This window comes from Miniopterus schreibersii (assembly GCF_964146895.1).
Source record: "Miniopterus schreibersii genome assembly, chromosome: 9".
Taxonomy (NCBI): Eukaryota; Metazoa; Chordata; class Mammalia; order Chiroptera; family Miniopteridae; genus Miniopterus; species Miniopterus schreibersii.
In genome coordinates, this window is record NC_138118.1 from 23,854,383 (window position 1) to 23,926,471 (window position 72,089).

The 72,089-nt window shown below is 34.2% G+C and overlaps 1 pseudogene across 1 annotated transcript; it reads left to right on the plus strand.

Annotated features, from left to right (window-relative positions):
* The first annotated feature begins 21,759 nt into the window (after positions 1 to 21,759).
* On the plus strand, positions 21,760 to 21,936 carry LOC308561537 (DNA-directed RNA polymerases I, II, and III subunit RPABC4 pseudogene; annotated as a pseudogene). Its single transcript has one exon. The product of its transcript is annotated as a DNA-directed RNA polymerases I, II, and III subunit RPABC4 pseudogene (transcript).
* The last annotated feature ends 50,153 nt before the right edge of the window (positions 21,937 to 72,089 follow it).

A 72,089-nucleotide genomic window follows, 5' to 3' on the forward strand; every position in this document is an offset into this window, starting at 1 on the left:
AGATAAAATAAATTAACAAACATTTAACCAGATCATCAAAAAAAAGAGAAAGAGAGAGAACCCAAATAAAATCAGAAATGAAAGAGAAGTAACAACTGACACCAAAGAATTTTAAAGAATTATAAGAAAATATCATGAACAATTATATGCCACCAAATTGGACAATCTGGAAGAAATGATTCATTCCTAGAAACATACAACTTTACAAAACTAAATCAAGAAGAACCAGAGATTCTGAATAGACAGATTACAACAAGTGAAATTGAAGCAGTGATCAAAAATTCCCAAAAAACAAAGGTCCTGGACCTGATAGCTTTACAGGTGATTTTTACCAACCAGCTAAATAAGAACTAACATCTATCTTCCTCAAACTTTTCCAAAAATTTCAAGAGGAGGGAATAATCCCAAACTCATTGTACAAGGCTAGCATTATCCTAATTACAAAATCAGATAAAGACATGAAAAAGAAGTATAATCATAGGCCAGAATCCTTGATTAACACAGATGCTAAAATCTTCACCAAAGACCTTCAGTATTAGCACACTGAATACATTAGCAATACATTAAAAAGATCATACACCATGATTAAGTGGAATTTATTTTGGGGATGCAAGGTTGGTACAATATCTGCAAAACAATAAATATGATACACCACATAAACCAAGTGAAGAATAAAAACCATATAATCATATCAATAGATGCAGAAAAAGCACTTGATAAAATCCAGCACCCATTTATCATAAAAACTCTCAGCAAAGTGGGAATAGGAGAAACATACCTCACAGTAATGAAGGCCATCTATGACAAACACACAACCAACCTCATAATCAATGGGCAAAAACTACAGGCATTCCCCTTAAGATCAAAACAAAACAGGGATGTCTGCTTTCATCAGTCTTATTCAACATAATATTGGAAGTCCTAGCCACAGTAATAGAGAATAAGAAGAAATAAAAGGCATCCAAACTGGAAAAGAAGTAAAGCTGTCATTGTTTGCAGATAACACTTTATTGTATATAGAGAATCCTAAACATTCTTCCAAAAATGAATAAATGAATAATAAATGAATTATTTTATAAATAATACATTTGTAAATGATAAATTAAGAAAATAGCAAGATACAAAATAAGTATTCAGAAATCAGTTGCATTTTTAAACACCAATAATGAATTATCAGAAAAGGAAACTAAAAAAAGAATCCAATTTACCATTGCTTCAAAAAGAATAAAATACTTAGAAATAAAGTTAACCGAGGATGTAAAAGACCTGTCCTCAGAAAATTATAAGACACTGAAGAAAGAAACTGAGGAAAATACAAATAAGTGGAAACATAAACCTTGTTACTGGGTTGGAAGAATTAACATCATTAAAATGTCAATATTACCCAAAGCAATCTACAGATTCAACTCAATTCCTATCAAGATACAAATGGAGCATGTCACAGAACTAGAACAAATGTTTCAAAAATTTGTATGGAGCCACAAAAGACCCCTAATAGAAAAGCCAATTTGAGATAGAAGAAAAAGTTGGAGGAATCACCCTACCTGATACCAAATTATACTACAAGGTCATAATAATCAAAACAAAATGGTATTGGCATAAAAACAGACATATAGATCAATGGAACAAAAAAGAGAGCCCAGAAATAAATCCACACCTTTATAGTCAATTAATATTTGAAAAAGAAAGTAAAACATACGATGGACTAAACATGGTCTACTCAATAAATGGTGTTGGGAAAAGTAGGCAGATACTTGCAAATAAATAAAACTAGACCACCTTCTTACACTGCACACAGGATAAACTAAAAATGAATTAAAGACTTAAATGTTAGACTTGAAACCCTAAAAGTCCTAGAAGAAAACATAGGCAGTAAAATCTCAGACATTTCTCATAGCAATATTTTTTCTGATATATCTCCTAGATAAGGGAAACAAAAGAAACAATAAACAAATGGGAATATGTTAAACTAAAAGTTTTGCACAGCAAAGGAAACCATCAACAAAATGGAAAGACAAAACACTGAATGGGAGACAAAACACTGAACATATTTGCCAGTGATACATCTGATAAGGGTTAATATCCAAAATTTATACAGAGCTTATAAAACTCAACACCAAAAAACCCCAAACAATACAATTCAGAAATGGGCAAAAGACCTGAGTAAACACTTCTTCAAAGAGGACATACAGATGGCCAATAGACATAAGAAAGGATGTTCTATGTCACTACTCATCAGAGAAATGGAAATTAAAACCAGAATGAGATATCACCTCACACCTATCAGATTGGCTATCATCAAAAAATCAACAAACGAATGTCAGCAAGGATGTGGAGAAAAATGAATCCTCTTACACTATTGTTGGCAATGCAGATTGGTACAGCCACTGTGGAAAGCAGTAAGGAGTTATCTCAAAAATTAAAAATGGAACTGTCTTACGAACCAGTGATTCTTCTTCTGGGAATTTATCCAAAGAACCCCGAAATGCTAATCGGAAAGAATATATGTACCCCTACGTTCAAGCATCATTATTTACAATAGCTAAGAACTGGAAACAGCCCAAGTGTCCATCAGTAGACAAGTGGATAAAATATCTGTAGTACATTTACACAATGAAATATTATTATACTGTAAAAAGGAAGAAAATTTTTACCTTTTGTGACAGCATGGATGGACCTCGAAAACAAGCTAAGTGAAATAAACCAGTCAGATAAAGACAAGTGCAATATGATTTCACACATATGTGGAATTTAATGAACAAATTGAACTACCAAGAGAAATAGAGACAAACTCATAGATGGAGAACAGGCAGACAGCTCTAGCGGGTGGAGGTGTTGGGGCGGGGGCATGGAGGGATTGAGCTAAAAAGAGAGAGAACTCATGGATATGGACAACAATGTGGTGAGTGTGGAGGTGAATGGGGATGGGTGGAGGTGTTAGAAGGCATAGAGGGGATAAATAGTGATAGAAAAAATTAAATTAAATTAAAATTTAAAAAGAATGAAATCATTCTTTTGATAGAATTATGCTCTAAATTAGATATTACTTAATGTTTATAAAAGTGGAATAAAGTAATATTGATGATATTTTTATTAATGGTTTGTAGAATCTTCATTTCTGCATAGAAGTAAAATACCTGAATTTCTCTATAATTCAGAATAATTAACATAATGACAACTAGAACATTTTTAATATACAGTAAGTATCTTATATATAAAGAAATCATACACATACATATATATGAATTTCAATGAGCTACTGAAGTTAAGTGGAATATAAATACATTCACCCATTCAAATGTAAACATTAAAAAGATGGACAAACTGCATTTACCTAAGCATTAGTATAATGATACAAAAGAAAATAGGAAATGAAATTAATAGTGAGTTTGATATTTTTAAGAGAAAAAAACCAATATTCTGTTGTAATCAAGCATCATAATTCTATATCCTGTGGGGGGTGAATGGGAATGGGTGAATTTGATTATTAAAAACAGGCTGTTCACTCATCTACTGATGGCCACTTGGTCTGTTTCCAGAACTTAGTTATTGTAAATTGTCCTGTTATGAACATAGGGGTACATAAGTTCTTTCTGATTAGTGTTTCGGGTTTCTTAGGATATATTACTAGAAATGGGATCACTGGGTCAAACGGCAGTTGAATATATAATTTTTTGAGGAAACTCCATACTGTTTTCCACAGTGGTAGAACCAGTCTGCATTCCCACGGGCATTGTACTAGGGTTCCCGTTTCTCCACAGCCTTTCCAGCACTTGTCAATTGTTGATTTGTTGATGGGAGCCAATGTGACAGGTGTGTGGTGATACCTCATTGTCCTTTCAATTTGCATCTCTGATGATTCATGACTTTGAGCATTTTTTCATATGTCTCTTGGCCATCTGCATGTCCTCTTTGGAGAAGTCTCTAGGTCCTTTGCCCATTTTTTAATTGGATTGTTTGTCTTCCTTTTGTTAAGTTGCATGAGTTCCTTATATATTTTGGATATTAGCACTTTATCAGTTGTGTCATTGGCAAACATGTTCTCACATACAGTAGGCTCTCTTTTTGTTTTGTTGATGGTTTCTTTTGCTGTGCAGAAGCTTTTTATTTTTATGTTGTCCCATTTATTTTCCTTTTTGTTTCTCTTGCCCTGAGAGATGTATCGGCAAACATACTGCTATAAGAGATGTCTGAAATTTTGCTACCTGTTTTTTCTACCATAAAATGCTATGCAGTTATAAAAAAGAAGGATCTCTAACCCTTTGGAATTGCATGGATGGAACTGGAGAGTATTAGGCTATGAGAAATAAGCCAGGCAGAGAAAGATAAGTATCACATGATCTGACTCATATGTGGACTATAATGAACAAAATAAACTGACGAACAAAATAGATCCAGAGACATAGAAGGATGGAACAAAATGAGGTATCTCACAGGGAAGGTGGGGGTGGTGGATGAGTAAGTGGGGAGAGATAAACAAAAAACTTATATGCATAAATTCATAACCCATGGACACAGAAAGTAGTATGGGGAAGGCCTGGAGGTGGGGCAGATGCAGGGCCTACAGGATCAATGGGGGAGAAAGGAGGACATCTGTAATATTTTCAACAATAAAGATAAATTTTATAAAAAAGGCTGTCAATTCAAAGCTTTAATAGTGGGAGTAATTACAGTGGTATATTCACATTTCTATACAGTTGTTGAATGATCATTTCTTTATAATTCTTTAGTTCATGGGTATGCATCTTAGCTGCAGAAATATTTATGTTACAGAAATTTATCCTTGTCATACAGTTGCAGGAAGATTATGGAACAATGTGATAGAACTTGATTGGGCACCAATAATACTAGTTCTCAGGGCAGAATACTGGAGTTGAAATCTTGGATCTGATGCTTATTAACTGAGTGAGATTACTAAATTTTCCAACCTTTCAAGAGTGCTGGTTTTACCATCTAGAAGTGAGAATAATAATATTCCTGCTTCAATCACAGATAGTGATTATTAAAATAAAATGAAATATTTGTATATGAAATAGCACATTAACAAAACACTATCAATAGGAGGTTTTGCTTCAGTAGTAGTTTAACAAATGTTTTCCTTATGTTCATAAACACACTGACATTTTTTAAAAGCCATAAAATTATTTTTAATTTAATAAAAAAAAATAGTCTATTTTAATTTTTCTGTGAGTAGCAGTCTTAGAGGCAATCTCTAATAATTAGTCTTCAGTTATGCCAGGCATATGCTTTCCTTAGGAACACAAGGCCTTTCCCAGGAAAAGGCTCCCTGGTTTCCAAGAGTTTACCTCCTTATATTCTTTAGTTCTTTATTGAAATGTCAACTTCTCTCTGTGAGGCCATTATGGCTCTTCTACCTAAAGTCATAAAAATTGTGTATACTTCCTAGAATTTCCCCCTCTTATTGCATTTATTGCCATCTAATATGTTATTTTATTCATTTTGAAGTGTATTTTCTGTCCCTTTCCTCTTCCTAAATATAAGCTTTAGTTTAACAGGGGATTCTCTTTGATTTTTCTTTTGCCTTTCTACCAGCACCAATAGCAACATATGACACAGGGCAGGAGTTAAATAAATATGTATCAAATGAATGATTAATAAATTGATCTTCATATACTGGGCTAGGAAGAAAATTGGGAATTTAAAAGACATTTTAAGACTAATAACTCTCATTTGATTCTAACAGAAAAAAATTATGACTGATAAAGTGTTTCAGATACTTAATTAAATTGAAAGATAGAGAGTATGGAGAAGACAAGACCCGGAGATGTATAAACGTGTCCCAACCTTTGCTTCTGAACAAGATGGATTTAAGGAATTGGATTTACTCTCCTTGCTGAAACAACCATAAAACAGACTAAATAAATGATACAATGGGTTGCAAGGCACAGGATATCAGTCAATGAAAGACAGTGACCCTTGAGAGACAGGAAATAAATAGAAGTCCGACGAATGTCATAGCTAATGGACTTGTAAAATTTTTCAGGTTTCATCAAAAAACAGGGAAGTCCAGGCAGAGCCCAGCATACACTGAGAGTCCAGGGTGACAGAGGCAGCTAGAATACACAGGGAAGAGCACAAATGAGAGATTTGCATGAAGAACCTCTCAGGAAATGTGCAGGTGAATCCCCAATAGTCAACTGAGTACTGATTAATATATGCATGTATGTGAACTGTGTGGGGGAAAATGGTATGAGTTCTTGTGAAGCACATACTGATAGAAATGAAAAAAGGGATGAACAAATCCAAAATTATAGCAAGAAATTTCTATTTTTCTTTTTTAACAAAAATAAACTAGAGAAAATCAGGAAGAAAATCCTGAAATCAACCAACTTGCCCTAACTGATATTTATACAACACTTTGTCCAACAACAACATAATAGAGATTTTTTTTCAACCAAAGTTATAAACTTCTAGCCCCATTGATTAGAAACAATTACATTACAATGATAAAACAAATGTACATGGGGAGAAAACACACTATTGTGGGATTCTTATACATAGAATGATATAATTTCACTTGGAGGTAGATGGCAATACATTAGAGATGTATACTATAAATGCTCAAAGAACAACAAAGTATCCTAAGAATCCTGAAACATTCATCAGAAGGAATATATGGACCCCGATGTTCATAGCAGCATAGTTTACAATAGCTAAGATCTGGAAACAGCCCAAGTGCCCATTAGTAGATGAGTGGATAAAAAAGCTGTGGGACATTTACACCATGGAATACTATGCAGCTATAAAGAAGAAGAATCTCGTACCCTTTGGGACAGTATGGATGGACCTGGAGAATATTATGCTAAGTGAAATAAGACAGGCAGAGTAAGACAAACATCACATGATCTTGCTTATATGTGGAATCTAAAGAACTTAATAAACTGATGAACAGAATAGATTCAATGACATGGAAGCATAGATCAGACTGACGAATGTCAGAGGGATGGAGGAGGGCAGGTGGGTGGAGGGGGAGAGAGTAACCAAAGAATTTATATGCATATATGCACAACCCAAGGGCACAGACCATGGTGGGGAGAGGGACTGGGGAGGAGGATGGGACGGGGTGGAACAGGTCACTGGGGAGAAAAAGGACATCTGTAATATTTTAAACAAAAATAAAATTTAAAACTATTTTTTAAAAAAGAAAGAACTAAGTGGCAGGAAGAATCATTTAGAGTTATTTTTCCTCATTATGATGATAGGTTCAAACCTGTATGTATATGTGAAGTACATCAAACTGTTTAATTATGTGTAATACTGTATGTTGCTACACTTCAAAAACATTTGAAAGTTCCCACCTCTAGAACCAAACCTGTTTATTGTTATAATAAAACTTTTTATGAACTGTTTTTGTTATAAAGTTAGTTTAGGCAAATATCTCCTTTTTTTTTTTTTTTTCTGTTTGGGATTGAAATAAATTGTTAGACCTAAAAATATATCAACTGACTAGATTCTAGTTATTTTCATTTCCATTAAAATAATTTTCTGAACTTATTTTCGAAGACCTTTAGAAAGAAGATGACATTCTATGAATGAATTTGGAATGCACAAACTCTTGGGCATTAAACTTCAAGAAAATGCAAAGCAACAGGTCAACTTTCTTTTCTGTGTAATAGAAACATAAATTTGGAAGTTTGTTCTATAGCATCTCCTTTAACAAGTGATATTGCACTTGCCAAGGAGAGGTGTTTAACTTTAATAATTTTTTCAAAGAGAAATTTGTTTCAATTAGTTACTACCACCTAAGAATATATATACATAAGCACATATATATAATAATAATGCATCTAATATGTGTATATGAATGTGTTTATATATGCATATATATTTTATTGTTATTTTTATTCCAATACATCTGCATATACATGCATTTGTATATATTTAATAAAGAGATGAGTATTTCACCTCCCTTGTCAGGAATACCTGAGAAAAGGACAATAGTGGCAATAGTGGCTGCTGTAATAAGACAATCATTGCTCCAGCTGTTGGAAGGGTTGTCCACTGATGTTCTACAGTTAAGTCCCTCATCAAAAATTATTCTCAGCCTTCCTCAAGGTTATACTACCTGGGTAGCCTACATAAAATGACCTGTGAATGTGACAACTCTGGACATCTTGACTCAAGCAAGTGCTCCTTAGAGGGTCATCTCAGCCTCAGAATTTATGCAATCATGTGAGGCTAATTTCAACTGCATTGCAGCTAAACCTCTTCCTCTATTCCACCATGCTCCCCTGACCCCTGACAAGGTTAATACTGAGATTACTTCCCAACAAACTTCCTGTAGGCAAATTTCCATCTCACCATATGTTAGCCAGAACCAACTAAAGAAAGTGCTTGGTTCATTTTTTTTTTTTTTTGGAGGGGTGCCTAATATGCTTTAAATTTTAATGATTGTAATTTTAATTTATAACAGATATTTTAAATCTATCTTATTGATTTTTTGTCACCACATTTTTTTAAGGTTTTCAATTTCTACATGTATTTGACAACATTTAGGACTTGGGGAATGTGGAAATATTCTTGATTAAACTAAGAAATAGGTAAAGGCCAGTCTGTGAAGAAATAGACTTTTCCTCTTTCTTTTTAACCCTAAGCAAGTTCTTCCAGAAAAAAAACAAAACTTTTTTTGTACTTCCAACCCATCCCAATGTTATTTTTGCCCTTCTGGAGTTCCAGTTTTATATGACAGCCTCATTCACAGCTTTTACAAAATACGCTTTTACAGGGCTGGTCTTGACTGTTTCAGATAGGATTTGATGCAACTATTTCCTGATGCCTCTACAGCAGTAGCTCTAGAGATTGATGGCTATCCAGTCTTTCTCTCTACTCACTCTATCTTCACCCTCCAGATTTTCACACTTTCTTTAAACTATAGCTGAACATGTAAAATTAATATTTACTGTATGCAGCATTTTCTGGTTTTGACTACAAAGGGTTTTGAGCATTTGTGTTCTGAGATATTGCAAAAAAAATCTTTACATCTTTATTGATTCAATAAAATATGTATCCTTAAGTAATGTATGTACAAAAATTTTATTTTTATATTTTTAAAATGATATTCTTTTTTTTAGAAAGTAGCTCTTTTTGCATTGTCAGATTTTTAAATAACTTAGTTCTTAAAATTATTAAATGGTGGTGTCAGTGTTACAATGATTTGATTCAACTATTTAACTATTTCAGTATATTTCATTACTTTCTTTGGTTATATTATCATAATTTAATTACTGGGTCAAAGTGTATGAACTTGAATGACAAGCTAAAATAATGCAGGGTTCTCTGGCTCTCAAGTTTGAACAATCTGGGTTTGAATCCCAAGTTTATCAACAGTTGTGTGAACTTAAACTTTTCTAAACTTCAGTTTGTTAATCTAAAAAACAGACAAACAGAATTGTTAAGATTACATGAAATAATGAAAGTAAATATTTAGCAGGGTAAGAATGCAATGCATGTTATTGTCATTACTACAATCTGTTCTTTTGATCTGTTGATGCACAAGTGGCAGTGATATGGTTAAATATGACTCTTATAGTGATACTTTTTAATATGTCTATTTAAAAAATATTTTAGAGGATCTTATTTACTTTCACATAGGTTTATAAACTAAAGTACCTGAATTCTTCCATTTAATTTTTTTAAGATTTTAACTTTTATACATTTTCAAATATATTAAAGATAAATACTTCATCAGTCCTCTCTATGTTTATGGGGGTTGATCACCATTATTCATCTTTCTTTCCTTTCCCCTATTAAACCTGCACCAATCAAATACAAAGCAGTGTAGAAAATATGCTGAATATTTGTTAATAGTAACTTTCCACTTCTACTCTCTGTTAATAGTTGTGGAAGATCAAACTTAATTTAATGTGGATTAGTGGCTTGAAAACCCTTAGTCTAGCAACTAGAAGTATAGACCTTGTTAAACTCTTTATCAAGTCACATATTGTCTTCAGAGTAATAGAGCTAATTGATTCCTATTAAATATTTGTGAGTTATTTGTTACTTCATACACTTATATGACAGATTTATTTCCATAATGCCCTCAGTTGAAAAACAATTAGGTTTTGTATATAAATATTAAAACAGCATATTTTTAATAATGCCAGGGAGGTAACACATATCAAACAATGGCAGAGGTTCATCAGGAAGCTTTCTGACTGATGGGAGTAATATGTTACTAATGATACTGCTGGCACAGGGAAATGGAATTAGCTAACCTTGCCAAAGTCCCTGATTAATAGACATGAATTAATAGACATGAGTAATGCCTTTGGTACCCATGAGGTCTAAAGGATATCATTACATAAATGATTGACGTGTTATCAGCCACAGGTATTAATGTTCTCCAAATTGTGATAAAGGTCAAAAAGCACAATTTAGTTTGATCCATTTTATTAACCAAAAGGTTTTGTGTTTTATAAAGGTATCCAAATCTGCTATTCTTGTGAAATTTGATACAAATATAACATTTGAAAATTAGGAGTGTTTGGAACACATTCATTCAGAGTTCTTGGCCTTACTGCATGTTTCTTCCTCAAGAAGCAGGGTTATTTTGAAACCATCTAAGAACTATAAAATTATATAAAAAGGACAATAATAAAATATGCAAAAGGTCCTAATAAAAATATTTGTAATTTGATTTCATTTACCTTTATAGTTTGAGAATTTTTCAAATACAGATAAAATGTTATGTTTGAAAGTTTTCATTAACTTTAATTTTTATTATAAAATATTTCAAACCTAAAGAAATTTGTAGAGCTAAAACAAATATGCATCTATACAATTAAAGAGTGTTATACAGGGAAGAAAAACAAACATATGCAATTGTGTAGTAGAGAAAAGACTCTTTATCTGAGTTCCCTCAGTATTCACAGAAGTAGACTCCCAGAAGACATGTCTATAATGAGAAAACCAATTGATTTTGTAAGGAGTGCCTTTACTTTGAAAAGGTTATCTGGAAAGTTGTAAAGAGGACGAGAGGCAATCACTTATAGTGGGTTGATTTTTGGAGAGGACACATTAGGAAACAGCAGTTACTTCTTCCTTCCTCTGCCCCCTCCTGCTCTGCCTTCCTCCTTCCCCTTCCTCTTTCTTACTCTCTTCCCCCCTGCTCCTTCCTCTTGCCTTCACTCCATTTCCCTTTCTTCCCTGCCCTCTCTTCCATCCTTCCTCCCTTTCTCCCTTCATTCTGTTTTCTTCTTTATGTTAAAGTGAGTTTCTTACTATAACTTGCAAAAGAACAGTCTTTGACAAACACCACCCTGCTAATGTGTGTGTGTGTGTGTGTGTGTGTGTAGTTCATTTTCACACTCAGTAACTTGCAAACATGGAGCAAAAAAATAACTGTATAATTACAAACAGTAATTTGATATGTATAGGCTTTTTATGCTTTATATTGGAATGCTATGTTATAATTTGTTTATATTCAAAATGAACTGGCATATTTTATAATCTATAGTACAGAGTAATAAGCAAGAATATTACTGACATTCTCAGAAAGGAAATGGGTACCCATAATTTATTAAATAATTTCTCTGTGTCAGACACTATGGCAGACAACATTATTAACCTTAACTTGTTAAAACTTCACACTGGCACTATTAGTATCAATATCCTTATTTCTAACCCAATTAATAAGATAAACTACATTAAAATAGGAACTTCAGTTCATCAAAAGTCAACTCAAAGAAACTGAAAAGACAAATTTAAAATGGAGAAAGTATTTGCAAAAAATATTGAGACAAAGACTTATGGGGAACTGTTGCATGTGAACACAAAAAGGAATTCAGAGCTCAACAACATATTTTTAGAATTATTTATTCATGTCATAAAACTATGTATTAAGATAAAAAACAAGGGCATAATCAACATAAAAATCCAGAATAGTGGTACACTTAAAAGGCAGGGAGGAGTCAAGGGGAGAGATGGAAGGAGAACACAGGGGTAGATGTTAGTTACCACTAAGGGTTTCATTTTTGTTTGTGGTGGTAAATTCCTTAATTGTTTAATTAAGAAAATATATGAAAGTGTGAATAAATGAGAAATAAATACATACAAATAAGTTAAAATTCACAGCAATAGAGTCCTCCATCAACTAAAAGCAAGAACATAACTTTAAATGTCTTACTAAAGGTTACACAGCAGGCAAATGGCGGAACCACACTAGCAACATACTTTTCTTTGTTTTACATCAAGGTATTGTCTTTACCAAGAAACTACTTCAAAATGATAGTGAATGCAAAACCTACCAAAAAGCAACCTATTGAATGGAAGAAAATATTTGCAAATCATATATCTGATAAGGGCTTAATATCCTAAATACATAAAGAATTCATACAACCCAACTGAAAAAATCTAATTAAAAAATGAGCAGAGGATTTGAACAGACATTTTTCTAAAGTGGACATACAGATGTTTAGCCTGCACATGAAAAGGCACTCAGCATCACTAATCATCAGGGAAATGCAAATCAAAGCCAAAATGAGATATCACTTCACATTTGTTAAGATGGTTATTATCAAAAAAACAAAAAATAAGCGTTGAGAATTTGGAGAAAAGGGAACCCTTGTGCATTATTGGTGAGAATGTAAATTGGTGCAGCCACTATGGAAACAGCATGGAAATTCCTCAAAATATTTAAAATAGAACTACCATATGATCCAGCAATTCCACTTCTGGACATTTACCCAATGAAAACAAAAACACTAACTCAAAAAGATACTTGTATCCCTATGTTCATAGCAGTATTATTTAAAGTAGTCAAGACAGAGGAGCAAATTAAGTATGCATTGATAGATAAATAGATAAAGAAAATATGGGATGTATATGTATCTTACCTAAACATTATTCAGCTATTATAAAGAAATTTTATTATTTAGGACAGCATGAATGAACCTTGAGGACTTTATGCTAAGTGAAATATGTCAGACAAATACTTATGCTTTCACTTATTGTGGAATCTAGAAATAAACAAACAAAAAGTCTAAGATCAAGGCACTAGCATGGCTGCCTTCTGGTCAAGGCCCCTCTTCTTGGCTTATTCTCTGCTAGGTCCTCAAATAGTGAAAGAGAAGAAGAATTTTTTATAAGAACTCTATGCCCTGGCTGGGTAGTTCAGTTGGTTAAAGTGTTGTCCTGATATGCCAAGGTTAGGACTTCAATCCCAGTCAGGGAACATACAAGTATCAACCAACGAATGCATAAATGGTTGAACAACAAATGGATGTTTATTTCTCTCTGTCTCCCTCTCTCTCACTCTAAAATCAATAATAAGAACATTAATTTTATTTATGAGCATAAAGCTCATACCCTAAGCACCTTGGAAAAGCCCCACCTCTGAATACCATCCTCTAGGAGATAGGGTTTCAGCATGTGTGTTTGGGGGAGACACATTTAGATACAGCAATCATCAAAATCTCCTTATCTGCTGGATCATACTTACACATAAAATATTTTATAATTTCTATCTTAAATAAAAATCCTTCTCTTGACCCCATTTCCTCTCCAATGACACTCAATTTCCTCCATTAGAACCAAGTCTCTTGAGAATATTATCTATTCTTACTTTCTCCAATTCCTTTCTTAAAAATATATTTTGATCGAGCATTTATTAGCAGCATTCATATACACTATTCCCTGTCAATTCCAGTTAACTATTAACTTAACCTTGAGTAAACTATTAACTGAAGAGTCACTGGCACAACTGACTACTCCCTGACACTTGGAAGATCTTCTTGCTTTTTATTTCTTAACTCATTAACTGTTTTTTAAATTCATTTTCTACTTCTTCATGTTGAAGTGAAGTTTCATACTTACTCTTTTCAATATATACTGATTTCTTTGTTGCCCTCTTGGCTTCAAGTACCATTTTTTAAAATACTGTTAATTCCAAAATGGATATCAACAAACTGAAACTCTTCTATGAACACTAATGTTTCTAACATAACTGGTAATTATCTCACTTGTTTTCTCATACAAACCTTAAGGTGATCCCTAATAATTCCACCTCCTGCTTTCCATACCTGCACTTAACCCTTTTCCCTTAAATGAAGAAATAACTTGTGATTGGCTTCTAACTAACAGAATATGCAAAGGTGATGGGATGTCTTCCTTAGTTAAGTCATTTTTATAAATGAAAGGTGATGGAATAACACTTCAATGATTACATTATGTGATATGAGTGTTTAGCAATCTGGAGAGAAAGAAGGAAAAATATTAAAAATGTCTATGTATATATCCTACTGAGACATAATTTTTAATAAATAAATTATATAGATAAGGAAATAAGCTGTTACAAAAATGATTGAGGAATAATATGCTGGGGGTAAATACAAGGCACTATGGGATATAGGAAAAGCACCTGTAAGTATCTTGGCTTATCTGTTAAAGATACATTAGGGGTCTCTCTCTTTCTCTCCCTGTCTTATATATAGATATAGATTACATAGATTTTATTTTACCCACTCTGCTCATCTCTGGCTCTTGACCAGAGTGTTCAAACCATTTACATTTAACATAATTCCTGGTAAAGTAGAAGTTGCCTCTGCTCTTTTGCCATTTTACTATTTGTTTTCTACAACTCATATTTTTTTAACCTCTGTTCCTTTAATATCACACTCTTTTCTATTAAATAAGTATTTTGTAGGGCATCATTTTAATCCCCTCATTTTAAAATGCTTTTTAAATTTTATTTTTATTAAATTTATTGGGGTCACATTGCTTAATAAAATTACATTGGTTTCAATTGTACAATTCTATGATACACCATCTGTATATTACATTGTGTGTTTACCACCCAAAGTCAAGTTTCCTTTTGTCACTATATATTTTACTCTCTTTATACTTTATATTCCCCACACCTCTCTTTTCCTCTGGTAACCACAACACTGTTGTCTGTGTCTATGAGCTATTGTTTGTTTGACTTGGTTATTCATTTGTTGCTTTCAGTTTTCTGTGTGTTTTTTAAATCCTCACCTGAGGACATGCTTAGAGAGATGAAGGGAAAGAAAGAGAGGGAGAAATGATGTAAGCAAGAAACATCTATTGGTTGCCTTCCACACTTGCCCTGACTAGGGATGAACGGGAAACCCAGGTATGTGCCCTAACTGGAAATCAAACCTGCAAACTTTAGGGGTACCGGATGATGCTCCACCAACGGAGCCACTCCGGCCAGGCTGCTTTCAGTTTTACATTCCACATCTTGAAATGAGAAAAGTTGGTGTCTGTGTACCTGTCACTACCAGAATCAATAAGTAGAGACAAGAATTGAATCGTTATGGGTGCTTTATTTAGATGGCCAGTGATCTGAGAAGATGGAAGGTTATGTACCCTAAAAAGACAGCCTTACATCTCATTTTAAGCTGACCTTTTTTGTAAGGAAAAGAAAAGTGTAAGTAAAGGGCTTGTAATTCAGGAGAAAGTAGGTAAGGGGTTTGTAATTCAGAGAAAAAAGTTAATCAAATAAAAGCTGCAGTCTGGTGATTTTTTAATCCCTTCATCTGCTGACCCGTGATTTTTTTCTTTTTCCTTATTATTTATTATTTATTTATTTGTTTATTTATTTATTTTTGTTAATCCTCACCTGGGGATATTTTCCATTGATTTTTAGAGGAAGTAGAAGGGAGGAAGGGAAGGATGGGGAGAGAGGAAGAGAGAAAGAGAAAAAGCATTGTGAGAGACTTTGAATGGTTCCTCCAGCAAGCGTCCTGACCAGGGCTGGAGATGGAACCTGCAACCCAGGTACATGCCCTTGATAGGGAATCAACCCCGGGACCCATCAGTGCACAGGCCAATGCTCTAACCACTGAGCAACACTGACCAAGGCTGACCAGTGATTTTTTTTTTAATTTTATTTTTGTTTAAAATATTACAGATGTCCCTTTTTCTCCCCAATGACCCATTCCACCCCATCCTATCCCCCTCTCTGACCAATGATTCTTTATCTGCAACCTGGGTGGCTGATGTTCTGTCCCTGGAGCACACTGGATCAGATGCTGTCTTGGTCACTTACAGTCCTCCTGGGGCACAAAGGTCAAATTGCTTGTGGGTCTCCTAGAGTCAGGGCAGGTTCAATCATACATTCCAGTCTCTTGAACAATATCTTTCTACATGCATTAATTACCAAGCCTATTAACTATATAACTAAAGCTAAAAATGTTTAACTTCTTGAGTTCTCCATCAATATGAGTGAAATTACATGGTTCTTGACTTTTTCTTACTCATTTTGCTCTTTCATTAACTATACACTTTTGAGTCAATCTCTCAGTGCTTTTATTGTATTTTCAAGTAGCATCTTAATTTTAAAAAATCTTGTTTGGATAAACAGTAACTTTATTTCAATAGTATAAAACCCTTTCCTCCAATATGCCATCAACACAGTTTTATAATCGTTGATATATACAGGGTGTTCTTTTCTTAGGGTGGCTGTAACAAATTGATAATCTGGAAAGGAGCAAAGAGAAGACCAAGTATTATAGGCATGCCCAATAAAGTCTGGATGATGTAGGGAAGGCACTTTCCTGTCTATCACCCCTAGAAAAAGGTCATTGGCCAGAGTAGGTGTGGCTACTGCAAGTAAGGAAAGATTTGAGATACTTAAACTCCTAAACAAAAGAGTTTGCTCTCTTGCTCTAGCTTGCTTGCACCTTACCCTGACCTGCAGAACTCTCATGCTCTTGCATTTGTCCACATGGCCCATGGGCATGCGGACCCCACACAATGAACTAATGGACTGTAACTAGCTTATTGCTAAACTGCACCCAGCTCCACCATGGTACAGAAACTTTGGACACCGGCTTTACTTCTAGCTGTGCTGAATCCCCAGCTGCACCTCTTCTAGAACTGCAATAAGAGAAATTGGACTCTGGAAATGCAACGATATAATTCCATGCAATTAAAATCACTCATCCTCCCATGAGAGCCTCAGAACATGTTTTTTCTCAAGATATTGTAAGGACTGACCCCAAGAACCCAGTGGGGAAAGAGATCCCCCACTTCCACTGGAGGATATGCCACTTCCTCCCATAACACAATGACCACAAACTAGGTGGATTTAGAAAAGAGAAATTTATTCTATCACAGTTAGGAATGCTAGCAGTCAATATCAAGGTATCCACAGAGCCATATTCCTTCTGAAGGCTCCAAAGAGGAATCTTTTCTTGTCTCTCCCAGCATTTAGTGTCACCTGGAAATCCTGGTGCTCCTTGATTTGCAGCTGCATCATTCCAGGTGCTCCTTGATTTGCAGCTGCATCATTCCAATTTGCCTCCATCTGCAAATAAATATGCTGAGCTGTATGGTCCTGTGTCATCTACTGCAGGTCCCCTGGTGCAGCATAAAGCTGCCCAGCACTCTTGTTCTCACTGGCCTCAAGGCACTTTGAATACGCTGTCTTATCTGCACTCCAGGACATGCAAGACAGAAACCAGTCCCCACACAGCTCCTCAGAATGTCTTTACAATAGACCATGTTTCAGTCTTCTCTGTTTTCTCAGGAATAAGTTGGGAGCTGGGATTTTCTCCCTGTATATCATGCAGCACTTAGCCAAGGGGAGGGACTATGGCAAGTAAATCCCACAAATTTTCCTACCAGCTTCAATATGGCTGGTTTTGTGCTTACCTGATGTTCAGAAGTCTCTTGTTTTATAGATTTGCAAAGGAAATTGGTCTGTGTATTATTGTTGAATCAATGTCTCCTGGTGGGAGAAGAGGGTGCGGGTAGGAGGGCCTGAGGCTTACCATTATGCCATCTTGCTAATGCCCCTGAAAATAATCTCATAAACTCCAGATTGCTTACCTACGGCAGAGAATTAATTCTTGTAAGATACTTTACTTTTTTCCTTTGTGACGTTCATTTATCTGAGACTTGAAACTTATGGAAGCAACAGCTGACCCTCAAAGCTCCCAAGCAGATGATTTAAGTGCTTTTTTAAAATAAAATATGTGCTTTGAGCATCAGAGATGGAGACTAAAGCTTAATTAAGTTTCCATATGCTTCTAAGCTAGATGAAGTTTTCTTTGGTTAAATAAAAATGAAAGGAAAATTCATCTATGATTTGATTTCCCTGTGCTCTCACTGTTCATCTCCAAAGTTCCAAAGGCTAATTTTAAACCAATAAAAGTAGAAAAGGAAAAGTAATAAATAAAAATGGTAATCCTTCAAAACTATGAAAGTACAGTGCAGATCAACTTTCTGAAGGCAGCTGATATTTTCTGAATACCTGAAAAATGAAAGATAGGCAGAACCAAGTTGTCTATTCATACCACTTAAATATGGTTGGTTATCCCAGGGTTGATAATTATTTTATTTAAGAAGTTTTCTGACTAGCTTCTGTATTTTACCTTAGCCTTCACACAAAATCTAAGTGTGAATTTAGTATTACTAGTTTGAACTTCCTGCAATTGATAAGAGTGTACTAAAATGGGCTTGGACTCATGATCATTCAAGAACTAGACCACATCTGAATTTATTATTCATATCTTATGATAAATAGGACAAAATGATACTTTTTTGTTGAACCCATTTCAAAGTAATTGGTTAACTGCTTACTACTATAACTAAAGACCCCTCTTACCATTCTCTGTTCTCATATGAAGAGGTAGAATTGAAGTTGGTGTATTTAGTCATCCAAAGAAATATTTTGTAAGTTATATACCTATTGCTGTCTTTTGAGGTATTTAAGAACCAACCCCAATTTGGTTCTTAAGAAACTGATTTTCAATTAAAGATCCTTAAAGGAACTGAGGCAGATATTGGGTTACATAAAATAAAGAATATAGAGAATATATTTGAATCTCAAATACCAGTTTGAGGTAAGAATCACAGAAAATGAGTATCAAAATATGTATCTGAAGTTATCCCATATATCTGTGTCCTTTTGAATAAGTTAAACAAATAATAAGGTATTATAATCATTTTACTGATTTTAAAAAAAAGTTTATGTATTTTGGAAATAATGATTGAATTTCATTAAAATAATTAATGTGGCACTACCAATTACATGTGATAATCTGTTTACTACTTAAGCTATAGTAAGTGGCTTTTACAACCTAAAAAAATGTATGGATGTTTATATTAACCAGTGCATTTAATTAGCACTTAGTTTTTCACCCTGAGAATTCATTAACAAATTCTTTTCTGCATGCAATAACATTACTCTTTCTTCTGGAAGAAAGGAAAAAGAAAAAAATCTTTAGTAATATGCAATTAGCCAATAAAATATTTATTTATTTAATTTTTAATTTATCTTTATTGTTGAAAGTATTACAGATATCCCCCCTTTTTTCCCCATTGACCCCTTCCACCCTGAATCCACCCCCCCCAAGGCATTGACCACATTATTGTCTGTGATCATGGGTTATGTATATATGCATATAAATTGTTTCATTAATCTCTCCTCAACCACTCCCCTACCCCTGCCTTCCCACTGATATTTATGTCTGTTCCATGCTTATATGTCTCTGGATCTATTTTGTTCTTCTGTCTATTTTGTTTATTAGATTCCACATATGAGTGGGATCATGTAAAACTGAATCAGGAAGAATCAGAAAACCAGAATAGGTTAATCACAACTGATGAAATCAAAGCAGTAATAAAAAAAATTTTTCCCAGCAAACAAAAACCCTGGTTTGGAGGGCTTCACAGGGGAGCTTTCTAATTCTTGAAGTTGTAGGGTTAGATACTTTACTAAAATTTTTTCTTGCTTTTTGAGGGAGGCCTGTAGTGCTATGAACTTCCCTCTTAGGATTGCTTTTTCTGTGTTCCATAGATTTTGGGTTGTTGTATGTTTACTTTCATTTGTTTCCCAGGAGTTTTTGATTTCTTTCTTGATTTTATTGGTAACCCATTCATTGTTTTAAAACGTGCTATTTAGCCTCCATGTGTTTGAAAGCTTTTGAGTGTTTTTACTGTAGTTGATTTCTAATTTCATGCCCTTGTGATCTGAGATGCTTGATATGATTTCAACAGAACAAAACCAAATAAGCAGCCAAAATGGAGAGACAAAAAAACAAGTCCCAAATAAAAGACCAAGAGAAGTACCCAGAAAAAGAACTAAATGAAATGGAGATAAGCACTCTCTCAGATATAGAGTTCAGAATACTGATTATAAGGATGCTTGGCAGCATGAAAAATGATATGGAAAGGAAATTAAGAATGACATAGTAAAAATAAAAAATACATTGGAAGGAATAAACAGCAGATTAGGGGAAACAAGATCAGATCAGCGAATAAGAAGACAGGGCAGAAAAAAATCACTCAATCAGAGATTTAAAAAGAAAAAAATAATTAAAAAACAGGAGGACAGTCTAAGGGAGCTATGGGACAACATGAAATGTAGCAATATTTGCATCATAGGAGTGCCAGAGGAGGCTGAAATTAAGCAAGGGTTAGAGAACCTGTTTGAAGAAATAATGGCAGAAAACTGCCATAACCTGGTGAAGGAAAAAGTCACACAAGTTCAAGAGACACAGAGAGTCCCAAGCAAGAAAAATCCAAAGAGGCCCATGCTGAGACACATCATAATTAAAATGCTAAAAATTCAAGACAAAGAGAGTGTATTAAAGGCACCAAGAGAAAAGCAATCTGTTACCTACAAAGGAGCTTCCATAGGCTGTCAGCTACCTTCTCATCAGAAACTCTACAGGCCAGAAGGGAAAGGCATGAAGTATTCAAGGTAATGCAAAACAAGGATCTGAAACCAAGACTACTCTATCCAGCAAGATTATCATTCAAGACAGATGGTGAAATAAAGAGCTTCTCAGACAAAAAAGTCTAAAGGAGTTTATCACCACCAAACCAGCATTGCAAGAAAGGTTAAAGGGACTGCTGTAATTAGAAGCAGAAATGGAAGCATTGCAGGAAATGTAAAAGGAACTGCTGTAATAATAAGAAGAAACAGAGAGAGAAACATAGGCATAAAGAATAAAAATGGCAATAAATAAGGACCTATCAATAATAACCTTAAGGACTTTAAAGGAGAGGTCAACAGCAATACAGTCATAGTTGTGGACTTAAGGACCCCACTGGATAGATCTTCCTGACAAAAAGTCAACACAGAAACAGTGACTAAATGGCACACTAGATCAGATGGATTTAATTTATATTTACAGAACATTTCACCCCAAAACTGCCAAATATACATTCCTTTCAAGTACACATGGGTCACTCTCAAAGACAGACCACATGTTAGGAAAATAAAACAGTCTCTACAAGTTCTAGTCAATAAATAATTTAAGTTTCACCTTAATAAGATAAATTATGTGGGTAAGAAGTTAAATCAATAGCATTTGCTATGGCTTTTCTTCCTCCTTCAAGCAAACTTGTTCCAAATTAAATGTATTACCCTGAAAACATATTTATTATTCTATTTTCCTTGTTTAGTAAGATTTGAGGGGATTAAAAAAAACTAACACAAAATTCTAACTATGAATACAAACTGGTATTAAATCTCCAAGATTGTGGTATACTTTCATGTTCTTATGCTGAGTAATAATAGAAAATTTTATATAGATTGATTCTAGTCACCTAATTCAGACATGTTTCAATCTAAACATAGCTTTTGGTTGTTCCTCATATCAAGAACTAGATAGTTACAGAATTGCCAACAGTTTTCTTCTGTTCTAAAATTGAGTAGTAAGGATAATTTAGTCATTGTTGACACGTTTCCTCCATTCAAGAGCTATTGCCTTCAGCAATACATTTGGAATCGCATCATGAGGAGTTTGTGGGTGCTACGGACAAACGATGGACACCCAGAAGGACATCCAACCCTCAAAGCAGCAACCAATGATATGTGTCTGTGGAGAATGTCACATGGAAAATGAAATAAAATCCAGGGATTCAATCAAATGCAGAGAACGTGGATACAGAATAATGTACAAGAAAAGGGCTAAAAGATTGGTGGTGTTTGGTGCTCAATGAAACATGGGAATTCCGAAGAATATCTTTGTTCATATTTGGATTTGCTGTTAATGTTGAATAGCTTTTCATTACTGTACTTATCTTTATAAATACAACTATATACACACAATTTCATTTTAAAAACCATATTGTATTTAGATATCTATTAATAGTTTATGTAAAGGAATTATTTTTTGTTCAATTACATGATTTATAATTTAATTTTATTGTATATGTCATCTGACATGATGAAGGTTAAAAGTGCTTCTCCAAACCACACTTTTAATCAAAACCTAGAATCATTGGGACCCTTGTTAAAAATAAAGTTTTCTAGGCCTCTCTATAGGTCTGGTTAAGTTTGTTCCTTTGGGGGAAAAAGTGATTGCCTTCAATACATTTCAAGTTACATTGTGCCATCTCTAAAAAGGTAATAAAAACTTCAGAAATTTTAAGAGTTAGCATATTTCCCAAACTAAATTTTGGTATCTGGAATCTCTTTGAAATATTAAGAATCAGTTGTAAAGACCCATATATTTAATTCATGATGTATTCCAAATACAGGCCTTTAAATGATGTCCTTCCAGCACCTTTGTTTTATAGGTTATGCGACAGAAGTTATTATTATCTAATCAGCCTATATGAACTCAAAAATTATATTTTTTAATGGTAGATGCTTTGAGGTATGCAATAAACTTTAAAATATTTTATCATAGTGAATGTGGTGTTTATTATGTACTCATTAGTTAGGTTATATTCTATTCCAAGACTCAATTTCTTTAATCATAAATTTATATGTGAGGGGTATTTAGTTAGCATTCTAATTAGGAAGCTCTGCATAAGTTGCTTTCAAAAGTGTTTTACTTATACCTGATCAATATCAGTGGCTTTTTAACTAAAATTATGCATATTAGAAATATTTTATTTGTGTGTCTGTGTGTTAAAAAGTAATGTTCAAGGATATACATTTTTTAACATATCTTTGAGACAGTATTTACTTATGCAAGAAGAAAGTATAAAAATCTTAGAAACCATGTGCCTAATAATATTAGAAATAACAAACTAGGATTGTTTCTTAAAGTTCTTGGGTTATCTTGAATTGGAAGATTATGATTATTGTTGATTGAATCCAATAAGATTAACTGAACCTGCCTCCAACATATGGACATTTTTATATCAAATAAATTATTGATGAGAAATTTGGCCTAAACAGTTAAACAAGCAACTAAAACTTTATCCAGATTACAAAGTAATATAAATAGTTTTTATCTTTTTTGATAATCAATCTTTAGAGATAAATTAGAATTCAATCTGATTAGACATGCTTTTATTTTAACCTGGTAGGCGGACATTTGGCTAATGGTTTATCCTTGAAAGCAATTAGAGATTACTCACATCTACACACACACACACACACACACACACACACACACAAAAGATCTATTAGTTGTAAATGAAAAAAATCAATATAGGTCACTTTGCAACAATATGAGTCTCTTGCAGAAAATGCTCAAAATATGATAGAGTATTTTTAGGTTTCACATCTTTTCATTGTATTTGTTTCACAAGACCTTTAGTCATATTTTTAAGGCCTAAAGTCTCCTAACATATACTATATAATCAATGATATTTTCTCTCTGATAAAAAACAAAATATGAAATATTAAAATATTGTGCCTTCTTGACCATAAATTCTATAAGGTTGAGTATGATTTTCATGTTTACCCTTGTATCCTAATACATTATATGGGGCCCATCATATTGGCATTTAGTAAATATTTGTTAAACTTATAGAGTTTGTTTAGCTCCCTTAATTACTAAAGAGAAATTTCATAGCAAAACTTTCCTTGATATCTATGGAGAAATATAACATGTTTCACATGCAATGAATGAGAGATATTGTCACATAACAGAAAACACAGGCTATGAATTTGAAAGAAATATATTCAAACTTTAACCTGCTATCCACTATCACAACTTATTCAACTCTTCTAGATCTCCATTTATATTTATGTGCCTCTAGAGTGAAGATGATTCATCTTACTGAGTTTCTGTTATATTTAAAATATATATATGTATTTAACATGTTGTTTACACAGTCACAGTGACACGGTAGGTTAGGATTTAAATACACAACTATTTCACCTAAACACAAAATTTCACATATAGGGGAGACTTTAAGGAACCTCTTTAAAGAGAAAACAATTTTTGAGGCCAGCTTAAAAACCAATATCAAAACCTGTAAAGGACATAAAAAAACAAACAAACAAACAAAAAAACCACTGATACCACAAATCAATATTATTCATAAGAGTGAACACAAAACTCCTTTAAAAATTAGCACAGAGCCCAATCATGGTTCAATACCTGGTCAGGGCTCATGCATGGATATGCAGGCTTGCTCCACAGTAGGGAGCATGCAGGAGGAAGCTGATCAATGACTCTCATCATTGATGTTTCTATCTCTCCCTTTCCCTCTCCCTTCCTCTCTCTGAAATCAATAAAGATATATTTTTTAAAATAATAAAAATAAAAATTAGCACAGAAATAAATAAAGAGAAAAAATAATGATCAACTGTCCTGGCTGGTCTGGCTCAGTGGTTAGAATGTGGAACCCAAGGCCAGAGGTCCTCAGGTTCGATTCCCTGTCAAGGGCATGTACCTCAGTTGTAGGCTAGATCCCTGGCATGGTTAGTGCCATTGGGGTGCAGGAGACAACCAACCAATGTGTTGTCTCTCACATCGGTCTCTCTCTCTCCTCCCTCCTTCCCTCTACCTTGGGAGAGGATTAATACAAAAACAAAAACAAACAAAAAATAATGATCAGCTGAATTTACCTCAGGACGTGAACAGCACTGACTACAAGAGAATGGATATACAACTTGATACATTTGCTTGTTGAAATATCACTCTGCAATGAGACAGAACAAGGTACTGTTACACAATTTCAATAAATCATGAAATATAATGTTGAGCAAAAATTCAGATATTTGAAGTAACATTCTGTATGTTGTCATTCATATGGGATTCAAGAACAGGCAAAACTAATTTGGTGTTAAAAAATATCAGTACAGTGGTTGACTATGGGATGTAGAAAATGACTGCAAGGGGGCAAGAAAGAAATTTGTTCATAGAAATATTCTATAGTTTGATACAGATACTGGTTATATGGGTGTATATATTCTCCAAAATTCTTCATCTAAATATTTAATATTTGTACATTTCATATATATAAATTTAATATCAATTAAAAGTTAATAATTAAAAAATCACAAGACCTTGGATTTGATTTAGGTTCTTGAAAACTTGCAGTCCACATATCTAGTGTCTGAAAGTTTTATTGATTCTGATATTTCATGCAAAATAGTAATTTTTAAAGTACAACCAAATATTCACTGTATTAGTTTGCTAAGGCTAACATAACCAAAAAAAAAAAAAAAAAAAAAAAAAAAAAACCACACAAGCTGGATGGCTTAAAAATGAGAAATATTTCTGAGTCCTGGAAGCTGAAAGTCCAAGATCAAGGTTTAGCAGTTTAAGCTTTTCCTAAAGCCTCTCTTATTACCTTGCAGAAGATCATTTTCTTGCTATGTCCTCAAAGGCCTCTTTGTGCACACATACCTGGTGTTTTTCCCACCTCTTATAAGGACATCAGTCATATTGGATTAGGGCCCCAGCTTTATGACCACATATAACCTTAATTACCTCTTCAAATGCCCTATCTCTAGGTATAGCCTTATTGAGGGTTAAGGCATCAACATGTGATTTATGGGGGGACAGAATTCTATACATTAACATTTATCCTCTCAGCTTATACCTGGAATATCCACAGTGCTGGGATCTAACTAAGAGTCATGGACATGCTTGTCACAGAGTAGTATAGAAATTCCATTTGGAAACTAGTCACTGATTCCTCACTGCATCTGTGTTTAGAAAGCTTGAAATGGAGTTCAAGGAAAAGACTTTCTCTGAAAGAGCATCACTCTGCTTAAGTGATTTATCTTTCAGAATGAAATAAAATATTGACAAAAAGTATCCTGACACACTTATTATTTTGATCACCCTCTGCACATAGGCTATCTCCTGGAAGGATTATTTGTTCTTTTTTTGATGCTGTTGTATAGAAACAACAAACCACCCTTGAGTTCCTATTGTCAAGAAGATATTTATATCTTATATGGTAATATAAGTGGTAGAGTGAATTTCTTTATATGTTAATTGGTAGAGCAATTTTAGACATTAATTTAAAGCTCTGATTTATTTGTAATTTTATTTTATTTTTATTGAATTTATTGGGGTGACATTGGTTCATAAAATCGTACAGGTTTCAAGTGTGCAACTCAACAAAAAATATTTGCACACTGCATTGTGAGTCCATTGACTCAAGTAAATTCTCTTACCTTCCCCATTTTTTCTCTACTTTGCTCACTTCCACTTACCCTCCTCCACCAGCTCTTTTACCCTCTGGCTATCACCACACTATTGTCTGTGTCTATGTGTTATATGCTTAATCCCTGTACCTTCTTTCATTCAGCCTCCAACATCCCACCTCTCCCATAGATTTCAGTTTGTTCTATGTATTTGTGCCTCTGTTTCTATTTTCTGTTTTGCTCATTATATTCCACATATAATTGAGATCATATGGCATTTGTCTTTTCCTGACTGGTTTATTTCACTTAGCATACTAATATCCAGTTCCATACATGCTGTTGTATAACGTAAGATTTCCTTTTTTATGGTCAAGTAGTATTCCACTGTGTAAATGTACCAGAGCTTTTTTATTTGCTCATTTACTTAAGGATACTTGGCTGTTTTCAGAACTTGGCTATTGTAAATAAATGCTTCAATGAACGAAGGGGTGTATATAGTCTTTGAATTAGTGCTTTGGGTTTTTTTGGATATATTCCAAGAAGTGGATTGCTGGGGCAAAAGGCAGTTTCATTTTCATTGTTTTTGAAGAAACTCCATACTATTTTCCACATTGGCTGCACCAGCCTGCATTCCCACCAACATTGCATGAGGGTTCATTCCCTTTTCTCCACATCCTCACCAGCACTTGCTGATTTATCTATAGTAGCTATTCTGACAGGCAGATATCAATCTCATTGTGGTTTTAATTTGCATCTCTCTAATGATTAGTGACATTGAACATTTTTTTTTTTCATATATTTATTGGTCATCTGTATGTCCTCTTTAGAGAAGTGTCTAGTCAGGTCTTTTGCCCATTTTTTAAATGTGTTGTCTTCTTGCTGTTGAGTAGTACGAGTTCTTTATATATTTTGGAAATTAAACTCTTATCAGATGTGTCACTGGGAAATACATTCTCCCATACATTGGGTTCTCTTTTCATTTTGTTGAAGATTTCTTTTGCTGTGCAAAAGCTTTTAGCTTGTTGTAGTGCCATTTACTTATTCTTTCCTGTTTCCCTTGCCCAAAGAGATATATCTGCAAAAATATTGCTAATAGAAATGTCTGAAATTTTAATGCTTATGTTTTCTTCTAGAATTTTTAGTTTTTGACTTACATTTAAGTCTTTAAACCATTTTTAGTTTATTCTTGGGTATGGTGTAAATTGGTGGTTTAGTTTCATTTCTTGAATGTACCTGTCTAATTTTCCTAACCCTATTTATTGAACAGACTGTCTTTACCCCATTGTACCTTCTTGCCTCCGTTGTCAAATATTGACCTAAAGACAAAAGTTTATTTCTGGGCTTGCTGTTCTGTTCAAATTATCTATATGCTTACTCTTGTACCTGTATCATGCTGTTTTGATTACTATGGCCTTGTATCAGGTATTGTGATACCTGATATTGTGATACCTCAAGTTTTTTTCTTTCTCAAGATTACTGTGGATATTCGGAGTCTTTTGTGATTTCATATAAATTTTTGGAATATTTGTTCTAGATCTGTGAAATATTCATTTCTTATTTTAATAAGAATTGCGTTGAATCTGTACATTGTCTGGGTAGTATGGACATTTTAATGATGTTAATTCTTCCAATCCATCAACATGGTATATGATTCCATTTTTTTGTGTCTTCTATTTCCTTTTCCAATGAACTATATGTTTTCCAAGTATAGGTCTCATACATCCGTGGTTAAATTTATTCCTAGGTACCTTATTTTTTTGTTGCAATAATAATTGAGATTGTATTCTTAATTTCTCTTTCTGATAGTTCACTTTTTGTGTCTAAAAATGCTACTGATTTCCAAATATTAACTTTGTATCCTGCTACTTTGCCAAATTCACTTCTTAAGTCAAGGAGTTTTTTGGTAGACTCTTTAAGGTTTTGTACAAAAATGTAATGTCATCTGCAAATATTGACAGTTTTAAATTCTTCTTTCCAATTTTGATAACTTTTACTTCTTTTTCTTGTTTGAATGCTGTGGTTAATACTTCCAGTACTACACTGAATAAGAGTGGTGAAAGTGGATCACTGTCTTGTTCCTGATCTTAAGTGTTTGGGGATAGTTTGAAAAGGAAAAGTGTTAGTTCACCTTTGAATGTTTGATAAAATTTCTGGTGAAGCCATTTGATCCAAAACTTTTGTTTGTTGGAAGTTTTATTATTATTACTATTATTATTATTATTATTACTATAGTTTCAATTTCATTAATTGTAATTGGTCTTTTCAACTTTCTCTAATTTTTACTGATTCAGTTTGGGAAAATTGTATTTTTCTAATTATTTATTTCACTTAGTTTTTCTAATTTGTTGGTGTATAGTTGTTCATAGTATTTCTTACAATCCTTTTTTATTTTTGTGGTGTCAGTTGTCACTTCTCCTCTTTTATTTCTGATTTTATTTATTTGAGTCCTCTCTCTTTCTCTCTTGATGAGTCTGGCTAAAGTTTTGTCAATCTTGTTTTTGTTTTTCAAACAATCAGCTCTTGGTTTCATTGATTTTTTTTCTTCCATCTCTGTATCATTTATTTTTGCTCTAATCTTTATAATTTCCTTCTTTCTACCTAAGGTATTTGTTTGTTGTTCTTTCTCTGACTCTTTTAAGTGTAGGGTTAGATTATTCAGTTGAGATTTTTCATGCTTCTTGAGATAGGACTATAATGTTATAAACTTTCCTCTCAGGACTGCTTTCACTGTGTCTCATAGGTGTTGGGTTGTTGTATGTTCATTTTCATTTGTTTCCAGGTAACTTTTAATTTGTTCCTTGATCTCTAACATTCCATGAATGTTAACCCATTCATTGTTTAATAACATACTATTTAGCCTCCTTGTGTTCAAAAATTTTTCTGTTTTGTATTATAATTGATTTCTAGTTTCATACCATTGTGATCAGAGAAGATACTTGATATGATTTCAATCTTCTCGAATTTGTTAATACTTATTTTGTGTCCTAACGTGGTCTTTCTTTGAAAATGTTCAATGTGCACTTGAAAAAAAATCTATATTCTGTTGCTTTGGGATGAAATCTTCTGAAAATATCATTTAAATCCATCTGGTCCAGGGTGTCACTTTATGATCGCCATTGACTTGTTGATTTTTTTGTCTGAAAGATCTATCAACTGATGTCAATAGGTTTGAAAATCCCTTACTATGACTGTATTACTGTTGATTTCTCCCTCAGTGTCCACCAAGATTTTCATTATATAGTTAGGTGCTCCAATGGTTAGGTGCATATATATTTACAGGTGTTTTAGTGTCCTGATGGATCGATCCCTTTAGTAATGTTTAATGTCCTTCTTTGTCTCTTTTATGGCTTTTGTTATAAGTATTGCTACATTAGCTTTTCTTTTATTTCCATTTCCCTGGAATATATTTTTTATCCCTTCACTATCAGCTTCTATGAGTCTTTTGTTCTGAGGTGAATCTCTTGTAGACAGCATATATATGGATCATATTTTCTTATCCATTCAGCTATCCTATGTCTTTTGATTGGAGCATTTAATCTGTTCACATTTAAAGTTATTAGTGATACTTATTTATTATCATTTTATTCTTTATACCTATGTTTCTCTCTCTATATATATATGTATATATATATATGCATATATGTATATTTTCTTCTTTTAAAATTTTATTTGATTTTAAATAATGGAAGGGTAAGAGAGAGAGAGAGAAAGATATCAATGTTAGAGAGAAACATTGATCAGTTGCCTCCCACATGCTCTCTGACTAGGGATCCAACCTGCAATCCAGGCAAGTGCCCTGACCAGGAATTGAACCTGCCACCCTTTGGGATATGGGATGACACCCTAATCAACTGTGCCTCACTGGTCATTGCTTTCTTCTTCTTAAAGCAGGCCCTTTGCCCTGGCTGGTGTGGCTCAGTTGGTTGAGTATCATTCCATGCACCAAAAGATCACCATGAGGGGGCATGCAGAAGGCAGTCAATTGATATTTTTTCCTCACATCCATGTTTCTCTTTCTACTTCTCCCTTCCCCTCTCCCTAGAATCAATAAAAACATTTTTTAAAGCAGGGCCTTTAACCTTTCTTGCAATACAGATTTGGTGATAATGAACTTCCTTAGCTTTTCTCTCTCTTGCTCTCTCTCTTTTCTGGGAATCTCTTTATTTTGTCTTTAATTTTAAAGGTTAGCCTTGCTGGATAGAGTAGTCTTGGTTGTAGGTCTTTGCTGTCCATCATTTGAATATTTCATGCTAATCTCTTTGGGCCTGAAGTGTTTTTGTTGAGAAATCAAGTGTCAGCCTTATGGGAGCTCACTTGTAGGTAATCAACTGTCTCTCCCTTGATGATTTTAAAATTCTCTCTTGGTCTTTAACATTTGACATTTTATTTATGATATGTTTTGGTGTGGGTCTCTTTGGCTTTATTTTTATTTTTTTCCTTTTTAATCCTTACCAAAGGGCATGCATAGAGGAAGGGGACAGAGAGAGAGAGAGGGATGGAGAATCATCAATGTGAGAGAAACATTGATCAGTTGCCTTCCATATGTGCCTAACCAAGGATCAAACTCAAAACCCAGGTATGTGCCCTGACCAGGAATCAAACCAGTAACCTTTTGGTGCACAGGACAACACTCAACCAACTGAGCCACTCCAGCCAGGCTCTTTGGGTTCATCTTGATTGGGGCTCTCTGTGTTTCCTGGACTTGTGTGTCCTTTTCCTTCAGCAGGTTAGGAAAGTTTTCAGCCATTATTTCTTCACAGAATTTCTCGTTCCCTTGCTTGCTCTTTTTTTCTTCTGATACCCCTATATTATTGATGTTTTTAAGCTTGATGTTGTCCCAGAGGCCCTTTAGACTTACCTCATTTTTAAAAAATTATCTTTTCTTTTTGTTACTTTGCTTGGGTGCTTGCTGTTATCTTGTCCTCGAAATTGCTGATTTGGTCTTCTGCTTCATCTAATCTGCTGTTGATTCCTTCTAGTGTATTCTTTTCAGATATTGTATTCTTCATTTCTGACTGGTTGTTTTTTATGATTTCTATTTTAATGTTTACTATCTCTTTAAGTTCTCATTGAGATCACCAATTCTTCACCTAAGGTTCATCCTTATAACCATTGTTTTAAACTTTGCATCTGGTATCTTGGTTGCTTCCATTGCGTTTAATTATTTTTCTGGGGTTTTTTTCTTGTTCTTTCATTTGGAGTAAATCTCCTTGCCTTCCCATTTTGTCTCTCTTTCTTCGGTAGGTCAGCTATGACTCCAACATTTGTTATGGTGGCTTTGTGATAGTGGTGTCTTGTTGAGATCAGTGGCACACTCTTCCATTCACTTGAGGTCAGTGCTTCAGGAAAGTTTCTTGTAGGTTATGTGTACACTCCTGTTATGGTGTGTCTTGAATGCTGTTGGTCCTTTGATGAGTGGTATTAACCCTTTAAGCTGTCTGACTATCAGGATAAACCTCTATCACCATGTATGAGTCACTGTGATGGGGCTGCCTTATGAGGTGAAGTTTTTCCTAGCAGGGCTTGGTTCCTGCCAGAATCCCCCTTTGAGTGTGCTGCTTATGTGGCTAGTTGGGTAGAGCTCTGGTGTAGTCTGAAACCCACCATTGGTTGTGTTGGTTTTGGGTCCACTTGGGCAGGATTCAGGTTCAGGTTGATGTCAGATATTTGTGTATAAAAGGCCTTGGGCTACCTCTGTGGAGCTACCAAGTTATTCACAGTTTGTGGCTGCATCTACTGGGCCTGGGGTGCATGGGAGGAGCCAATCTGTGAAAAAGGGTTAGATTCCTTCAGCTTAGAACTGGGGGAAAATCTATAAAAGGTCTAGCTACCTGAGATCCACTTCCACCTGTCAGCTACTCTGCTTACCACATAGGATGCCTGGTCTTCCTCTAGAGCCTTCCAAACAAAGACTGTTGAGTGGTCCTAGACTGGCCATGATGCATAGACCCTTCCACAGATCATAAGCATATTAGGGTGGAGTGACTGGAGTCAAGAAGATGGAATTATTGGTTTCCCTCCTTGGGGGCCATGTGGTTAGGCACTCAATGAGGAGAAAGTGACCCCTACTCCAGAGCAAAACCACTCAGGCTCTGCCAGAGTCTTCAGCTCCCCCACGAGGTATGTGACACAGGTTCAGGTTGGGTGCAGCTAGCTGTGCCCTCTGCAAGCTCAACATGGTAGAGCCATTGGGGCTCAGGAGGACTGACCAAAAAGAGTCTCCTATTGAGGGTAGTATCAGCCAAACTTGCAGGTGGTGGCCAACCACTTTATCCCAGTCCACAGACAATAGCCTCTGAGGGATACACAGTTCAAATGTCCCAGCTCTGTGCAGCACACCCTTCCACTTGCAGAACTGAGCTCAGCAGTGAAATATTAGTCTACATAATAACTGGGCTATGACATTTTTTTTCCACTTATATGTAGGAGAATTGTGGAAAAAATATTTGCAGAGCATAGTTTAAAATATTTTATGAAGTTTTCTTTCCTATTTTATCTCAAGCAATTACAGGGCTCAGAAACTAAGGATAATGTTATGTTTGGCTTGTTTTTATGCAAAACATTGCTGTATGAACAAAGAAAGAAAGACTCACTTCCTTTCATAAAATATCTGTTTAGGACACAAATACCTTTTCTGAATATTAATCAACCAATTAAAATGGATGACATTCTGAAGTCCAAGTAAAACCATTGAGGTAGATGCTTAGTACATAAATACTGAATGTAAAAGAAAACAATCCAGTTTCTGTTCTGTGCATTTTGTATTCCTCTCTATAACTACACTCTGTGAGTTTATACTTCAAAGAAAAAATAAGCAGACTGAAAAGTGTAACTGTGCCTTTTCAGTTTACTTCCAATGTGAGATGAATACTAATATTTCATCCCTTCAAACAGTGTGAAAAATTGGTCATTGAAAACCTTAAGTATATTGGTGGTGCACTTGCTGGGTTCAGTGTTACATTCATTCTTACTTTACTTTAAATAGAATTTCAACTCATAGAGGAAAAAAATGGGAAGAAAAAAATGAATCAGTGAAAGCAATAAAAAGTGTAGAGAACATAAATATGAATCTGAGTCCTCTCACTCTGCTACATCCTAGAAAAAGGATTTTCTGAGTCTCACATGGGAGAATAAGATATTTTTGTTTGTGTGGAATTAAACCCCTGAGTTTCCAAGGTTTCCTCTTCCTCAGTCCCTCTAGAAAATGATTGTAGGTGTAGTTCAATAGGGCTAGAATCAGAGTCAGTGTTCATAGTTTCCTATGCATGTTAAAGCAGAACCCATGCCAGCATCAGGTTGCAAGCTTATGTCTCTGTTGCAGTCCATCATTCCATTGCATGAAGGGTCCCCAAGCCACATGACTATGGAGGAAACAGAGGTGGATAAAAAGAAGCAAAAATGAGAGAGCCCCATGAACTAAGAACCAAGAGAACCAATAACCAAGAGCTAAGAGTCACAGGAGGAGTTTCTTTGTTCAGGGGATTATGTATTCCCAAATTTTCACAAACTCGCAGTGTCCACGCCCATTCTGGCCAATAATCCTTGTTCAAAGTGTGACTGGCAGGCACCTTGCTTAATCACCCCAGCTTCACTAAGCATGTACCTATCTCCCCTTTGTTGAACCCCATCCCCCAGTGATCTGCAGGGAATCGATGAGGTGTTTCTCTGGGGAGTGCAAAGTTGCAGCTTCCTGGTGAAGTTACCCAAATAACAGGCCTATAATGTCTGACTTTCCCTTTGCTACTTCTTATTAATAACTAGCTAATTACAATGGTATAACTATTAGACATCTCATTTTGGATGTATCACATCAAGTTTATCCAAACCCACACTTATCAACATCCTTTTTAAGTAGGTCTTCTCAATCAAAAATTAAATGTCCATGCTACCATCCAGGCCACCATCATATATTCTCCCACTTAGTCTCCCTCTTTCTCATTCCTCAATCAATAAAGAGATATTACAGATTCTATTTTCTTTTTTTTTCTTTTCTTTCTGTTTAAAATATTACAGATGTCCCTTTTTTTCCCCCAATGACCCATTCCACCCCATCCCATCCCCTCCCGAGTGCCTCTCCCCACCATTTTTCATATCCTTGGGTTGTGCATATATGCATATAAATTATTTGGTTAATCTCTCCCCAGCCATCCACCCCCCCCCCATTTCTCTGACATTTGTCACTATGATCTATGCTTCCATGTCATTGAATCTATTTTGTCCATCAGTTTATTAAGTTCTTTAGATTTCACATATAAGTAAGATCATGTGATGTTTGTTTTTCTCTGCCTGGCTTATTTCACTTGGCATAATATTCTCCAGGTCCATCAATACTGTCCCAAAGGGTACAAGATCCTTCTTCTTTACAGCTGCATAGTATTCCATGTTGTATATTTCCTACACCTTTTTTATCCACTCATCTACTGATGGGCACTTGGGCTGTTTCTAGATATTAGCTATTGTAAATTGCGCTGCTATGAACATAGGTGTGCATATATTTTTTCTGATTAGTGTTTCAGGATTCTTAGTATATATTCCTAAGCAGGATCACTGGGTCAAAAGGCAGCTCCATTTCTAATTTTTTGAGGAATCTCCATACAGTTTTCCATAGTGGCTGCACCAGTCTGCATTCACATCAACACTGTACTAGGGTTCCCCATTCTCCACATCCTCACTAGCACAAGTCATTTGTTGATTTGTTGATGGTAGCCATTCTTACAGGTGTGAAGTGATACCTCATTGTGTTTTTAAGTTGCATCTCTCTGATGATTAGTTACACTGAGCATTTTCTCATATGTCTCTTGGCCATTTTTATGTCCTCTTTGGAGAAGTGACTTTTCAGGTCTTTGCCCATTTCTTAATTGGGTTGTTTGTCTTCCTCTTGCTGAGTAGTATGAGTTCTTTGTACACTTTGGAAATTAGGCCTTTATCAGATACATCCTTGGCAAATATGTTTTCCCCAACCATGGGATTCCTTTGTATTTTGAGGCTGTTTTCTTTTGCTGTGCAAAAGCTTTTCAGTTTCTTGTAGTCCAATTGGTTCATTTTTCCTTTTGTTTCTCTTGCCCTAGAAGACGTATCAGTGAAAATTCCACTATGTGGGATGTCTGTGACTTTACTGCCTATGTTTTCTTCCAGGATATTTATGGTTCCATGACTTACGTTAAAGTCTTTTATACATGTTGAGTTTATTTTTGTGTATGGTTAAAGTTGGTGATCTAGTTTTATTTTTTTGCATGTAGCTGTCCAATTTTCCCAACACAACTTTTTGAAGAGACTATCTTTACTCCATTGTATGTTCTTGCCTCCTTTGTCAAATATTAACTGACCATAATGGTGCGGGTCTATTTCTGGGGACTCTGTTCTGTTCCTTTGATCTATATGTCTGTTGTTGTACCAATACCAGGCCATTTTTGTTTTTTTGTGTGTGTTTTTTTAAATATATCATTATTGATTTCATAGAGAGGAAAGGAGAGGGAGAGAGAGAAGAAACATCAATGATGAGAGACTCATTGATCGGCTGCCTCCTTCATGCCCCTGACTGGGGGTCGAGCCTGCAACCCAGACATGTGCCCTGATCTGAAATCAAACCCCGATCTCCTGGATCCTGGGTTGATGCTCAACCGCTGAGCCATGTCTGGCTGGGAATCCAAGCCATTTTGACTACAATGGCTTAGTAGTACAGATTGATGTCCAGCAAAGTGATCACACCCACTCTGTTCATTTTTCTCAAGACGGTTGCAGCTATTCTGGCTCTTTTTTGGTTCCATATAAATTTTTGAAATGTTTATTCTAGATCTGTGAAATATGCTGTTGGTATTTAAATATGAATTGCATTGAATTTATAAATTGCTTTGGGTAGTATGGACATTTTAATGATATTATTTCTTCCAATCCATGAGCATAGTATATTCTTTCACATTTTTAATTCTTCCTCTTTTTCTTTTTTCAGTTTCCCAAGTAAAGGTCTTTTACATCCTTGGTTAGGTTTATACTTAGGTATCTCATTTTTTTCGTTGCAATGGTAAATAGCATTGTTTTTTTAGCTTCTCTCTCTGAAAGTTTATTGTTGATATATAAGAATGCCATTGATTTCCGGATGTTGATTTTGTATCCAGCTACCTTGCCAAATTTGTTTATCAAGTCTAGTAGTACTTTGTTAGAGTCTTTAGGGTTTTATGTACAATATCATGTCTTCTGCAGATAATGACAGTATTACTTCCTCCTTTCCTATTTGGATACATTTTATATTTTCTTCCTATTGATGGCTGTGGCAAGGACTTCCAGTACTATGTTGAATAAGAGTGGTAAAAGTGGACATCCTTGTCTTGTTCCTGTTTTTAAGGGAAATGGTTTTAGTTTTTCACCATTTAGTATGATGTTGGCTGTAGGTTTGTCATATATGGCCTTATTATGTTGAGGTATGGTTCCTCTATTCCCACTTTGCTGACAGTCTTTATCAGAAATGGGTGCTGGATTTTGTCAAATGCTTTTTCTGTGTCTGTTGATATGATCATATGATTTTTGCACTTCATTTTGTTTATGTGATATATCACTTTTATTGATTTGTGGATGCAACACCAGCCTTGAATCCCCGGAATAAATCCCACTTGGTTGTGATGTATGATCTTTTTAATGTATTGTTGGATCCAGTTTGCTAGTATTTTACTGAGGACTTCAGCATCTATGTTCATTAGGGATATCGGCCTGTAATTTTCTTTCTTTATAGTGTCTTTATCTGGTTTTGGGATTAGGATGATGCTAGCCTCATAAAAAGAGTCTGGGAATTTTCCCTCCTCTTGAATTTTCTGGAATAGTTTGAATAGAATAGGTGTTAATTCTTTGAATGTTTGGTAAAACTCACCTGTAAATCCACCTGGTCCAGGACTTTTGTTTAGTGGGAGTTTTTTGATTACTGTTTCAATTTCATTCGTTGTTATTGGCCTATTCAGGTTTTCTGCCTCTTCTTGACTCAGCTTCGGAAGGTTGCACTTGTCCATTTCGCACATGTTGTCCAGTTTGTTGGCATGTAGTTGCTCATAGTATTTTCTTACAATCTTTTGTATTTCTGTTGGGTCAGTTGTTATATTGCCTCTTTCATTTCTGATTTTATTTGGGTCTTCTCTCTTTGTTTCTTGATGAGTCTGGCTAAAAGTGCATCAATCTTTTCTATCTTTTCAAAGAGCCAGTTGTTGGTATCATTGATTTCTTGTATTGTTTCTTTAGTCTCTATGTCATTAATTTCTGCTCTAATCTTTATTATTTTCTTCCTTCTACTTCCTTAGGTATATTCTTGCTGTTCTCATTCCATTTCTTTTAGTTGTTGTGTTAGATTGTTCATTAGGTCTTTTCTTGTTTCTTGAGATAGTCCTGTAATGCTATAAAATTTCCTCTCAGGACTGCTTTTGCTGTGTCCCATAGATTTGGGGTTGTTGTGTGATCATATTTGTTTTTTTCCATGAAGTTTTTGATTTCTTCCTTGATCTCATTGGTAACCCATTCATTGTTTAATAATATGCTAATTAGCTTCCATGTGTTTGAATATTTTTGAGTTTTTTTATAGTGGTTGATTTCTAGTTTCATTGCATTTTGATCCAAGAAGATGCTTGATATGATATCCATCATCTTGTATTTGTAGAGACTTGCCTTGTGCCCTAACATGTGGTCTATTTTAGAGAATGTTCCATGTGCACTTGAGAAGAATGTTTATTCTGCTGTAAACGTCAATTAAATCCATTAGTTCTAATGACTCATTTAAGTTCTGTGTTTCCCTGTTCTTTTTTTGTCTTGATGATCTGTCCAGTGGTGACCGTGGGGTGCTAAAACCCCCCACTATGATTGTGTTGCTGGCAATCTCCCCCTTAAAGTCCACCAAGAAATTTTTTATATATTTACATGCTCCTATATTGGGTGCATATATGTTTATAAGGGTTATTCCCTCCTGTTAAACTGATCCCTTTAGTATTATGTAGTCAACATCTTTGTATCTTGTTATGGTCTTTATTTTGAAGTCTATGAGAATTGAAGAAATGAGAATTGTTACCCCAGCCTTATTTTCCTTTCCATTTGCATGGAATATTTTATTCCATCCCTTCACTTTTAACCTCTGTGAATCTTTTGTTCTCAGGTGGTCTGTTGTAGACAGTATATATTTGGGTCCTGTTTTCTTATCCATTCAGCTACTCTATTTCCGTTGGTTGGATCATTTATTGTTTACGTTTAAGGTTACTACTGATATCAACTTATTTAATGCCATTTTTCCCCTTTATACTGATGTACCTTTCTCTCAGTATTCTTTCTTTTTCTTAGAGCAGTCCTTTTAGCATTTCTTGCAATGATGATTTGGTGGTACTGAACTCCTTTAGCCTTTTTTTGTCTGGGAAATTCTTGAATTCACCTTGAATTTTTAAATGATAGCCTTGCTAGGTAAATCAATCTTGTTTGCATGTTCTTGCTTTTCATTACTTTGAGAACTTCATGCCACTCCCTTCTGGCCTGAAGAATTTCTGTTGAGAAATCAGCTGTCAGCCTTTTGGGGCTTCCCTTGTAGGTCACTGCTTGTCTTTCTCTTTCAGCCCTTAATATTTTCCCTTTGTCCTTGACATTTGCCATTCTAATTATCATGTGTCTTGGAATGAGTTTCTTTGGATCTCTCTTGTTTGGAACCCTCTGTGTTTCCTGAACTTGTGTGGCTTTCTTATTCACCAGCATAGGGAAGTTTTCTGTCATTATTTCTTACACCAAGTTCTCTATCCCTTGTTCTCTTGCCTCCCCCTCTGCCACTTATAATGCGAATGTTGTTTCACTTCATGTTGTCCCAAAGTCCCTTTAGACCGTCCTCATGCTTTTTAAGTGTTTTTTTCTTTTTGCTCCTCTGATTGTGTGATTTTTTTCTACCTTGTCTTCTAAGTCACTTATTCTATCCCCTGCTTCATTGATCCTGCTTTTAATTCCTTCCAGTGCATTCTTGATATCAGATACAGCATTTTTTATTTCTGTCTGATTTTTTGTTTATGTTATACATCTTTTTTTTGTGTTTTCACTAAGGTCCTCGATCTTATCATCTGGTGTCTTCTTAAGTTCCTTGAACATCTTCAAAATCAACACTCTGAACTCTTTTTTTGATAACTTGCTTAACTCCATCTCATCAATTCTTTTACTGGTGATTTTTCCTTTTCTTTAATTTGGAGTTTTTTTTCTTTGTCTCTCCATTTTGGTAGGTCTTAGTGTTTGTATCTATATCTATATATTAGGTACATTTGCTGTCTCCCAGTCTTATGGGGAGGGATTTTGTATTGTGAGACCATGGAACCCAGAGGTGTGTTTTCCTTATACTTCTCAGCTCTTTGCTTTAGGCATGTCCCTTTTGTGGATATCCCTTTTGTGGGTTCTTTGGGTTCTCCTGTTGTGGTTGGATCTAGAGTGTTGTTGACCAGTCCTTGGGAGGACCCTCCTCTCAGGTTGGCTAACTGTGTGTCTCAGCCCCAACCTTGTCATGTAAGCTGTTTTACGGGTGCTGGCAAGGTAGGAGAATACACAACTAAACTTCCAGGAATAAAGGGGCATCTTACAAAATATCTGACACTCACAATGAAAACAACCCAAGTAAAAATAGAACTGGGAAAGTGAAGTGAGAACACAAGTTCTCGAGAGAGAAAAATAGCTTAAAAGAAAGAGAAAGAAAAGTGATGCTTAGAGAGAGAGAAGTATATTGTTGTTAATAGTGACTAAAATTTAGAAAATAATAATAATGAAGTAAAATGTAAAAAATAAAGAAGCTATTGGGGGATAATAGAGTCAGAGAAAAGATTCTGAAAGAAGGGCCAGAAACAAGGGAGAGAATAGAAATAGGATAATAGTTGAAAATGAAAAACTGAAAATACATTAAAGAGAATAAGAGAAACTAACAATGTAACAAACAGACAGGAAGATAGGAGGGAGGAAAACGAAAGAAGGAAAGGAAGGAAAAAAAAAAAAAAGGAAAAAAAAGTTATGCCAATGGATCAAAAGGAGAGAGAGAGAGAGAGAAAGATTGGGCAGGGAGGGATTTCAATAAGAGATTTGGGGAAAACAATAGAGAAAGGCAGTGAACTTTTTGGTTATAATGATAAAGTCCCAGCCATTAACCCAGAATATCAATAAAGTCTTGGTGTTAGAAACAAGGGTAAAACAGAACAAAGCAAAGAAACAAGATAAAACAGAGAAACAAAATATAAAAACAAGCAAAGCAAAACAAAATTCTTTAAAAAAATAAAAGCAATTAATTAAATTTTTTTTAAAATTTTAATTATAAAATTTATAAAGAAGAAAAAACAAATGATTTTTGTTCCCCTTCTCTTCTTCCTAAGGGAAAAAGAGAAAAAAACAAACAAACAAAAAGACAGTCAGTCATGTAGGTTTTTTTCTGGGCAGCTTGTGCTTTCTGTGGCTCACTGTTTTGAGTGCTGATTTCCATTCTCCTGGGAGGTAGTTGTGTATCAGCCAATGTGAGGAGCCATCTAGGTTTGGCTCTGGTGTCCTTAGGTAGATGGTTGCTCTGAGGCTCTCCATGGACCACCTCGTCTTGTCAGCTATTTTGCAACTTTGTAGTTGCCTGGTTTTACCCCAGAGTCTTCTGTAGAGTCTTTAGGGTGCAGGATGGCTAGTGTAGCTCAGGGTATCACTCCCCTTACTTAGAGGTTTCACTGTCAGGTATTCACTGTGAGGGAGTTAGTCTCTGCTCCACAGTCAGCTCTTCAGTGCCTAACCTGTTCTCTGATTCTAGTTCCCCACTCACTGTCTTGCTGCAGTTTCAGATTGATTTCAGCCTGTCCTTTTCTGTATGGGCCGTTTCAGCAGCCTAGGCTCAGTGGGTTCTATTAAAGAACATTCCATTGAGCTCTTTGCCTGCCCAGCCCCCAGCAGGTGTTTTCAGTTTTTCCTCCAATTCGTGAACAACAGTCCCTGAGAGTCTTAGTCTTATAATGTCCTCCTGTCAGCTATTCAACCTTCCCCCTCAGGACTGTGCCCTGTGGGAGTATCTGGGGCCTCAGTGAGCTGGACCAGCCCCTTTGCTGTTGGGGGTGGTGCCTTCAGGGCTGCAGGAGAGGCAGATGGGTTCCACCCCTCCCTTCCCAGTTCTGATTGGTGGGTCGCACCAGGCCCACCTCTCAAACAGTCTACTGTTCACACACCAATCCCAGCTTCCGCTGGTTGTCTGCCCAGTGCACACTGGGAAGGTGGGAGCCAGTTCCATGATCAGAATAAAAAATGCACAAATGAGCACACAGACAGAGAGTCCGCCCCCGGAAGGTCCTGCCACCAGTGCACCAAGGCACCCAGGGGGCTGAGACCCAAAGTCAGCTTCACATAGGTCTCGTCACCACTGATATCAGTAAAGCTGGGGTGGCTCCATATGCCACCAGGGCGCCCCTAAGGGCTAGTCACAGATCCCAGCCTCTCCACACCAGGAGCTCAGGGTGGGAGGGCTCTCCCCTCTTCTCCATTCCACGCAGATTCAGTGCTTTCTGGGGCCCCACCCAATGCTTTACAGGGAGATAGAGGGTCCCTGTGTGTGGCTGCTCAGTCTTAACCTCTGGTCCCTTACTACTCGGGTGCCACATGCTTTGGGACAGCCTTTCCTATTGTCAGTGCCCAAGCATTAGATGCCGGTTATGTCTGCCATTAGAAGTTTTGTTTCACTCGGAAGGCGCTGTCCCCTCCTCGTGAGCTCACTGCTCCCCTGGGTCCCTCTGCCCTCCCCACAGGGTGCTTCTTCCCCTCTCTTGTGCTCTGGGTGTGAAATCCCCTCTTTTCAAGGCCAGTCTGCACTCCAGAGGGGAGGGAGCTTTGTAGTCTCCAAGGCTTGGGGCTTGGAGCTCAGCACAGGCTTCAGGGGGACATCCCCTTTTTATGACTCCCCTCTCTTATCAGACTCTATGATGTTTCTTCAGTGCTCCCTACTCACACTCTGTCCACTCAAGTATGTTTCTCTGGTTTTTAAAAGCTGGCTATATAGTATTTTAGGAGTAAATCAAGTCTGTGGCTGGGAGCAGGGGCACTCTGCTGCTTCTCATTGTGAGGCCATCTTCCCTCTCCCCTTCTATTTTCTAATTTTTTTTCTTAAGACTCTCATTTTCACAATACTTAACTTTTTCAGCATCATTGGTGATTTTATGGCCAAGAGTCCCCTAACTAGTCTCTACACATGAAGTTGAATTTCTAAAGTGCAAACCTTAAGTCATCTTAAGACTGCCTACTCTCTTTCCATTATTACAAAGTTTGAAGCATTCATATATGGCCCTCTCCAGTCTCTGTTCTCAGACTTTTCGTAGTGCACTTTGTATTCATATCAGACTTGTTTGCTTGCTTCTTTTTTCTTGAAACTATCTGTATGTGTGACAGTACAATCACATTTTACTCATTTATATGCATCCTTTATATTTCAAAGTAAAAGGGGGGGGCATAACTGTAATACTTTCAACAATAAAGACAACTTTACAAAAGGGATAAAAGATATCCATAAACCTGTGAGAAAAACAGACTATCAAAAAATAAAGAGTATGATGGTACCTATACACCCAAACAAAATTACAGTAAATGAAAATGATCTAAATAGAATAACAGTTTAGTTTTAGAGCATGTTTTTCTTCATTAATTTCCATGATTTGATGTTAAATTATGTTCATAAACTAGAGAAAGTGCTTGACATTTGAAGCTATGTTGAATAGTTTAGTAACTTCTTATTCAAATATAATATATATAAAGAAAACTACACAGAGCAGGTTGATTTTGCATGTATTTAACACATCCACATAAGAGCTCAGATCAAGAAAAAGAACATTAACAATACTATAAGTTAAAAGCTGTAAGTTTTAATATGTATAAAATAATCATTTTGAAAGATTTTTTAACAATTTCCATTGTAAGTTTTTGTTTGATCCTGGGGCTGTATAAAAGTGTATTGTTTATTATGTATGAAATAGGAGGTTTCTTTTATGTTTATTATTATTAGTATTATTATTATTTATGTCTTCTTTAATTTCCTTCTGGCTAAAGAGCAATTTCTGAATGATTTAAAACTTTGATATTTTTTGAAACCTTATTATCCAGTATTTGACATTGGTAAATAATCTATCAGAACTGGAAACAATTTTGAATTCTGTACATTGAATGCAATTTTCTATATTTGTAAATAATATCACTTTTACTAATTGTATTAATCAGATCTTTTATAAACTTGACAACTGATTTTTGTTTTTGTTAAGGGTATATCATACTATTATTTTAGATTCTTTTATTTTTCCTTTTAGTTCTGCCAAGTTATGATTAATATCTCCTGAAGCTATTTTTTATAAACATATAGATTTAATATTGTGATGTCTTCCTGCTGGATTGATTATCTTATCACTATGGAATACTCATTTTTTCTATTAATGTTGCCTGTCTTGAAATTTGCTGTGTCTAAATTTGTATAGTTAAAAAAATACTTTGGTCAGTGTTTGCATCATATGACTTCTTTTGTTCATTTGTGATCATTTTTTCTCAATGTTAATATTTTTAGTGTGCCTTGTATTATGTGTTTATATATTTTCAGTTTGCTAGCCTTAAATATTACTCTTTTTATTTTTACTAGTCACTTTACATAAATATTAATTACTAATATAGTTGTGTTTATGTCTATCATCTTCCTATTTGTTTTCTTTTAACTTACCTGTTAATATTACTCTTTTGTTCTGCCATGTTTTTTATTAATGACGTATTTTATTACATTTTCTACCCTGCGTTTGTTAATTATACATTTTTTTTTTTTTAATTTAGTGGTTGCCTTAGAGAAGACATTTTCAGTTTTGATGTTATTTTAATCTGACAAATTATCTGTTGTGGAGACTCCCTTGTGTTTTACAGACTGTTTAGCAGCATCACAGGATTCTACTTACTCAGATTCCTATTGCACTTAGTTGTGACCTCCAAATATATTTCCATATACTGCCAAATACTACTTGGTGGCAAAATTGGCTCTCATTAAAAGCCACTACTTCAAACATAGAATATGCATTTTTATATATTATAGTCAATAAAAATCATTGTATTTTACCAGTTCTACAATGGAGTAAAAACTTGGAACACTTTAAATCCATTTACTCATTTTAAGTTCGCATCATTTTAATGTAGTTTTAGTACTACATATATTTTAAGCTCCATTATATATTGCAGCCAATTTTGTACAGTAATGTAGCAACACATTTACAGTGTCTAGGTTTTACTTTTCATTTTTTAGTTCATCTGATTTGCCATGGTTTTTGATGGGAAAATGAAATAGTTTTACTATAATTAGACTTCTCCTTTTAAAAATCTTTCATTTTTGTTTTTAAATCTTTCATTTTTTTTGCAAATTGAGGTTTAATTGATATAGAACATTATATTAGATTCAGGTGTAATATATAATGATTCAATATTTATATATATTGCAAAATGATCACCACAAGTCTAGTTACTGTCCATCACCATACATAGTGATAATATTTCTTGTGATAAGAACTTTTAAGATACACTCTCTAGCAACTTTTAAATATGAAATACATTATTATTAGGTATAGTTATAAGAGTGCAATTTGAGAAAATAAAATACTTATAGATCATAGTGACAGAAATAAAATTGGATATACAATGCTAGAACAAAAATGTTCTAACAAACAACTCTCCCTTATCATGAGATAGTGTGCTGATTTTATCTCAGGTTTTAATGTCATACCTATTGATCAAAGTTCAATTGGAAATTGAGAGAAAAAAATTGAGAAATACTTTGCAAATTGACATATGTGCGGTTTTGTTTTGCTCTTTACATATACTCTTCAAAATATCATCTTATCATTCACTCAAGAGTATTTGTATGAAAGAGAGAATAATGACAACATAAGTGCTCTCAGGACCACGTAAATGCCTGTCCAATCATAAGCTCTGGGATAACAATTTACAAAACTTTACTTAGTGGTCAAAAATTGTAACTTTTCCTTAAGTTTTTAAATATTGATTTATTGAATGGCAATAGTTAAGGAAATATTACTATTGTATATTGTCTCAACATTTGTTTCTAATTCAAGATTCACTGCATTAACTAAGAGTATAACAATCTTATCACAATTATTGCTAACAGTTTTCCTGACATCAATATAACTTATGTTTAGGTGAAAATCTTATTTTCAAGTGAATTGTTAAAATATTAAAGGTGTTTCTACTTTTATTTAATGTTTTTCTTTACATTTGAAATTCATTGAATTCAACATTAATTTAACTCATACCACTTTTGGTTATGCTTTTTGATGCTATACCTAAAGTTTTGGGAAAAAATTTTAAAAATACAAACTCTCCAGATATCTCCTTATCTAAATATTATTTGCCTTTATATAGTATTTTTATAATAATTACTTATTAAATAAGGTTTATTTTGATTACTAGGAAACAATACTGACATATCCTTTTTTTTCTCTTAGATCTCTTTTCTATTCTGAACTCCATTCTAATATTCAGTAAAAAGGGAACACAAAGATAACTTTAAATAAAATTTACTTATAAAGTATGGAGAAGACCAATGACAGAAGTATTGCATCTGTGAAAAAAAATGATTGTGAAAAAGATATGAGAGAGTGAGGGGGATAGAGACAGAAAAAAGAAAAGAAGAAGAGAAGACAAGTGGAGTAAATTAAGGAGGGTAGGAAGGCAGGTTTGTGCAGTTCTTTAATAAACAGAATTATTTTTTAATAAGCAACACCTCTAGATGGATCATCAGGGAATAAAAAGATTATGTAATTATATAAATAGTAATTCTAAAATTGCTTTAATATATATAAATAATACCTGTGTAAAAATGCAATTAATAAATTTAAATAAGTTATTACCAAAAATAAGGAAACTTTCCTTCTGATACTTAGTTTTTGTACCTTGTGGAATCTTTTAATACCATTAGAAAAGTACTATATTTTGAACCCTGTAATTTTGTTTTGATGTATGTGTGACTATGAGGTCACTGACACTTATATAGTAGGGTATGATGTAAAAACACTTTGGCATATAAACTTATGGATCATTTTAACACATGTTCAATTTAGTTAATTAATAAATTTAGGTTTCATTTAATGGATACTGTTGGGGTAAATGCATGGATAAACTTGATTTTCTATAAAATCCAAATACATCAATGTATATTTATTATATTAAAAGTGGTATATGTTGTACTTAAATCAAACATATGTTGTGAAAAGTGTCCATCTTAAGATGGTGGCAGATTGAGAGGAAGCTACACTGATGTTCTCCCAAGACCAAACTGGAATTACAACTAAACTACAGAAAAAACACACTGAATAAGCAACTGCAACTGAAGACTAGCTGCGAGAGCACCCTCATAACCTAGGACCTAAAGCAGAGACCTAATAGAGACTGGTAGGAAGTATGGAGGTGCAAGAGGGCTGGCTGGGGTCCCAGCTAAAGGTGTGGAGGGATATCTCAGCTGTGGGGAGTTCCACTGAGAACTATTGGGTCTAATCCCCAAGTTGGGCTTCCCAACCTAGAGCACCAGAACTGGGAAAGTTACTGACATAACACCTGGCTGTGAAAAGCATCAGGGATTCTGTGTGCCAGGGTGAGACAGCTAGAAATGCAAGCACTCCATTAAAGAGCAAATATACAAAGTTTCATGTGCAGCCACTCACCTCAGGCTCCAGTGGAGGCAGAGTTGACTAGAGCAGTGTGAAGGGGTTGGCTAGGACAATACATCTCAGAATGCACCCAGGGGACCTTGGAGCTGAGTCATTCCCCATACAGCAGAGGACATCTTTCTCAAGCAGACATTTAACTTCCAAACAGTTTTGCCTGGGAGAGAAGAAATTGCCCCACCCTGCTGTGAACCTCTTGCCTCACCTTGTGGAGTTACTACAACCTGCAGCTCCTTAAGAGATGATAATAATCAACCACCCCATCCTGTGGAGATTCTGCAGCCTGAGGATAATTGAGACTGAAAGACAGCTTCTGAGTGCTTTGAGCCTTTGCGTGATTTGCTTCTGCACCCCAGGGTTTGGAAAAGCAGACCATGGTGCATATCTTGGTCCTATCCAAACATGCCCAGCCCCAGCAGAAGAAACCAGAATCTGTGGATTGTGGAAAACTTCAAACAGTATACTCAAGGCCAGTCACAAACAGCATCTGACATCTGAACCAGAGACCACCAAAAAGACTGGGAGTCCTAGCAGGCCTACCTAATACATTGAAGCAAATCCAAATAGGCAGACAAAATGGGGAGACAAAAAAACAAGTCAGAAACAAAAGAACAAAATAATTCTCCAGAAGAAGAGCTAAATGAAACAGAGATAAGCAATCCATCAAATATATAGTTCAGCATACAGATCATAAAGATGCTTAACAGCATGAAAAATGATGTAGAAACTACAAAGGAAATTAAGAATGATATAGTATAAATTTAAAAAACCCTGAACCAATGGAAAAAATAAAAAGCAGATTAGGGGAAGCTGAGGATCAGATCAGCAAATTGGAAGAAAGGGTAAAAAAAAAATCACTCAATCAAAGAACCAAAAAGAAAAAAACAAAAAACAGGAGAACAGTTTAAGGGAGCTGTAGGTCCACATGAAACACAACAATATTTACATCATGGGAGTGCCAGAAGAGGTCAAAAGTAAGAAAGGGTTAGAGAACCTATTTGAAGAAATAATGGCAGAAAACTTTACTAACTTGGTGAAGGAAAGTCACACAAGTTCAGGAGGCACAGTGAGTTCTAAGCAATATGAACCCAAAGAGACCCATTACCAGACACATCATAATTAAAGTGTGAAAAATTCAAGACAAAGAACCTTAAAGGCAACAATAGAAAAGCAAGCTGTTACCTACTAAGGAGCTCCCATAAGGCTGTAAAGTGATTTCTCATCAGAAACTCTGTAGGCCAGAAGGGAATGGCATGAAGCATTCAAGGTAATGCAAAACAAGGATCTGAAACCAAGACTACTCTATCCAGCAATGCTATCATTCAAAATAGATGGTGAAATAGAGAGCTTTCCAGACAAAAAAAAAAAAGGCTAAAGGAATTTATCACCACCAAACCATCACTGCAAGAAATAGTTAAAGGACTGTTGTAATAAATTGAAATAGAGAGAATGAGAAATATAGGCATAAAGAATTAAAATGGTGATAGAAAAGTACCTATTAATAATAACATTAATTATAATGGATTAAATGACCCAGTCAAAATACATAAGGTAGCTGGATGGATAAGGAAACAGAGCCAAATTTGTGCTGTCTACAAGAGACCTACCTCACAACAAAAGACTCACACTGGCTGAAAAAAACAAAAAAACTTTTGCAGGACTTTATAGGAGAAATTGACAATACAGTCATAGTAGGGGACTTTAACACTCCACTCACTGTACAGGATAGGTCTTCCAGGCAAAACATCAATAAGGAAACAATGACTGTAAATGACACATTAAATAAGATGGACTTAATTGACATTTACAGAACATTCCACTACAAAGCCACAGAATAAGCATTGTCCTTAAGTACACATGGGGCATTCTCAAAGATAGACCACATGTTAGGACACAAAACAAGTCTCTACAAGTTCACAAAGATTGAAATTGTATTAAGCATCTTCTTGGACAGTTACACAATGGAACACTATGCATCTCTAAAAATTAAGGATCCCTTACCCTTTGAGACAGCATGTTGGAACCTCGAGAGTATTATCCTGTAGGAAAAGGCCAGCAAACAACAAATAAACTCTGAAGGAGTTGGGTAGCAAGCTTCCCCAGAATTGCAGAAATCCCCTTGAAAATGAGGGAAACATTTCTGACAGGAACTGAAAACAGATCCTTATCGATCTGGGAAGCTTGCCCCCGGGAGAGTTATGGCCTTAAGAACAAATGTGAAGCATTATCACAAAACAAAGCCATTTGTTAATGAGCATTTTATAGTTTCTACTGATCACTATCTTTTACACCTGCCTCTCTGTAGCTCACAATAAAAATCGCTGGATGGTAAGGAGGGTTGTTGCAGCATCTCCAGAGCCTCAACCCTCTGCATCTCCACCTAAATTCTACATTCTCCGTGTCCCGAGTTTTCTTCGCTTCCCGAAAGCACAACATTATCCTAAGAGAAATCAACCATTCAGAGAAAGACAAGTGGCACATAATCTTACTTATATGTGGAATCTGATGAACAAAATAAACTGATGAAAAAAATAGATCCGGAGACATAGAAGTATGGAACAGACTGATATATCCCAGAGGGACAACAGGGATGGGTGGGTGGTTGGGGAGAGATGAACATAAGAATTTATATGCACATATGCATAACCCATGGACACAGACCATAGTGGGGTGAAGGCCTTGGGGGGTGAGGGGTACAAGATGGGGGCATCAGTGGGCGGAAAGGGGGCATTTGTAATACTTTCAACATTAAAGATAAATTTTAAAAAAATTAAAAAGCGCCCAGCCAGGGGTGGCTCGGCAGTTTAGTGTCGGCCTAGGATCCAGGAGATCACGGTTTGATTCCTGGTCAGGGCACATGCCCGGGTCGTGGGCTTGGTCCACAGTCGGTGTTGGGGGTGCAGGAGGCAGCCAATCAATGACTCTCTCATCATTGATGTTTCTATCTCTCTCCCCCTCTCTTCCTTCCTCTCTCTGAAATCAATAAAGATATATTTTTTTTAAAAAAATAATAAAATAAATAAATAAATAAATAGAAAAGTTTTCATCTTTTGAAAAAGTTATGAATGTACCTTTCTGAGTTTTTATTAAGTACTATATCCCTTTATAAAATGTCTACAATGTGTGTAAAAGTAGCACTCACTTGAAACAACTTCTGAGAAAATGTATGAAGTCCTTAACCATACGTTATTGGTTTCTTTTAAATGTGGCTTATCTGAAAATTGTATTTTACAAAATGTTCTAATTATATTTATTACAGTAGGATTTCACTTGTTGATGGTATACTGTAGCATCTCATCAAATATTTTATATAAGTTTATTGGGGTGACATTGGTTAATAAGATTGTTTAGATTTTAAGCGTACATTTCTATGATTTATGATTTGTATTTTGCTTTGTGTGCCAACCAGCCAAAGTCACATAATCTTTCTTCACTATATATTGGCCCCCTTTACCCTTTACTACCTCTTCCTCTGGTAATCACAATACTGTTGTCTGTGTCTATGAGGTTTTGTTTGTTTGTTTGTTCATTTGTTACTTTCAGTTTTATAGCCCACATATGAGTAAACCAATATTTTTAAATCAACATTGTCTTTAAAGAAATAACAACATTAGGCATTCTTATCATTTAATACTCTCATTAATCATAGAATTTAAAACATACATTTTGAAATACTATCTTAGCTACCAAGGACACAATACAGTGGGACTATTGTAAAGAGAACATGGCGAGATCATATTTTTAAAAAGAACCTGCTTGCCAAAATCAGGATCATGTCGAATTATCAAAACTAGCACATAGGAAAGCAAATGGTACATGATTAATATTATTGAATAGGTAAAACTGACTCAATCACTTCTTCTAACTGGAAAGAATTTGCATTTATATGATATGAGAAATCAATATAAGTATTTAATGTTGCTCCATCCTTTAAGGAACTACCTTTCTTATACTACATTGCACCTTAATTATTTTGTCCATATTTTTAGAAACTGTTGTAAACTAACTTATGTGAGTTGGCACATATTCCCACATATTACCAAAAACTGCTGTGAAAATAGGAGAAATATGTTAATAAAAGCTGATATTAAAAGATGTGTTTTAAAGAACTGTCTTCCAAACACATAACTCTGAGAGATTTTTGAAAAGTCAAAATAAAAAGAATAACTTCTTTGACAAGGGAAAATAAGAAAAACAGAAACTTTAGGGTCTTTCAAGACAAAAATAAACCACGGCCCTTCCGTGGTTGTTGAGGGTTCTCCTTCACCATCAAAAACAGACCAAGTATATATATATATCACTAAAGTGTTTGTACTGTGCTAAACTCACAAAACGAGTTCTATTAAAATAGGAATCTTATAAAACACACCATTATCATAAAATTAATAAAAAATAAATAAATAAAGTCCATAGGAACTATTTCAGACAACAAAGCAACATAGTTTGATATGTCAAATCCTACCCTTTCTCACAAGAAAAACATCTTAGTAGTGGAAATAAATCTTTCACCTGAGATTATGGAAAGTCACCTTGAATCACACTTTTAAAAACTGAAAAACAGAATGGACAAAATTTAGAAGTTAAAAGAAAATATGTTGATTGAACTCAGGAAAAAAATCTGATAGAAAAAGAGAAAATTACCTCATATGTGAAAAATAAATTATGATACCGAAGAGAAATTATCTGAAGTCAAAACTTTAATATGCATATTTAATTTAAAAAATCAGGGAATTAAATGCCAGATAAAGTAATATATCTATATAAATGGAAATAGAAGACTAGAAAAGAAGGAATGATCATTTTTATTATTTGAAGTATGTGAAGAAGAAAATCAAAATAATGTAATAGAACTAAGATTTAAAACCTAAATTCAATAAAATATTCTAAAAATAGAAACCCCCCCATGTAGAACTATTAACTCTGAGCCATCAGCTGAGGAAACTCTTGGCTTTAAAGATAGTCATTCTAGGTCTTTGGGAAAAGAAAAAGTAATCTATAAAAGCACAACAATTAGACTAGCACCAGACTTTTGAAGGCCACTATCGAAAAAAGGCAAAATGGAGTGCCCTAAAGAAAAGAGCAGTAAAAGAATAACCTCAGTATTTGCAAAAATATATGCACCCCTATGTTTATTCAGCATTATTCAGGGTGGCCAAGACATGGAAACCACCAGTGTCCCGCAGCAGAGGACAAGATAAAGAAGATGTGGTACATATACACAAAGAAACACTGCTCAGCCATTAAAAAAAGATGAAATGCTGCCATTTCCAATGACATGGATAGACCTTGAGAATATTATGCTAAGTGAAATAAGTCAGTCATAAAAAGCTCAGAACCATATGATTTTACTCATATGTGGAATATAAAACTAAACTTGTGGACACAAACAGCAGAGTGTGGTTGCCAGAAGGAAGGGGGTGAGGAGTGAGAGGGGTCCTAATATATGATGAAGGGAGAAGTCATGACTTTGGGTGGTGGGCACACAGTGCAATATACAGATCTTGTAACATAGAAACCCACACCTGAAACCTGTATGTTCATATTAACCATTGTCACCCCCTTCAGTGAAAGTGTGCACCATTTTACATCCAGTCAATACGAGCTCTAAATCAAATATCAATGTTTTATTAAATTGCTTTCAACCTACAAGAAGTTAGAGAATTCTGCAGAATTGTTTTTTCTTCAACTCCTCAACTTTTTCTTTTTTAGTGTGAGAGTAGATATAGACAACATGTAAAGAGTGGGAATGACTTTTCCAATAAAACTTTATTCCTAAAGTTAGTGGTCGGCCATATTTGGCCCACGGGATGTAGTCTTTACCATTATATGATAAACTTCAGAAACCAAATTATGATCGAGAAAATTTTAGCAAAAAAGGCTAACAGTGGGCATTTAAAAATATATGAATGTATATATAAGACAACAGTGGGAATGATGATAATGGAATATTGATGTACAAATGTTATATATTGGGTCAAAAAGAAATAGTGCAGCTAAAAAACTGGAAGAGAATGAACAGAAATAGAGAAAAAGAGAAAGAAAGGTAGTATTTTGTACAACAAAAAGGAAGATATTAAAGGATAGCTGGATTGTAGAAAGAAAAGAAAATAACAAAATGGGTTGCAGTGCATTAAAAAGTACAAATAGGCTGACAGCTCAGGGGTGGAGGGGCAGCTGGAAGGGGTGGAGGGCTTGAGCAAAGAAGGGAAAAAAGAGAAAGAACTCATGGACATGGACAATGGTATAGTGACTGTAGTGGGAAGGGGGTGAGTGGAGGTGGAGGAGGGTATAAGGGAGATAAATGGTGATGGAAAAAATAAAATTAAAATAAAATAAATTAATAAAATAATAAAATAAAATAAATAAAAAGAAAAAAGTATAAGCATGAAAATCTTCATCAGAACAAAAGCACAAACCTTCCTATATTATTTTTTAAAGACCAAAAAAAGGTACATCTCATCACTAAAATATATCTAATATGCAATATTATAAAATATTTTGATAGAGTCAAAACATATTAGTAATAGCAATAAATGTAAAGAAAATTATTAATGAAAAATAATTTTCAGTTTGTCCTACAAAATAAAACTATATCTGTTATATATTAGAGATACATGGAAAATACAGTAACTCAGAAAGCCTAAATATAAAGAATAAAATAAAAAATAGGCAAATAGGAACTACAGGTTCCCATATATCTGATATTTAAATAGATATAGATCTAATATCTAAGTAGATTTCAAGACCACAAACATTAATGATGTCAAAGGAAAACACAACAATGAGTTTCATAAGATTAAAACTACAGATATTTCATGAAGAGTAGAAAGAAAGTCACTAATAATAGGAGACTTTATTCAGATTTCAGTAGAAAATAGATCAAATGGACAAAAATAAACAAAGAAAATAGAACACCTAAAATAGTCTAGAGTATAGGTGATGTATATCTCACAGATTAATTTTAACTATGTAAATATTTGAAAGTTTATTTCTGAAAAACAAGTTTCATATTCAGACATATTTTCCAAAGGGAATGAAAATAAAGGTTTAAACAAGATTGTATATATTTTTATTTAGAGTTGAATGACTTTTTCCTTAAATTTCTTACATTACATTCTTACATTTGCTTGTTGTTCAATTGCATATTCTTTAGAAACTTGGTCATTTATTCTCTGGGAAAGTAGAGAAAGATATTCTTTCATTATAAATCAAACAAAAACATTTACCTGACAATACCAGCATAAGTAAAGTCAAATAATAACTGACAAACTAGGTGAAAATATTTAAGACATATACTACAAAAAATAATATCGAAAGTATATAAAACCTCTAAAGTTGAGAGATAAAGGACAAAATATACTATAGAAAATAATATTTTTTTTTTACTTTCTTGCAATTTGCTAATTACCTTAGCCTCACATTTTTGGTGGGAAGAGAATGATTACTGGTGAAGCGTTTTGGCAACAAAAGACCATGTTTCAGGACCATTGTATGTTTTTGACTTCTTTGTCGAAAATTATTTGCCCATACACATGTGCATTTATTTCTGGGCTCTCTATTATGTTCCACTGGCCTATGTGTCTGTATTTCTGCCAATACCATGCTGAGGTTTTTTTCAACATTCAATATTTTTGTTTATAAACATTATGTAAAAAAAGAATTCACAATTGGATACAATGTTTACATTTCCTTTTTTTAAAAACAAGTTTTGTTTAACAGTAGAAGTTTTCCATGTACTTTTCATTATTTCAGCCTTAAATGTCTTTCTTTCTTTTCTTAAAAAAATTATCTTTATTGTTGAAAGTATTACAGATGTCCCCTGTTTTAATTATCCTCATTTTGTAGTATAACTTGAAGTCAAGGAGCATGATAACTTTGACTTCTTTTTTTCCCCCTCAGGATTGCTTTGACTGTTTGTGGTCTTTTGTGGTTCTATATAAATATAATAATTTTTTATTCTATTTCTTTTAAAAAATGTCATTGGGATTTTGACTGGGATTATAATAAATTTGTGTATTGCTTTGGGTAATATGTTCATTTTAATAAATGGTGCTGGGTAAACTGGAAAGCCACATGAAAAGAACGAAACCAGACAGCTGTTTCCCCTATGTACAAAAATTAACTCAAATTTGATCAAAGACATAAGACCTGAAACAATAAATTATATAGAAGAAAACATAAGTAGTAAACTTATGGACCTTGCTTTTAGTGAAGATTTTTGCAAACAATAGCTTCTACAAGGGGCTAATATCTACATTATATAAACTCATACTACTCAACACCAAACAAACAATCCAATTTAAAAATGACCAGAGGACCTAAACAGATATGTTTCCAAAAATAAACAAACAAACAAAATACAAATAGTCAACAGATATATGAAAACATGCTCAACTTCAGTAGCTATTAGAGAAATGTAAATCAAAACTACAGTGAGACATTACCTCACACATTTTAGAATGGCTAGTATCAGGAAGACAAATGGGAAGAAGTGTTGAAGAGGTTGTGGAGAAAAAGGAACCCTCATTCTGTGTTGGTGGGAATGTAAATTGGTACAGCCACTATGCAAAAGAGTATGTAGGTTCCTCAAAAATTTAGCAATAGAGCTACCATGTGATCCACAACCCCTCTTCTAGGTATCTATTAGAATTTTTTAAATTTTATCTTTATTGTTGAAAGTATGCACCCCTATATTCATTGCAGCATTATTCATGGTGGCCAAGACATGGAAACAACCTGCAATAAATGATTGAATAAAGATGATGTGATATATATATATACAATGGAATACTACTCAGCCATTGAAAAGATGAAATACTGCCAGTTATGACAACATGGATGGACTTTGAGAATATCAATGTTAAGCAAAATAAGTGAGACAGAAGTTAAGAACCATATGATTTCACTCATATATGGGATATAATACTGAAAGCAACAAATCAACAAACCACCAAAACAAAAAATCATAGGCACAAACAATGGTATGGCAGTTACTAAAGGGAAAGGGGATGAGGGGCTAAATATATGGTGAAGGAAGATGGTATGACTTTGGGCAGTGGGTACATAATGCAATATATAGACCATTTACCATAGTAATGTACATTTGAAACCTATATAATCTTATTAACCAACGTTACACCAATAAATTAATAAAAAAGTAAAAATTCACAGAAAAAAGACCATGTTTCAATTTTGAATCAAAATGGAAAATGAATTTGGCAAGAGACTTGAGTTTTTGTAGAAATAAAACCACATAATTATATGAATTCTAATTACAAATCATGTTAGTTCAAGGAAAAGAAGTCAGAGGTACTTTTAAAAACAGCAGATGAATAGATGAGTTGGTTAAGAAAACTCAAGTGTGATATTAACATGGAAAATCTAAGCACATGTGTGTGTGTGTGTGTGTGTGTGTATGTGTGTTAAATGATTACATCTTACAGCTTGTATTGGTATGGGTAATATATATACATTATAAGACATATATATATTATAATATATATAAGACACATATAAGATATATATAGACATATATATTATAAGATATATATTATAAGAGATATATTATTGGTATGGATCACATATATATTATAAGACATATAATATAGATACATTATAATATATATAAGATATAAGGAATATATATGATCCATATATAATATATGTGTGTATACTTTTTTTATAATGGATAGTTAGATTAAACATAAATTTATTAAGTTAAGAGAAAGGTGTTCTAATACACTGACCAGTGTCAATTTTAGGCAGAATTTAGAAAATGTAGTTTTTTTTATTGTAGTCAATGTTCCCTAATCCCACTTTGAAATTTAATTTTCTTCTTCCTACTCGTTAAAGTCTATTGTAATATCTTTTCACACATACTAAATATTACCTGACTGATCATGGCCTGGAGGGCTATCTGAAGGGCATTTGCATTTTGCAAAGTACTTGAAATGTGAATGCCATGGGTCAGATATCGGAGAGACAATATTGAGGCCATCAGACCTTTCCAGAATTCTTGAAACCATGTTATGCTTCTCTGAGTAAAGCTGCCCTGTGCACATTTAGTTTAACCTAAAGCATGACCATACATACCAATTACTTTATCTCCAACCTACTTGAAGAGTAAACAGCTTCTAAGTCATATTATCTTTCCTCCAACCCTCTTTGTTATAATTTAAGTAAAAACTCTAATTTTTCTTATTGTTTGCAGCTATTTACTTAGACTAAATAATATTCACTTACTCCTTTTAAATGAAAATGAATTCTGACAAATGGTAGACCAGGTTACACATCACAAATCAAATAGATTTCATTCTTCAAACTGTCTATGCCAATTTTTCTTCCTAATAAGTTCATCCATGTAATTGCTACTGTCACTGTATGTCTTCCCAATTTTGTCAGCCACAGGGGAGATTACCTCTAAAAATTACACTAAATTAATGACATTTTAAGCAAGACTTTATTAAATGCTATAACAACAACAACAAAACTAACATTTTTCTGTTTCTATAGTATTTATATTTTTGGTTATTGAAATTACATGGGGATGACAGATGTATAAAAAGAAACTACACATCTGATTTCATAAAAATTGTTTAAATTACCAAAATTAAGAATAAATGATTATTATAAAGTCAACATAAATGGTTTAGTCAGTTATTTTTTTTCCTGACAAGCTTGTGTTCACTTAATTGAGTAAAAGTAAAAGTAAACTTAAAGAAAACACATTTAGTCCTGCCAGGTGTGGCTCAGTGGTTGAGCATCGGCCTAGGATCCAGGAGATTGGGGTTCGATTCCCAGTCAGGGCACATCCTGGGGTTGTGGGCTCGATCAATGACTTTCTCATCATTGATGTTTCTATCCCTCCCTCTCCCTCTTCTTTCCTCTCTCTGAAATCAATAAATATATATTTTAAAAAACCCACACATTTAAAAATGCCTCAGATATTAGTACCAATACAGGGTTATTACTTAAAATGGGACATAGCCCATAAAAATGATGAAAGTTTATTATGTTTTTGATTAAAACACAATCTTTATTCATAGTTTGTATTCTGCAGAGGGTAAAGTAAATTAAGAAAAGTAATTGCTAGTCTTTATTTTTCCTGATTTATATTTTTATGTGGTAAGAACTCAACATGAGATGAACAAATTTCTTAAAAAAATTTTAAGTGTACAATACAGTACTCTTAGCTGTAGGCACAGTGTTGTGCAGTAGATACCTAGAACTTGTTAATTGTGCATATGTGACACTTTATAACCTTGAGCTTAATGGAGTAGAGGAAAAGTTTCTAGGAGATTCCACTGTTCTGTGTATGAGTGCATATTTGTGCATATAAAGTAAAAGAAAATGACTTCTATATAATGTAGTATACTGGGAAGTGCATTGAAATTGATTGTATTCATTTCTGAGTTTGAGTCTAAATGTTGCTACTTAAAAAATGTATGATTAAAAATTCTTCTTTTAAACTTTGAAATAAAAGGAAAAGTAAATAATATAAAGGTTTTGTTTTGTTTTTTAAGTCAGGAGTACTGAATAGTTGTAAGTTAATGTATTCTTGTCAGGCCCATGTCTGATGCTTTATTGATGTACAATATTCTTAGAGTATCTTATCAGATAATTAAAATTGGACATCAAATGATATCTCTTCCTGGTACTGTAGCAATGTTCTTGCTTGAGAGAACAAAGAAGAATGATACTAATATGGAGACTCAGACCAATTGCATTGACTTAAAATTAATACCTGTTTACATGAGCATTCAGAGATGGTACATTAGACATATATATCTAGTAATATGCCTCAGAGACCTAATTTCAGTCCCAGTTCTGTTACTCATTTGCATCTCACTGGGCCTCAGTTTTCTTCAAATGTTAAATATCCAGAGAAGATATACATTTTATTCAAACTGGGCAAGATAGTGACCACTGGAGGGTGAAGGAAAGCCAAAATTGTGATGCAAAATTAAGTGTCCAGGATCCCTGCCTACCTCATTTTAATCAATACAGTTCTACTTTTATCTTCCCCAGTTTCATGAAAGATAAATTATACAAAAACAGTTCAAAGGATGAAAATCTAAAGGTCCTTGTGGCTTAATATCTTATGATTAGAAAATTTTATATAAAACTCTGGTGTGGAAAATTGAAAATCCACACAAGTTTCACAAAGATAAATATAATAATGGTATTACTTTCAACCACAAGAAAATAAAAGAGTGGTCTCAATAATTTACTCTCATGATATGTTGGATGCATAATCATATAGATTATATTATGCACATCTCTCCTCAATTGCTATATTTTTAAATTGATAATGATGGACACAGCTAAATAGAAAAAGACTGAAGTATTTTGCAGGTAAGGCAGTCAAGAGAGGTACATAGAAACTGAATTATCAGTCAGGAAAAGAGGAGTAGGTAAATAATATGATTACTGCAGGAAAATCTGGGAGTCAGGCATTATTTGTTTAAGTCAGCAACATGCAGCTCTCTTTCAGACCCCCCTCTAGCATGGGATCCGATGGAGGAGCTATGAGAGGTAGAAAAGTTTTGTTGCATGGGGAAGGTGGTAGAAGTGAAATCTTTGTTGGTGAGCTTGCTTTCTATTTTACATTGTTCTCCTTGGCCTGGTTCTAATAAGTACTGTTGTATTTATTGATTTTTTTTTAGCATAAATCACTTAAAAACTAAAGCATTTAGGATGTACCACAGAAGTAATTAAAAATAGGTCTGATGAATCTAAAATGACACTAATCTTCACAATGAAGCATGAATGGAAAAGTGGATAAATACTCAAATTTCCAAGTTCTTCATATAGTTTGAATTTAATATGAATGTATTTTATGAATTTAAAATAGACAAAATGATTTCTAAAGTACTCTATATGTACACTCTGTAAGTGTAAGAGGGGAAAAAAGATCCTAGTAAAATTTTAGACTTTGTTTCTGTTCATTTTTCAACCAAAAAATAAGTACCTATGGCATACCTATCTCTGGAGTAGGAACAAAATGATAAATTAAACATCCTATCTGCTTTCAAACAACACAGAATGTAAGGAATATAAAAAGAGAATAAATGGAATATATGATAAACTCAATAAAAAATAACAAAATGTGTGTTAGCATAAATAGAAAATGTTTTTCCTGGTATTCCTCTGACATCACGTACATTTTTATGTGTCATAGGACTTACACTTTAACTGTTAATTTTTAAATATGGACAAGATATCAGCTAACCACTCAAAGTGAAAAAGCAATTCAGCCTAAATAAATGCCTTGCCAGTCACTGCTCTCATAGCATAGTGTATTTCATATTGGAAAAAAAGCCACTTGAGGTTTTAAGATAACAGCATGTAGTTTGATAGGGGATGAATTGATTGCCATATCTTTAAATAATCATTGCATAAGTTGATACTGAATTCATTATTTAAAACTAATCACAATGAGAGAATAGATTGATTTCAGTGATAATTAGAAATTATTTTAACAACTAATAGATACCAGTATATATTCCTTATTTCACTTTTTTTTAATCCTCACCTGAGGATATGTATTTATTGATTTTAGAGAGAAAGAGAGAGAGAGAGAATGTGAGAGAGTAAAAACATCCATGTGGGAGAGAAACATCAATTGGTTGCCTCATGCAAACGCCTCAACTGGGAAGTGAATTCAAAACCCAGGTATGTGCCCTGATGGGAGATCAAGCCTGGCAGCCTTTTGGTGTACAGGTCACCACTCCAACCTGCTGACCCACCTGACCAGGGCACTTCTTTTCTTTTTGAGGAATAGGTTTAAGTTTCATTAATGATTGTTCATTTTTCAAAAAATACAATAATCCTTTTTTCATAAAATTAACAGTTATCAATTAAAAAATCTGCTTTTAATATTAAAAATTATAGAAACATTTCCAGACAATTAATACATACAGGTTTTCAACTCTAACTCCTTAACTCATATGTCAGGATATCATTCTTCATGGTAGAATGAGAAAAACTTGTCAATTAGGAAAACTACTGTTCTCTAGTGTATTTCCAGAATATAGCAATAAAATTTACCATAAAATTGGGGTGAGGTTTAAATCAGATGATGACATGTTCCATCCTTGCTGATTCTGACTGCCTTCTTATCCCAACTAGTGACGGAGAAATGAGGACTTGATAGGAGATTGGTGATGCTCACAATGGGACATTGATTGAAAGAATATGTGGTGTGGTCACACTTTTCTTGGATATTTCTAAAATTTGTATTCTGGCCCAACCGGGCATGGCTCAGTGGTTGAGCTTCAACCTAGGATCCAGGAGGTCAATGTTCGATTCCCTGTAGGGGCACATGCCCGGGTTGCGGACTGCAGCTGATCAATAACTCTCTCATCATTGACGTTTCTATCTCTCTCTCTCCCTCTCCCTTCCTCTCTCTGGAATCTAAATAAATAAATAAATAAATAAATAAATAAATAAATAAATAAATAAATAAATAAATAAATAAATAAATAAATAAACAAAATTTGTATTCTGTATTGCCTCCCTGCCTTCTTTTTCCCCAGAAACAGAGCAATAAAACTCTCTCTCACACACACACAAATGATTTGGAGATACGGTCTATAAGGAGATAAAATAGGTTAAGTGAGGTTATAAAGGTGAGATCTTAATCTAAAAGGGCTGGTGTCTTTACAAGAAAAGGAAGAGACACCTGATATATCTGTCTTTCTCTTCCTCTCTCTAACCCTCTCCCTCTCCCTTCCTCCACCCCCAGGAACAGAGAAAAGGTCAAGTAAAGACACAGCAAGAAGGAGGGCACCCACAGGCCAGGAAGAGTGGTCTCACCAGAAACAAACACTGACAGCACCTTTATATTGAACTTCTAGCTTTTAGAACTGTGCAAAAATACATTCCTGTTACTTAAGCCGCCTAGCCTATGCTATAGTATTTTGTTAAAGCAGCCAAAACGTATCCATATCCAGCTATGTCACCTCTATTTCTATATCTATCTCTATATAATGAAATTATACCTGTGTATTTTTCCTTCCTTTTTCAATTTAGAAAATTGAGGTAATTTTATTCAGTTTAAATTGTGACTTATTTAGAAATGTTTGTAGGTAAATTATTAACTTGCTAGTTTCTCTGTAATATAGGAAGAAAAGACATAGCAACTTCTGGAATTTAAAGTAGGATAATTTTCTTACGTATATTCACAATCCCATATACTAATGTTTTGAGAAATCAAAGAAGCTGTAACTACTCTCCATGACATAAAAATAACCCTTGCTTATTTTTTAGTGTGGTCTTTATAGGGTGCTGTTGTGTTTTAGATAGTATCTTAAATCTGATTTTGAAATTGTCTTTTAAGTAGTCCTCTGTTCATGCAAATAAAACATAGACCCACACAAAACTTCATAAAATAAAAAAAATTAAAATGGATCTTGGCCTATATGCAAGTAGAAAATGTCAATGATTTTAGCAAAATCTGAAAACAAGTAACTAATAAATGCTCTAAAAATATCTATGATATCAGGATACCTGTCATTAATTAAGCTTGTGCATCCATGGTAATACTAACTTGCATAATAATTTTGCAGAGAGTATCAAGTCATCTCTGTCACTGAAGAGAAATTAACCTTGATGGGCTGCATCATATTCTGTAATCAGTATTTTAACTTAAGAAAATATATGTTAATTGTCACCTTGGCCAGTGTGGCTCAGTTGGTAGGATGTCATCCTGTGCACCGAAATGTTGCCAGTTTGATTCCCGGTCAGGGCACATGCCTGGGTTTTGGGTTTGATCTCTGGTAGGGGGCATAGAGGAGGCACCCAATAGATGTTTTGCTATCATATCAATGTTTCTCTCTCTCCTTTCCTCTCTAAAAATTCAATAAAAATAATTTTTAAATAAAATATATGTTAATTCTAAACTCATTAATGCCCTTAACTATATTACTATGGAATCATAAAGAAGGTTACCCTGAGCTTACAGGGCAGATGCATGTGTCAGGCATATTTTTATTTCTCATTTTAATTTTTGCATATGTGGCTTTAATATTTATCAAACTAAATTAAAGTACATTAAAACAAAATGTAATAAAAATATTTATAATCACATCATGCTAACTTGATACAATTTTATACAAACATTAGAAACAAAGCATAATTTTGAATTTTTTTACTTAACATTTTGTTGTTACTAATTCTCATAACTTTGAAAGTAATAATAACCATAATAAAATTTATATCAAATGGGTATATCATGTCTTCAATTTAATGAACTAATATTAAAATTTGTACATTTATGATTTTTATGTTATGTATTATTGATGATATGGCAAAGAATACCCTCAAGCTATGTGTCTTTTTGTGTATATATATATATATATATATATATATATCAAAAGATATATATCTTTTGTTCATTACATTATTTACTTTGAATAAATTATTAAGGAGAAATTGAAGTTAAATTATATGGCCATTTCCATGATTGAGAAACATTTTACTAAATTTATTTTCAAAAAAATTTCAATTTATACTATTAACCATCAATTTATGGATTTACCAGTTCAACAATGAACTTTACAAAAGATTAGTTGCCATAATCTTTAATAAAAAATATGCACCAAATGGTTAATCTTTAGGAATCAAATTTAATTGGATGCATGAATTTATTTATTTTTTATGAATATTATATGTATTAATGTGAAAAGACATCTATAAAGCAGCAAGCAAAATATGGAAGGACCTTTGAAAAGGAAGTCATTAAACAGAGTGGAGGAGAGGTTGAAAGATAGTTCACAAAAAACATCATGTGAGTTTCGCTTTGGCTTGAAGCAGGGTTGGAGAACCTTTTTTCTGTCAAGGGCCATTTTGATATTTATAACACCATTAGCGGGCCATACAAAAATATCAACTTAAAAAGTAGCTATAAAAAAAGCTCCTAGGTTTATTGAATTTAGGGTCCCACCTTTTGTTGCCCTAGCAGGGCCAGACCAAATTATCAGGACGGCTTAATTAATTAAAATTCCAAAAACAATCCAGAGGAAAAGAAGATTACTGGTGGAGGAAAAGAACTGCCTTGTTCATACTTAAAGAGAAAGAAGGGTTCTTGATCATTTGATATCCAGAAAGTTCAACCAAATTGATCAATATTATTATATATCTAGTCATAAGCAGAGCCAGGAATTGAATCTAGATAAGTAATCTTTCTTATATATCTCACCCCCAACTCTACCTCACCTAGTAGCTATTATTTATTTATGCTTGACACCAAAAGAACTTTAGAAATTGTTAACTATAAGGGATGATTTGAGAGTATATATCACCCAGAAAGGATCACCATTACATAATTTGAAATTCCCACTGTTAATTATCTCTTTGGTTAAAGCATTGCAGGAATTGTTAGAATTAAAATAGTACTGAGAGTTGAGATTAAAATATTTAAGATGTTGATATGTTAGCACATGTTGTTTTCATTTTATTCAGTCTTTTAAAGAAATAAACCACTGAATATATAAGTTTTGATGCCATATGCAACCAGAATCAATGTACTTTTTAGAGGAAAATTTTGAGAGAATGCCTAGAAGTTCAAACTACAGTAGGAATACTCATTTTAGGTATCAGTGGGTAAGAGCAATCAGTAAATAAGATATTTAAAGAACTCTATCATGTATTTGTCCAGTAATAAAGCACTAAATTTTCTTTTTTTCTCTAACTTATACTACAGCATTTTACTTGACATTGACTAATGGTGGATATAGCTTGAGGCCTGGACAGAAAATCCATGCCCTTGATAGCTACTGGCTATTCTGTATTTCTTCTAAGAACTAGATCTTATGGCCTATAAAACAAATCCCAGTAAGAATGAATTTAACTCAAACCTAAAAACCACTTATCAGATCACAGGGAGGTGATTTAGTGCTATAACATTTGTCTGCTTTTTGAAAAATGCTCATAATACCTAGAACTGAGAAAGTGTTATTGAAATATGTTTACAAAATTTTTAGAGAAGGAATATTATTATGGATGAGTAAATTCATAAGTATGTTGTGTTAGATTTAATAGACACTGAGTTATGAGAAACTAACCTAGAAGATGAAATACAGTGGGTATTAGAAAGTTTTTTTCTGAGACCACATTCCAATGCACTGCTGTGGCCAAAATGAAGAATTTTGTGACAAAGAGTATTATAAACAAAAAATCTTGCATATTCACTGTCCACTGTCCTTAACCATGTGCTTATTCTACTGGAATGCTGAATGTAGTAAAGTTTGGTTGCTAAACATCAAAATAAAAATGTGAAACACTCCAGAGATTAAGCAGTAGGAAAGAGAAGTCTGCTGTTTGTGGAAAGGAGAAAAGTGTTTACGTAAATGTGGTGGAAATATTTCCCTTTAGCATATTAGTAAAAAATGGTGTAAATAAAAATTATTTACTAACACTCATCCAAGAAAACCATCAGTTTTATTTCAATCAAACATAATTGAATCATGGACATGTTTATTCCTTTTTTGCCCCTTCATTTTGTTTCTTGGAGTGGGTTTTTTAGGAGAAGGAGGTTTTGTTGTTTTGTTTTGTTTTTCAGCTGAAATATTGTGATAAAAAAAATCTACCAAAAACTTATTACTCTTGGCTATAGGCAGACAATAATCCAGTTCTACCAACTGTTATCTGTGAAGGTGGCAAAGAGTGTTGGACTAAATTTCTTTAGTACAAGGACAGAGGTGTCTAATATGTATATTTTAAACATATGTATTTTATATATAATTAAATTATATATACTTTATTATATACAATGTATAATATAAAATATATAAATTATATATTACATATATAATGTTATATATGCAATATATGAAATATATATTTTTTAATTACCAGGACTAAGAATTTTAAAAGTATTTTTGTGCCTTTTTTATACATGAAGATAATTATATGCATGGCATGTAATAGAATCCCCTCTACCCTACAAATAAAGGGTTCAATTAACAACTCATATGCCATAATTCTCCATATATTAGAGTTAATTTTATGACTTAATAGTAGATATATTTTTATCAAGAATTACACAAGCCATCTAGCCTAAATATCTATAAATACTTTATTCTTACTCATTCTGTGTGACTATTACATGCAGTATAATATATTATGCAGTTTGGGAAACTACTCAGATGAATATTATAGTATATGATGGGTAATGTAAACACAAAGGTTATAATAAAAATTCAGAGTGGGTCACAAATGTGGTACAAAATTATAAAGTTCTTTGATAAATAAAAGGACTGAATGATTGCTTCCTTTATATATCAGGATGCTTTATGAAATGATATATTTGATATGAGTCTGATAGCATGGAGAAAATTTGAATATGAGATGGAACAGAATTTGAGAATCTAGATTTACAAGGTAAAAGATATTGCATGGAAAAAATCTTCAAAGCATGAATATGTTTGTTGTGTGTATGGATTAGCTGCTAGTTAATTTGGGAAGAAATATAGATATGCAAAAATAGTGGAAAATAAGATTTAAATATAAGACAGTTTATTAAGAGGATTTTAAATAAATTTTATCTCCATCAGAAAATGGAGATGAGCAGGCTTTGAAATCTCATGCATAATCACAAAGCTGGGAAACAAGTACAGTTTAAGTAAAAGTAGTGGGAGATATAATGTATTGTTTGCATACTGTCTTCCAGAGTATTTCCAGAGAAAATCTTTATCTCAAGGAATGAAAATTACAGTTTTGCCATTTTGTATGGTAGAATAGGAGAAAAAAGTTTGAAAAATTTAAATGGGAATTTTAATATAAGCATTTTCCACAGAAGAGTTACATATCTTAAGGAACCTTTTAGTGACCAGTAACAATCCTGAAATATTTGAGACTGGGACCTCATCCAAATCCTGGGTAAATAATGTACAAGCACCTGTATTACGCTGAAGATATATGAGAATCCATAAGCACATTTGAATTATAGTTATTTCAGGGCAAAGATTATAACAAGGACAATATATTCTACTCAAGTCATAAGTAAAATATTGATATAGAATCTCTAACCCTGTTGCCTAATTGAGTAAACGCTATTCCATTTTCCAAGATTGTGTAATTTTTACATTTACAAATCCAAATGTTAATTGGTTAATAGCTTTTAAAATTTGTCATATCAATTGAAATGCATGAAAACAAATGTTTAATGACTTACTATGAAAAATATGTGCATATATTAATTATCTATGACTGAGCCAAAGGTTTTTACAGTTGTGATTATGTGAAACACAAAGTTTATAAAGAACTCTGTGCCAAAGTGTGTTGGACTATAACAAATAGACTACAAGCATGTGTACATAATGAAGGCTGGCAATTTAAGCACTTATGATATTGTACCTAAGTGTACTGTGCCATTGTATCATTCTTTTGAGTTAATAAAGCTTTTGTAATAGCCATAACCTGCATGTCTTTTTCCATACGAACAACTGTAACCTACTTTTCCCTAGTAAAATAAGCAACAGGATTAGAGATTCCAAGTCATCCATTCTATATTCATACTTCACTGTGACTTGAGTAGAATATTTTGTCCTTGTTACATTACATTAGCTATTGTATGACCTTAGGCTTGTCTTAACTGTGGCAGTTTCTTAGATGATCTTGACAATTTTGAGTGTGAATTCTCAGGTATTTTGTGAAATATCTTTATTTATCCTCTGTTGTTCTTGTGTTTCCTTAAGAACTCCTTAAACAGAACCGGAGGTTTGCATTTCTTTAGGCTATAGCCCATTGCTATTATAATAGAGCCCTGTTGATGTGGCCATAAAAGGCGGGAGACAGAAATCATTCTACAATCTTGACTATATCTCAGTCTTTTATTGGCTCTCTACTCCTGGGCCATGCACTTCAAAAGTGTTTCTGAGTAATGGTTATATATTCCTACTCTATTCAGTTTCTCTGTCTTTATCACTGTCACATCAACTCCTTTGTCATCAGATGTCCAACAATCTTACAGCTTCTTTCTCATAATTTTACTGATGACCATGCTTCCATTTCACCAAGAAAATAGAAGCGGTAATATAACAACCTAATTTCTCCATCTCAAGTGTATCAGTCTACCTGCATCTTTCCTACAAACCCTGCCTTTATCCCAGTTTCATTATGAATGAGCTACAATGGGACCCCATCTTTCTAGTCTATAAAATGGTGCCCTGTAATTAGCTCTTCTACTCCATCATCAGGTTTCCTCTTATGTGAACATTTCTGAAGACATACTAAATATTAATTCCTTAATGCAAAATTTAACCCTTCCTTTTTAGCTACTGCTCCTTTTTGTTTCATATTATAGCAAAACTACTGAGAAACATTTTTCATGCTCACTGTCTTATTTTCTAATGTTTTGACTCTTTTAGTGACTTTAAGCACAATTTTTAAAAAAATATATGTTTCTATTGATTTTAGAGAGACACATGAAGGGAGAGGGAGAGACAGAAATATCAATGAGAGAAAAACATCCATTGTCTGCCTCCTGCACACCCCTTACTGGGGATTGAGCCCACAACCCAGGCATGTACCCTGATAGGGAATTGATCTGGTGACCTCCTGGTTATGGGTTGATGCTCAACCACTGAGCCACACCAGCTGGCTGCTTTTAGCACAATTAACCATCAGTGATTTTAAGCATTATATTGTTCAGCCAATACTTAATAACTGTGTATTCTTTGCTAAGCTCTATTCTAGGCACAAAAGTGCAGTCATCTCCCTGACCAGGTAGCTCAGTTGGTTGGAGCATCATCTCATACACCAAAAGTTTGTGGGTTACATTCCCAGTCAGGGCACATACCTATGTTGTAGGTCCAATCCCTGATCTGGGCACCTGTGGGAGGCAACTGATCAATGCTGCTCTATCACATCCTTGTCTCTCTCCCTCTCTCTCTCTTCCTTTCTCTCTCTCTGTTAAGTAAATACAATAAGAAGTAGATGTCCCTTTCTGCCTTCCACTTGTTGTGTTCTAGGAACGTTCTGCCCAGGTTGTACCTGGGCATTGACTCCATTGTCAGCAGCAGTGAGCTCCAAATGGCCTCCTCAGCCTTCCTGGTTGACCCTTAGCTGACCCATCCGTGGAATATATGAATAGAATCACATAGAGGTGCTCCCCCCCCCCCGTGGTTTTGGTAACCACAGGTAGGCTGCCCCGTTGCTACAGAAACCTCATATACAGCATAGAGCTGTCAAAACTCCATAAATCAAGCACGTATAAGAAATCCTATAAGAATAGCTTCCCGAGGGGCCCTAGTCAGAATTCTCCAATGAGGACTCTCGCGGGACACCACTGAGGCCAAGGCACTGCCTCAGTTCCCCTTCGTCTTGGAAACACTCTTCGGGTGGTGAGGACGAGGACTTTGCTTTACTTTTTGTCTTACTTTACTTTATTGTGTCTGTTTTACTTAATGCTCCAATAAATAGTGTTCTGTTGCCTCAACTCCATCTCATGTGTGTGTGGTGAATGTGTACTCGACCTCCAAATTCTGTGGCCATGTAAGACGTAGCCCCTTGTCACTACACTCTCTAAAGAAAATCAATACAAAAAAAAAGTGTAGTCATTGAGACAATGCCTGTGGCTTCGTGAAAATTACATTTTAGAGGGACAAAAAGATCACAGAACACAAAGAAAAATAATTTGTAAGCTCAGGTAATGATGTGTGTTATGAAGAAAAAAACCACCTCTTAAATTAATATTGATATAACTTTTTAAGAATAGCTGATGTTATCTTTGAGAAAACCAGACATTTTGCCTTGTAGCTTATAAGTATTGACAAGAAATTATGTAAGAAATAGGCCATTACTTAACTACAGTCTAAATAAACCATTATTAGTCTACCATCTAAAACTCCATTATTATTTTGCATAGAATATAGAAAAATAAGGTAACAAAGACTGATGGTTTTGGTGTATTTATTCTTTTGGTAATATGAATTTCTTCCTGGATACTTTTGTTTTCTATTGCTGCTGTAACAAATTAACATAAGCCTAGGCCCTAAAAACAATACCAATTTCTTAGCTCACAGCCTATAGGAAAGAAAGTGTACAACTGAGCATGTGTATACCAGGGTTTTTATGCTCAGGCCAGAAATCGAGGTGCTGAGGGTACCATCTCACCTGGAGCTGGATCTTCTTCCAAACTTATTAGGTTTTTGCAGAATTCAGGTCCTTGATTCAGTTTCTTCAAGAATCAAGGGATTCTCCCCTTTATCTTCAAAGGAGAAAGTTCATTACATTGTTGAACCCATCTCATGCTTTTAATCTCTGACTTCCTCTGTTCTGACCTCTAGATTCAGATTTGAAGAGCTCATGTAATTAGGTCAGGTCTTCTTGGATAATGTCCCTTTCTTAAAGTCCACTGTGACATTTCATGTATCCATGTCATGTGCGTAAAATCCACCAAATTCCTAGTACCTCAGATCATGCAGGTACACCAGGGAGAGTTAATCTTGGGAGGCCATTTTTATAATTCTACCTGATTTCTGAGTAATGCAACCTGCTAAAAACACTTGAATTATCTTTTACCATTAAAAAGATGCTAATTTGATTAAAGTCAAACTAAGTGTTCATTAAAACCCTTACTCTATTACAGACTTTAATAGAACTTTTATATATATATATATATATATATATATATATATATATATATATATATAAGTTCTGCCTTAAGGGAACTTTTGAGATATTTTTTTTTTTATAAGTGAACTGAAAGAGGTAAGATGGAAGTTATAAAACATAAAACAAATGTGCCTCTTTAATATAAGTATGTAGCCAATGTAGTTTCCTTTTGTATGAAAAATTTTCACATTAATTTCTTTTGCATGTGTACACTCGTTATCACATGTGACATTCTCTCTCTGTTGTTTAATAATTCAGAGTATAATTACAATATACACTTGCATCAAGATAACTTCTCACAACTCCCAAAAATACACGTTGTGAAGATTATGTGCCTTATTTTTTTCTTGATATGCTAAAATTAAGTAACTTTAATTTTCATGTACATACCATACGCTTATTATTATATTCTGACTTGAACACCCTTTCTCTAATTACTCCCTTTGTCTAGTTAATTAGTACACATTTATTTCCATAATATACTCAGAGTCATCTTCAGAACTATTTGAGTGGAAGATTCAAATGACCACAAATTATATGCAGCTCCTCTGATAACAAGGTAATTATTATTTCCCTGTTCATTGATTTTGGGACTTGCTTTGACCTATATAATTTACAGACAAATTTTGTGTGGTTTCTTAGCAAGGGGTGAAGAAACAATAGATCTTCTGATTTCATTTTCTTGCTGCTCTGAGATTATCAGGTTAAAACAGCCTGAGATACGTATTTAGGAGAAAAAAAAAATCAGGTAAAGATGATCATTTTTCTTCCCAGTTTTATTTTCCAGTACTCAAAGAGAAATTTATAGATATATGTACACACTGGTTAATTCTTATAGTATCAAATGAAACCTGCAGTAGTATTGTTGCTGAAATTTTCTAAGACATGCATGGGAGAATGAATGGTTTTTATTGTCATGAAAGTATATTCCTTGGGTTGTAAAGTCCCATGTCCCTTAAACCAGTCCTTAAAAATATGCAGCTAAGACTCCAGCAGAGCTAACTCCATAAGCAGGGCCAGTGTCCAGAGTTTCCATTCCATGGTGGAGCTGGGTTCAAAGTAGCATCAGGCTAGATCCAGTCTATTAGTCCTTTGTGTGGGTCCCACATGTTTGTGAGCTATATGGGCTAATGCAGGTGAGTGTGCCTTCTGCAACAAGAGTCCCAAGAGAACAAGAGGACCAAGAATGCAAGGGCAAGAGAGAACTCCCTATCTTTAGGAGTTTAAATATCAAATATTCCTTCACTTGCAGTGGACACACCTATTCTGGCCAGTGACCTGTTCTGTGACTGACAGGTAATTAATTGGCTTCCCTGTCACCCAGATCTTACTGGGCATGTGTCTATTGTCTAGTCCCTTCCCCCAGAAATCTGCATGGAACAGACTTGGAGAATGTTAACTGCAACTTCTTGTGATAGCGGAGATTTAACACAGTACTTCAGCATAACAATGTTGGAGACAGATGACTTTGATCATGTAATATCATTCAGTGGTCAAATTAG